The sequence below is a fragment of the Xiphophorus maculatus genome, chromosome 1, assembly GCF_002775205.1.
Source record: "Xiphophorus maculatus strain JP 163 A chromosome 1, X_maculatus-5.0-male, whole genome shotgun sequence".
NCBI classification, from domain to species: Eukaryota; Metazoa; Chordata; class Actinopteri; order Cyprinodontiformes; family Poeciliidae; genus Xiphophorus; species Xiphophorus maculatus.
In genome coordinates this window covers 18,329,175-18,390,122 of record NC_036443.1, presented here as the reverse complement: position 1 = coordinate 18,390,122, position 60,948 = coordinate 18,329,175, and the positions used below count along the sequence as shown (strand labels likewise).

At 38.8% G+C, this 60,948-nt stretch overlaps 2 protein-coding genes across 2 annotated transcripts; one reads left to right on the top strand and one right to left on the bottom strand.

The window, feature by feature from the left end:
- Positions 1-7,395: 7,395 nt before the first annotated feature.
- Positions 7,396-15,755, bottom strand: spata2 (spermatogenesis associated 2). The gene is made up of 3 exons (XM_005801661.2): positions 15,678-15,755; positions 13,879-14,681; positions 7,396-12,879 (listed from the first exon to the last, which is right to left on the bottom strand). Exons 2-3 carry the CDS (start codon positions 14,221-14,223, stop codon positions 11,524-11,526), a joined length of 1,701 nt encoding a protein of 566 aa, XP_005801718.1. The 5' UTR covers positions 14,224-14,681; positions 15,678-15,755; the 3' UTR covers positions 7,396-11,523.
- Positions 15,756-17,157: 1,402 nt separating this feature from the next.
- rnf114 (ring finger protein 114) lies at positions 17,158-23,785 on the top strand. Its single transcript, XM_005801660.3, has 6 exons — positions 17,158-17,354; positions 17,904-18,054; positions 18,238-18,344; positions 21,615-21,729; positions 21,834-21,941; positions 22,032-23,785. Exons 1-6 carry the CDS (start codon positions 17,218-17,220, stop codon positions 22,095-22,097), a joined length of 684 nt encoding a protein of 227 aa, XP_005801717.1. The 5' UTR covers positions 17,158-17,217; the 3' UTR covers positions 22,098-23,785.
- The last annotated feature ends 37,163 nt before the right edge of the window (positions 23,786-60,948 follow it).

Below are 60,948 nucleotides of genomic sequence, written 5' to 3'. Positions count from 1 at the left end.
TCTTCTAAAAACATTTCTTCAAAAGTGGGGAAGTGAGACCCCAATGACTCCTTCTCCAATGACTTGCTAAGTCTCGAGTCAGAAAACAGAGTTTTCCTGTGAGTTATTTAAGCAGCCGTTACTGTAGCAACATGTGAAGCAGCTTGGCAGGATGTTATCGGCAGTGCAATAGTTGTTGCTTTCTTTCCTTCCTGCATCCCATGTTTCTCTGCTGTTCCCTGGGTAACTAATTTATACACTTTTGTCAGTGTTGCAGAACTTGTTCATCCTCACAAGCTGCAATATCCAGTTGTGGTTTCTATACAGATCTATAACTTTTGTTGATATAAAAAACATTTTATCAAAGATATAAAAAGATATAAAAAGAACCTATATATATATACAGTATATATACAGTACATATAAAAAAGAAATTCCCTTCTCACCCACCGCGGGTGGTTCTTATCCTCTGAGCTCGGGTCCTCTACCAGAGGCCTGGGAGCTTGAGGGTTCTGCGTTTTTGGACTGAGACGTCTGATGTTGTTCCTGGGATCTGTTGTAGCCATTGGTCCAGTTTGGGGGTGACTGCCCCGAGGGCCCCGATGACCACAGGCACCACTGTGGTCTTCACCTTCCAGGCCCTCTCCAGTTCCTCCCTGAGGCCCTGGTATTTCTCTAATTTCTCGTGCTCCTTTTTCCTGATGTTGCAGTCGCTTGGTATTGCTACATCTACCACAACGGCTTTCCTCTGTTGTTTATCCACTACGACAATGTCTGGTTGGTTCGCCATTACCATTTTGTCTGTCTGGATCTGGAAGTCCCACAGGATCTTAGCTCTGGCGTTTTCCGCCACCTTTGGGGGTGTTTCCCACTTTGATCTTGGGGTTTCCAGGCCATATTCTGCACAGATGTTTCTGTACACTATGCCTGCAACTTGGTTATGTCGTTCCATGTACGCTTTCCCTGCCAGTATCTTGCACCCTGCTGTTATGTGCTGGACTGTCTCAGGGGCCTCCTTGCACAACCTACACCTTGGGTCTTGTCTGGTGTGGTATATCTGGGCCTCTATTGCTCTGGTGTTTAAGACCTGTTCCTGGGCGTCCAGCTTTTTCCAGCCATTGGTAGGATTTACTGATATCAGCCACTTGGGTTATTTGCTGGTGGTACATCCCATATAGGGGCTTGTCCTCCCATGATGGTATCTCTGGCACCTCAACCTCCGTTCCCTGTTGTCTGAGACATTCACTGAGCACATTGTCTGTTGAGGCTTTGTCCCTGATGTATTTATGGATCTTAGTTGTTTACAACTAAGAAACAATCTTAGTTGTTTCTTCCTGGACTGTGGTTCTCACACTCACTAGTCCTCTGCCTCCTTCCTTGTGGCTCGTGTACAGTCTCAAGGTGCTGGATTTGGGATGGAACCCTCCATGCATTGTTAGTAGTTTTCTAGTCTTAATATCCGTGGCTTTTATCTCCTCCTTTGGCCAGCCAATTTTTTCCAGCAGGGTATCTGGGTAATCAGGGTAATCAGGGTAATCAAACCCAGTAACCCCTCTCGGCTTGATGAGCTCGGACTAGAGAACCACACTTCTCTAGTCCGAATGACATCCCAATGTCCGTGCTGTAGATCCTGGTGGTGTGGATCAGTGAGTCGATGTCTCGCTCACTCGCAAGTGCAAGTGGTTTGCAGTTGGCTTCAAGGAAGTAACCATTCCTTCACCAGTCTTTGCATGTAACCTCTCTGATTAGGGTTACTTGAGTAGTAGCATTCCAACAGATCCACATTTTCATCTCTCGCCCATTTCCGTCTTGTTCCAGTAGCCCATTTGTCATCAAGGTGCTCTGGTTCCCCAACACCTGACGCAGACCTTGTTTGGCCGGGTGACGTCTGAGCCGGCATGTTATGCATTTTAGTATCTCTCATGGTATGAGGTAGGCAGTAGCTTGAAGGGTCTTGCCTAAGGACCCAGACTGGAATATATATTCCATAACACTGATGGAATAAATTCAAGTGCACATCTCCTGAAATTACTCTGTCACATTGCAGAGGTACTTTTCCTCGCCCATATTTCCACTGCTGTAATTCATTGAGGTGTGGCATCTGTTTATGCAGAACCCACCCAAAGTCCTGCAGCAGCATTTTAATCAAGATGAGGTCTGAATCTGAAGCATGACTGAGCACAACACCATGATTCTTTCTCCTTTGGCATTTTGGTTTTAGGAATATCAGCTTCAATAGAAGTCTGCTTTTTATTGTTATTTCTTACTTTTTTTTTGTTTTGTTTTGTTTTAAACCTGAGCACAAAAGTTAATTGATCAAACCTCTCACGAAAAAAGATGGTGAATTTTTCCCAATTATGTTCCAATATATAAAAACATCATAACTATATAACGGTATACTTGTAAAACAATTTCACAAAGAATGTGACTTTTACATTGGACCTTAAGTTAAGCACCTGAAAAGAAAAACCTCTATACTCTGAACTTGTGGAAATGTCAAAAGCTTTGACTGAATTTTCTTTTTTATATAACTTTAGAAAGTCCTTGGTGATAAAAAAAAAAGACCAAATCCACAAAACGGGGACCAAAGGAAATCGTAGTGACATTTTTCAATTCTTCCAAGTTTTTATTTTTCATGTTATTTTTTTTCTTTTTTACAAATTGCCTTTCCTTTATTTTGAAAGAATATCAGTAAACAGAAATGCTTTCAACTGACTCCAGCAAACCTTGAAAAATATACCTGCTACTAAAAAGCTGGAAAAGCATTTTTGATGAAAATGAAACAACCCTCCATTCTACCTCCTAGATGACTTGTCAGCTACGGTAAGTTCCCAGTTTATTCTAAATGCTCTTATAAAATTTTTATAATGTAATAAGATGCAAAAAAATAAATCACAATTACAGATGCAAGAGAATTTTATCTTGTTGGTGTTAAGAGCAAAATATTTCTAAACTAGCCTGTGGGAAATTAGATATAATGAAGCTGAAGATCTCAGTTCTTTTCACTAAATTTATGATCCACTTCTGTAATTTTAGAAATTAAATACATACTACAGGAGTTCATACTTCTTACTGAGACTGGATTTTCTTCAGGAAATCGTGGTATAAAGTAGGGATGTACGGTAATCAATAAACTTTTGTGCTAGTTTTAAAAGAAATTGTGCTCATATAGCTTCTACAATTTTAAAAAATGTCAAATTTTTCCCTTAAATAATTTTGTTCCGTGTATATATGGATAGAATGTGGTTCATAGTAATCAAGCTTTAAATGTAGGAGGTGATAGAGTATAGAAAACAGGCTTGGCCTTTTTGGTTACATATCAAATATTTTGGCAAAGCGGAAGTTGGTGGAGCCTATGACATATGGTCGAGGACCACTTTGTGATTTTTTGCAAACCAAAACGCATTGTAGATCATAATTTTGTCTCTTGGTTAATTGAGGTATTTGAATTTTCAGCTGCCTCATTTTTCAATTTCCTAGACTGTTATATTCACATTTCCCAGCATTTTCTGATTACTTGCCCACAGCTTGCAGAGTAGAAGAAGATTGAAAAACAGAACAATTACAAAAGGGTTCCTTGCTGCACTGGGAGAAGGGGAACGGCCATAAATTGTAGGGGTTGTTTGTTTAGTGCAGTTGGCGTGGAACCCTAAAACCTGCAGTCAACATAGAGATTTAAGCTGCTAGGATCAGATCATATTTTCCACCCAGAAACCTGATGGAAAATATGTTAAATATCCAAACCAGAACAACTTTTCAGAGCTGAGATTAAATTATTGGTCATCCTTGGATCAAAAAGCTTTATGTTCAGCAACACAATGTATGACTTACTTGAAAAAATATTTTCATCTGACAAAATATAACAAACAGACCTTAAAGGACAGAAAGAAAAATACCTTTCAAGCCTTGATGAGCGAGTACAAGAGCGGATATTAGCCTTTAGTATGCATGAAATAGAGGCAAGGACACATTTGGAAAGCATTTAAGTTTTATGATTAATATTTTTTTATGCTTTCCAGCTTCGACGACAATAGCTTGGAGGGAAAAAAATGTCAAATAAATTGTTACAGATATGGTTAGTGAACTGGTTTCACTGGATTCATTCTAATAAGTGCCACAGTAATATAGTAGTGTCTTTTTGCAGCAAGAAAGTCCTGGGTTCAAGTTCTGGCCTTGGTTCTTTTTGCACAGAATTTTCATGCATGTGCGCATGTGTGGGTTCTCTCTAATCTCTCCATAGGTGTGAGTGTGCATGAATGTGTGTCCTCTTTGTCTCTGTGTTGCAATAGACTGACAACCTGTCCAGGGTGTAACCCTGCCTCTCGCTCGTAGGCCGCTGGAGATAGGCACCAAAACCCCTGGCGATCCTGCAAGAATAATTATGTTTGATAATTAATTAATTCATTAATTAACTAGTGGATGGATGGATGGATGGATGGATGGATGGATGGATGGATGGATGGATGGATGGATGGATGGATGGATGGATGGATGGATGGATGGATGGATGGCTGGATGGATGGATGGATGGATGGATGGATGGATGGATGGATGGATGGATGGATGGAAGAAAAAAGAAAGAGAAACAGAAAGAAAGAAAGGAAATGCCACAGGTGGGTACATCTGGTTTATATACATTCTACTCAGACAGACAAGTGATATTATCACCTATGAAGTACAAAAGTATTCACACTCTAAAATATTCCACAAGTCATCCTATGATAAATACAGCAGCAAAATAGATTGTGTTTAGGGATCTTCAAGAAAATGGGGTTGATTATTAATTAACGTCACACTTCTTTGACATAATTTCTCAATTTCAGATTTTTTTCTTCTTCACAATTATGTACTGCTTTGTGTTGACTGATCAGATAAAATTCCAAGAAAATATATTAAAGTTTGTAGCTGGAATATGTCAAACTGTGAAATTTTTTAAATGGTATTGGTATTTTTGCAAGAAACTGTAGTGAACCTGCTACAAGAAAAGATGTGTGTATTTTAAGATAACTGTCATAAGTCTCCTTAAAATTACTTTTAAAAAAGAATGGCTAAAATCTTTTTCCAAGTCCTTATGGGTAAAATGATACTGGCTTCACAAGCCAGTGTATTAACTTAGAGAATTGCAAAATAACACTTTTTCACTTTTACTTAGGGGCAAAATACAATAAAATTGTATATCTTTGTTGAAAATAATAACATGTTCTTATACTGTGTTCTCACTCTATCCTTATACTTTTAAAAGCTAAAATGTGTGCCTTCAGTCTCTATCTTTTTGTCTTGCTGCTCTGTAATGTTCTCTTCTCAGTATGTCTCTGACTCCCTCAAGGCATGTAAACGCTGTTACTCAGCACACTTCTGACATGTCCCAGAGGAAAGGATGATGCAAGGACACTCCTCATGCTACTTCAGCATTTCAGTTCCTACAGAGATCTCAATAACATCCATCGCTGCTGTTACCCTATTGGTGAAAACCCTTACTGCTATTCAAAGCAGTTGCTGGAAGCAGGTGCATTATGATTCCCAGTTTGTTGTGTTATTATGGTTGGCGGCACATTCCGTACTCCGGTTTTTATTTGCTAAATCTCCCTGAGCCATCTGCAAGACAATCCAAAGGATGAATAAATTCGAAAATGTCTCTGTTAAAGTAAAAAAAAAATATCCCACATAAGCACAGAATAAGATATGTTATGCAATGCAAATATGAAAAAGATTTTATCTGATCCAGGTTGCAAATAATGACGTTTTTTTAACTTTAGTAATCCATAAGAAAAAAAAAACAAACAAAAAAAAAAAACAGTGCACTGTAGAACAGGAAAGTAAAAGTTCCCAAACTGTAGTAGACAACAAGTTCTCTGTTGATTCTGATGAACATTTGTTTGTTTGTTTGACAATGTTATCTGGGGTATATATGATAATAAATTATGAATATCAGTCCTCTTTAACATTCAAACACTTATCTGCATTAATAAGATGCATTACCTTCTGAATACAGCATTTTCACAGAAGTACAGGGGGCAGTCCTGAAGTCCTTCATTAACTATTGTGCAGTATGTTGGAGCCACAGCTTATCTACAGCTGAGAGGAAGTGGTTAAATAGGCAACTAAAGAAGGCCAGCTAGGTTGCCCCCTCAACCCAGTGCAGGTAGTGGGAGACAGAAGGACTCTCGGTAAAATAACATCCATGATGAACAATGTCTTCAACTCCATGCATGAACCTACTGCTGAACGGGAGAGCTCCCTCAGTGGCAGATAAAATTATCCTAAATGCACAAAGGAGAATTACAGGAGATCCTTCCTTCCAGCAGCAGTCAGATTCTACACCCATTACTGGCAGTTGGGCAATTATTCAGTCTGTTTTACTCATTTTTAAATAACATTATTACTGTTATTGCAGGTCTGTACTGCACTCATATGTATTGTAAACAGTCTGTCTTTTTAATGTTTAATACACATGCACATTATTTACATTTAAGACAAAAGCATTATACTTAGTTTCACATCTCTTGGATCATGAGAAGGATATTTCTATTTCTGGTAATTCTTCCATCTATACATATGTTGTTTTTTAAATTACTTTTGATCTTTTGTGTGAACCTGTATGTCTTAGTGCTGCTGTAAAATCTGAATTTCTCCCCTGTGGGACAATAAAGGCTATATCTACTCCACAAACTATATTTATATTCCACAAAAAAAAAGTCTTGTTTGTTGTCTATCGCCATCTGGTGGTCAAGTTTGGAAAATTAAACAGTGAAGGATGATTGAGCAGTGAACAGTCCAAACACCTTGCAGCAAAAGGTGCTGGGGTAAAAGGTAGATCAATAACCAATTTACTATCTAGCCATGAATTTACAGTGAACAGGGCATCCTGAGCTTTCCAGTGATACCCTATTTGAAAGGCTTCAGACTTCATCTTCCATATTTTATGCTATGATAGGAAAGCAGTTATTTGCATGTTTTGGATCATTTTAAGTTTTCCAGACTGAAGACTTAACTTTAACTTAACACTGCAGTTCAATAATTGTAACATATTCATCACAAATGATGAATAAATGATGATTTATTCATCATTTGTGAAGACTACCACTTCCTGTTTCTAACCAATTTTCTTTTGGTATGGAGGCAAGAGGCCTGAATGAAGCAAAAAGGACTTTACTCTTGTCAAATAAAGGTGAACACTAAGTAGATACATGTCTTCATTTGAGTTTCTTTTTTAATTCCCTCGTCTACTTGGCGATGCACTTGCTCAGGTCTGATATATATACACAGCCATCAACATATGGGTTCTTGAAAAATCATTGTGGTACAGACCTCTGAAGGGAATCCATATCCACGTGAAGATGAATGACAGACACCAAAATGCAAATAAAGGTCTTCATCAAAGCAATACACTTGTGTTTTTAGAATTTTATTCTTCAAATTATTTTGTAAAATCTCATTTACATTTCTTTTTCCATATATATATGTATATATTTATATATATATATAATATTCACCAATTAACAGTTTTGGCTATTTTCCCTTTCTACCCCATTTATGCCCACACACTGATCCTAAGTTAAATACCCCTTCACATACACATTGTGCAATGATGATCCTTAGTGCCAAGGTAGGTGGGTGGGTGTTTGGGGATGGATCTGAACAGAGCATGCCAGGAGAAAGGCTACAGAAACAAGGCATGGAAATGAGGCAGCCTAACTACAACACCTGTATGAAAACCAGTAAGATAACCACACAAAAGGTAAAGGGAGTATCTTCTTCCACAATGTCTTAAGTAATTATGGTGCAAGTCAGACCAATCATGTTAAAGAAATTGATGTATAACATCATAATTTCTTCCCAGAAATCAGCTATTTGTGTTGATAAATGTAAACTCCACAAAGTCAGTTTTTCAAACTTCTGAAATAGAGCCAACTAATCTAAAGGCAGCCCTCAAGACTGTTTAGCCCTTTGTAGTGACCAACACAAGTCATCAGTCTATTGTTTACAGTCAGAGCCACATCAAATGGAGTGTAAGTGGCCATCTATGTTCATTTTCTTCACAGGCTTCTTAAAAAGCCCACAATCTACAGACAAAACTCAACTTTAACAAAAAATAAAAAGTAAAAATCACAGGTTTATATGTTACATTAGCTTCACATCCAGACAAGCCATACAATGTATTTGTTTCCACTCCAGTGAGAGTTGTTCTTCATTTGGCAAAACGATCACTCTTGACACATGGCTCAATACTTCTGAAAGTCCTCGGTGATGCTGGTTATGAATTGCAAACAGCTACTAAAACACGATTACTCTGAAACATTTAAAAAGGCTTGATTGGATGGAAAAAAAATTGCACATCTCCCCAAAGGTCACAAGACTTATTGATACACTAGTTTAGATGAAGTTGAAATCTCTTAAAGACCCTTCCATCTACTTCAAACTGATATCAAAACATCCCTTTTGATCCGTTTTAATATGTTTAAGACAACACCTGACTTTAGCTTTTAAGGAAAGGAACAAAAAGGTTCAAAATTAGACATTGCTTCCTGAATCCAATGTCAGACAAGGTCATTACAACACATCCCATGTACAGGTGTACAATATTCTGCTTTAAAAAAAAAAAAAAGAAATCAAGATGCACTTTAAAAAATATCTATAACCTTCTGTACTTTTAATCCATTTTTTCTGAAATCCAGAAATGAACTTTACATTTGGAGTCTGGAGATTAAATAGCAATGCTGAAACAACAGATTGATAAAACATAGTATCTGACAACATTAACAAATAAATCAAAATATTCTATGATAAGAGAGCTATACAGTCTTAAGGCATTCAGAGGTTAATCATGACAGCACATGAAGGCTCGAGCAGCCCAAGCAGTCTGTCAAAAATAAATCAGACTAACTTTTATTTTTTATGAGAAGTGACTGAAAATTAGCCCTTGGTAACTATAGACTTTTTACATGGAGAACAAGAGTAAACACCACACGGACCCATTCAAGCATGGGCTAATGTTTAAACCGAAGCAGCATATCTCCAACACCCAGCTATGAAACAGATATAGCAAAGGGGCTCCGAGTGTTTTACAGCAAGCTGAAAGACTTCAACTAGTTAAATCAATGTAAACTTGCAATAAATGTGCTCAAACTTTAGATTTCAGTTAGAGATGCACCAATAAGGTTTTTCCAGGCCAATTCCGTGTTTCCGTCTTTTGACATTTTACCTATAAATTCTGACAGCTTCCAATTTTTTTCTGCACAGCAACAAAAATAAAATGTGCAATAGCTTCATTGACAGCAGCTGTAGCTTTGAAAATAATGGAAATAAAACATTAACCCTCAATCTTTAATTTCTATTGAGTGCATCAAGCCACATGCTGATTGCTGATGCATTTCTACACTGAATTAACCAACCGATCATCCTTCACAGCACATCAAGGGAAAAGTATCCAGATCTAAAGTCTGACCTCGTTGATTGGTGCATCCCCGAAAAGTAGTGTAGTAAAAGTCTGCTTTGCAAAGCTATTAACGTTAAATACTTCTATAATAGAAAGCAATAAAGTCTAAATTTATTATGAGACTCTGAGCCGGTGTCAGTGCTGAGCTGAACTGCAACATAAGTGGTTTCTGTTTTTGCCAATCCAACCAAGAGAAAAACATAAATGCAACCCAGTTAAGTAAGGAAAAGTAGAAATTACAAATTAAAATTGTTTTTGCTACTTATTAAATGGAGTCAAGTATTTGGAACAAGAATATTCTACACAATTCCTCCTTCACTAAATAAACATCTGAACCTGATTCCATTTATAATACATTTGGATGGTTTTCTGAGGTTACCGCACCACTTTTTAAACACAGACAACTTGTTAATTAAATGCTTTGTTCTGTTTATTTTTTCCTCTGAATATTGAGGCTAGTTTTAATCCACAATGTCAAACTGGGTGTAAGCTGATATGAATTGAGGTAGACAGAAACCATTGAGGAGCATAAATCTTCCTACTGCCGAAAACCAACCAACAGTTTTACATGTGTTAGTCACTAGACATGTTTACAAGCATTAGATTTCCTGTGACCCCACTTGAAGCTGAACAAGAGTCACTAATTTGCGGAGGAGGCATCATGAATCATGTGGGGTTTGTGGGAAGTAATGAGAGGGACGAGGCCTGAAACTGACACCAACGGTCTGATGGAAATCATCTTCAACATCTCGAGTTCACAGTAGCGTTTAAAATTGATCCAAAGAAAGAAAATTACAAATATTTCAGGGTAAATTTACAAGGCATAATATTTTAAATAGAACATATGTCTCTTCAGGATATCTTCTACCCCATATCAACATATGTAAGATGTACATCCAGAAAATGCCAGACCTCATGCCCATTTAACAGTCTCACATTGTCCTAGAGAACAGAGAGTTACTGACTTCCAGTGTGTTTACTTTTTTTCCCAACATTTTTCAAGTTTTCTAAAACATTACCTTTAAATATTAGGCAAGCTCAGGTCTTTTCTACACATACATACACACACTCATACATAAATATATACTTATGTCTACTTGTGTATATATATTAATATATAAGAAGAATTTTTAGCTGAGAAGTTAGGCAAAGTGTATAATGTTCATCGGGGCAGATTTGACTAAAATGAGATGAAGTTTAACTAATTTGTCCAGTTTTCCCCATGCGGAGAGTAAAAAACTAAGAACAGTGGGAAGCGCAACGTCAACACAGGATGACTGAAAAGCACGTCATCTGGTAAAACCAATAAATAGAGAAAAGGCTTACAACTTTACAAGGCAGAGAGTAGGCATGGGCCAGTTATAGGTACTGAGGTATAAGACGGTGTTACAAAATGGAAATTTTAAATCTAAGAAGGAAAAAAAAACATTTGCCTCATTCTGTTCCTTCATATTAAATTCAAATGTCAGTTCAAAATACTTTATTAATCCCAATGGTAAATTCAAAGTTATATTTTATAATAAAGTTCCTATAATGAGATGCCACTGTGACATTCCCATTAAGCAGCTGGCTCCACGTGCAGATAGCCTGACTAATTTTGTTACACTAAAGAGCAGAATTGTAAAAATATTGTATTATGCACAGTCAACACTTAATAACTACTCAAAAATTTAACAAGTGTAAAAATAAATGTAAAGATATCTATAATGATCAATGTCTCATTATTTGAGCCACATTGGGAAGAACTAATGCTTCTGTTTTAATTGATTATATCATGTTTAACATTTTATTGTTTTCATTTTCTGTGTGCGCTCTATCATGGTGTGTGTATACCATGACAGAGCTGCTCATTACCCGAGATCATCACAGCGTGAGAATCTCACACCGCCCCATGCCTAGCGGAGAGCTGGGTTAATGACATGGCTCTGTGGTATGTGTATTCCATGGGTCTACTGTCAGCGAGTGAGAATGTACAAGTTGGAGAAGAAACCACTAGATAAAATCAGAAACCAGAGAATGAACTATGTAAGCCAAGCTTAAAGCAATAGTGCAAAACTACATTAAATGTTAAGGGATTGTACTGAAGGGGATTACTCCGCCTGCCTGCTTCATCGATACACTAGGTGTGATATGGTGCCAGATTTAAAGTTGAGCTGATGGTTGGGCACAAAGTTGTGCTGAGGATTCTTTCGTGTGCACACATCTTTCGCATACAAGCCCATGCAAGAGTCACACGACACCTTAGAGCAATTTACGCAGGTGTGTGATGCGCCTGGCTTGTTGCAAAACCCACATCGTGACCCCCCAATACTTATGCGCTCCGTGCTCCCTGCCTTTGGTGTTGTCATAGCAACTGACTTGCTTGGAAACAGTTTGGTGGGCATGAGGGGTTTTTCCAACATCTGGGGGTGAGGATGGGGATGGGAATGAGAATGGGTCAGGGTTAGAGGGTGTGGATGGAGATGCGGGTGAGGCTGGGCGTTGGAGTAGACCGATAGCTTTTCCTTCACAGGAATGTATCCATCAAGGGGGCGTGGGGATTTCGAGTGGTAGTCCTGGAGGCCACAACAGGGGGACGGATCTATATCGTGGCAGGCGGAGCAAAGAATCATGTCACACCTCTGACAGGATGTCATTGTGGAGCATCCCAGTCCACAACCCTGACATTTCACACTACCATGAGCTTTGAGAAGCCAGCCATCTCTGGCATCACGTGGCTCTCTGGATGGCGGTCGAGACGGAGTTTGCCTTCCTCCCGTCCCGACACCACCTCTCTCTGTGTACAAGTCAATGTCATCTAAGGAGGACATATGGTAGGACGTGTAGGGGTCAACTGGAGGAGGCGACTGCATGGGGAAAAAGTCTGCAACAGGGCTGTAGGAAGGTGGAGCAGCAATAGAGAAAAAAGATGCAGAGGTGTTGGGCCTGATGATCTCATCCTTCATGTCTTCCTCTGTGTCCACAAACAGAGGCTCCTTCCTTAGACTCAGAGATGCCTTCAGGATAGGCTTGTTGACTGCTGGGTGCCAGTGACCTGCTCCATCTGTAACATCCACAGACTTGGACGGTCGGCTTCCTCGTCTCAGGTGGTGGGCATGAGGCCTTTCTATATCCAACGGTCGAACAGACAACCGAGCGATATCTGCCCCGAGGCTGTCTCGTCTGCGCAGCGCCTCAGCGCAACCAGCTGCATCATCTCTACAACCCCGGCGGAGCTCCAGAGCTTCCAGCTCCGAGGCGGAACCGCGGGCGAGAGCCACCACCTCCCCTAGAAGACGACACTCTGCCTGAGCCAGGAACAGCTCAAAGGCTAACTGGCGGAGATGACTGCTGTCTCCTGGGTGGTCCAACAAACGGAATTGCGAATCATGTTCACAGGTATATCCAATGGTACGCATTAGCGTTCGGAGTTCGGCATCAGAAATGGCAGACTGCAGGTGGTACACATAAGGGCCTGTGAAGGTCTAAAAGAGAGAGACATCTGTCAAACACTGGCACAATATAAAATAAACATCAGTTCATGGTGTGATTTTTATCCTTAATGCAATTGGTCTAAAAATCAGCATGACCACAGCTCAATCTAAAGATTCATAAATCAAAACCACTTAAGTACATTTTTAGATATAATTTGTAATAAGGAAAGTACTGAATTGCAATACATGAGCTGAATTTGCAATGTTAGATGTAAACAAACATACAAGGATAGAAAGAACGTCAAACTATTTCCTAATTCCAGGTTCTTACAATTCTTAGGATACTGATTGCAACCAGAGTTTGTTCTAAAAACAAATGAAATACTTTTTGTGTCTCTTTTCAACATTCAGAATGCAAAATCATAATCATTTTAATTACCGAAAAGTTACGGATGTACAGTATGTAAAACCTTACTTTGATCAATTTTCTGGAAACTAATGGGTAAAGACAACTACAGTGCCCCTTCAAGAGGAAAACACAATCTAAATACAGACAAAATAAAAATTTTACAACAATCAAAATAAAAATAACTGTTTATAGTTCCTTTTCCTCCCTAAATGCTGGTCTGGGAACTTCTGGGAAGTCTCCAAAACCTTGCTTAGAGTGAAGCTTCTGGATACAACCTAGCAGTCCTTAAAGTATTCAAGTATTCAAATAAAAAGCTAATTATTCTGACTTTATTTTAGATTCACCGTCTCAGGAATATCTGCAATAACTAAAATAACAATAAGGACTTAAACAAGAAAATATGTTACAATCAATGCATTTACGTGATCAGAAATCACCATAAAAAATTATGAGGGAAAAAAAAGCTCTGAAACATGAAACCTTTTTGAGCTGAAACTTTGAGGTAAGAATCTACCAAAGGTGTAACCCGATGACTGTCTGGTATTTATTAAAAAGTAGCTCACACAAGTATTATTCCAATACTAAGTCTTATTATGACACCTGTGATATATAATAAAACTATGACAATAAATTACACTCACCTTTATACATCGAAACTCTTTCTTCCAAGGGAAGAGCAGGAGGTTGGTGCAGATGGTTTCCAGAGTGTGAAAGGCCCTCTCCAGACTCTTAAGGTTGCCTCCTCTCTGGCATCGGAGCGAGTTCTCCACCATCTCGTAGAAACGGACCATGCGAAATCGCTGACCAGGATCTGGCTGATAGGCTCCGAGCAGAGCCGTCGCTGTGGAGAGTAGTGCCTCGCTGTCCTTGTGTCTGCTTCTGTCTCCCTCCAACGTACTTCCAGTTCCCGTATATCCCCCCTCCGGACGCCTTTCCAGTGCCGTCACATACCTCCGGAACAGGTCCTCTCTCAACTTGGCATCCATTATTTGCAACAGACAATCATTCAGATACCAGAGAGACCCTCAGCTCTTCAGGCACGCCTCGATTGGAGATGCCACATTCAAGCACCATTTTAGGTGAGCATAATTTACCGTGCACATTGGCACACACTAAATTCCAATGTTCTGGAGAGAGAGGAGCAGATAGACTCAATAGCCCATCCTCTAACCACAAAAAACTGTGTTTTGGTAGCTTTCAGTTGGCGGAGCAAGGCAGCAGCCTGTATGGTTGTCTTTGTCTGGGCATCTCTTCTTAATCTCAAAGAATAACTTGTTTCAAGACAAATAGGTCTGTGTCACACAGACAGCAAGGAGGAGATTTGCTCTCTGGCAATTCAAAGTTGGATTTATGGAGTCCCTTTGCTTCAATATTTGTAGAGTTTGAGGTCACTCATTCGGACAAGTCATTCTTAGCTGAATGGTTCTTCTCAGAAATTTCCAAACTGAAAAAAAAAAAACGCAAAGGACGATTACAAAAAAGGCAGTTTTATCACACATATCAAAATAAGAAAAGGCATGCTATATGAGTCTAAATATAGAGCCAATTGGTACAGTCTTGATCTGATTATTGGTTTCAAGGTACAGTTTAAAATCTTTTCAAGGAGAAGACAAAAAAAAGTCCCACAGTATTCTCTTGTATGGACCAAAAGTAAGGCAGTACAGCTCTGTAGCATGAGTGGGATGATGAAGATGCACTGCGTGGGTTCCTGAATGTTGGTTAAACCACCGATACAGCTAGACTGATTCAATTACCGTCATGTTTGTAACAGCTACACAGATTTGGATAGTTCAAGTATAGATAAGCACATTTAAAGGTAGAGAGTAACACACTTATTTGTTTAAATTTGTGCAAGTGAAAATGTGGGCTATGGCAAAGAGCAATTACCTTTATGAAGCTATTCACTTACAATCCCCAAAGTTATTAATGTAGGAATTCTAATGTGTAGTTTATCTGTTTGCAATCGTGTGACTGTTAACCACAAGGAAGAACGTACTTGTCGTTCTTTCGCAAGCTGGCTATACCAGTTTCATTACAGATACAGTGAGCATCATGTAGCCAGCTAGCACGCAGTGTTAACATTCCTTTTCACTGCGTATATCAACTGCGACAGCATCAGTAGCCGTATACAAAGACCAGGAGAAAACACAACAGCAGCTTTTTCGTGGATTCTCAATCTCAACCCCGAAAATAGCAATCGAGAAAGACCCTAAACTAAAAGAAGCAGTGAACGCCCATTTCATCACAGCTGCCTAGCTAACGTTTGCTCCTAGCTAGCAGGGCGTTCCATCGTAACCAGGATCTCTTTATCGGGTTTAGAGAGTCATTTATCAACACAGGAAGATTATAAAACAAAACTTATGTGATTTACAGTAAATGTGCTTCTCATAGGGAAACCCGCCGCCTTTTGAACAGAAACCTCGCCACCCGTGTACCTTACCTTAAGCAAATGTTAGCCTGGCTAGTTACGCCTCCTCAGCTGTTGAAAATTCCCTTCATCGCAATGCGCATGCGCTCAGAGCGTCAGCATCGTGTGACCCACGTGCTGAGGAAGAGAGGGCACTGTGAGACACAAATATAAAATCAGTTTCTAACAAACTATATTATTGATGTTTTTTGCTTGTTCAGAGCAAAAACGGCATTAGGAGATCTAGAAAAGTTCTATTTCGTTTTTATTTTTTTATTTCAGACTTTTTATTTTCCCTTTTGAATTTGAATGGCTATTTGTATAGTTCTGATTTTTTCAACAAAAATAAAACAGCTTCAACAGTGTTCTTTATTTTATTTACTTTTTTATCTGAAGCTTGATGATAATAGTAGCAAGACAGTCAAGACGAAGAGATGAGATGATTATGTGAGATGGGAAAAGGCAGGTTTTCTGATTGACTCAGATCAAAACAATATATAAATGGAGAGAAGATCAGCACTGGTTGTAATCAGGGGATTATTTGTGTTGCCCCAGAATATCTATAATCTTCCCAGTAGTGCTAAATTAATTCTTCAAGATAAATTACTGAGTTTATGGAATTTGTCGGGCTTGAGAGCTACAACAAATTAGTGCATTAAAGTCACCAACTTTAACCAATGTCAGAAAAGACTTACCAAATACAAATAAGACAATTTTTTTGTGTACACCCTTGTACATCTTCTGGATATATTTCTTTTGCTGAGATTCATGCTGACATGTCAAACTGTAAGGACAAAGGTATAGCATAAGAAAATCCCTTGTAGTTATTAAAACAGCATACGCCGATTCAAAGAAATGTACAGCTCAGTAGGATAATTTAAAAATGTACAAAGTATGAATGTGCAATTAATAAAAAAAGCAATACTGGACTATTTAAAGTGAAAAAACTGTGCAAACAATTGTGTGCAAAATACCAGCAGGAATGTTATTTGAAATGGAAAAAGCTACAACTCATTGAGTTTGTTAGGAGCAGTGATGGCTATATGCTAACAGCTGAAGGAGTTACAAAAACACTCTTTAGTTCACCTATGCAGAAGTTCAGAGCTCTCCAGTTCAGCAAAAGTGTCATGCATGGGGTAGGAAACACTTTTAATTCTATATAATTTAATTCTACAATTAAATTATAAATTCTATAATTTGGATTCTTTCTCTTGTTTATGTATGCATTATATATATATATATAATTCATACATTTTTATATAGGTAGATAGATTTTATTACAGACTCAGAGTCCAAATTACATGTAAAATGTATATCAACAAGACCCATTTCATCTCACCCGCAGATGAGTTAGATGAGGGTCACCTGCTAAATTACGGGCAATAAATAAACTGGCAGCTTAAACTGTGTTACTTTCAGTTGTGACATGTTTACAGGAGTACAACATCTGCTGTAATGTTGTCGTGATTGTAATTCCCGAAGCTCCGCCCCTCGCGCTTAAAAAAGAACCCAAACCCAGTGACGTTTTGTTACAGTTGGTGTTGCTGGGGACTTAACACAGTGAAGAAAAGAAATGGCGATGCTCGGAGGTTTCAGCTCAGCACAGCCCAGGAAGAGTGTCCCTGACGGGAGCAGCGACATGTCGGATTTCGTTTGTCCGGTTTGCCTTGAAATCTTCGAGACTCCTCTAACAACACAGTGCGGTCATACGTGAGTATTTCGTGCTAATTTTACATCTCCCTCCCCCTATCCCACGTCTGCTACCACCAACGATGCAACGACAGCAGTTAAAAACAATGAGAGAAAAGCGATGGCGTTAAAGACATTGTTGGATAAAGTCTCAAAACGTTAAGCGTTCCTTCGTCTGCTTTTTGTCGAGACTATGCTGTTCTGCTTTGTCCTAAAATTATGTGGAAAACCCCATTAAAACCTGCTAAATCAGTTTCAGTTTTGTTTACATCAAGAAGGAGGCCTCAGTCGGGAAATGTAGTCTTATTTTCCATTACAATGACTGATAGAAGTGCTGTAAAAGACTACAACTCCCTGCGCTTTCTTGAGTTTGGTACTTTCCTTCGGTTTTACGGAAAGCTCATGTTAGTAGCATAAAAAAGAAATGACTCCGCTAACAAAGTGTCTGAATTATTAATAAAAGAATAAACAAAAGCTAGATTTGAATAACAAAACCCTAAAACATATGATATTCAGGTAATTTCCTTCTGACCACACCACTATCGCATTCTTTCCTCTGTTTCCTGGCAGGTTCTGCCAGAGCTGTTTGCAAGAATGTTTGCGTCCACAGAAGCCTGTGTGTGCTGTATGTAGGACAGCTGTGACCAACTGGACTAAAGCTGCTGATTTAGAGACCCTCATCCACTCGTCTGTGGCAGCTTGCAAGGGATGTGGAGTTCAGGTATGTTTAATTGAAACTCGAGTAAGCCAAGACTATCGCCAGCTTCATGTGAAATATATTTGAGAACACCTGGTGACTACAATTTCTATGTTCAGTTTGAAATTGTAATAATTGTGTTAATTACCACAAAGACTGACTTCTTATAAACATAACAAAGTGGTATGTTATTTGTTTCTTTACAAGGTTGGTTTGTCTCAGATGAGGAGCCACACAGCTGCTTGTTCAAAATACCAGGAGTACATTGAGGAGGGGGTGAGGAGCACTGCCCAAAGTCAGCCTGCCATTATCAGGTGAGGGAAATGCTGCACAATCATTGCTGTTATATGGAGGGGGGGACATCATACTGCTTCACACTAATTAGAAGAATAAGAAAATGTTTTGTATCTAATGATAGCCTTTTGTCTGGTTGAATAAATTTAGGGCTGCACTGATATACACTGGCCTTAATTTAGGAGCATAGTCTTGTTGTAACCCACTTCTACATTCCCTGTTGCAACTCCATTGATTAGAATGGCAGAAAAAGTTGCACACACAACAGGGATAACCACAGCCTTTAGAGGATTGTGAAGGATGGAGGGGGGTAAATTCACAAACCTTGGACCGTGGCTGGAGTCACCACCCAGATGCATCTGGGACATGGGGTAGCGCTTAACCAGAAACAAGGTCACAAGTGTCCTCTTCTTGGATGAAAGTAAATATAGCATTGCATTTGGTCCTGGCATCTGGGAAATTGGTAGAGAGACACAGATTCCAAATTTGTAGAGGTCCAGTATGAAGTTTCCAGAGGACTGAATTTTATGTCATATTAACTGCAAACCATAATCAACATTAAACAAGTAAACACTTGAAATGTATCACTATACTGCATGTAAAGACTTTATGAGTTTCAGTTTGTTAGCTGAATAACTGTTCAATAATATTCTAATTCAGTAAGATATCCTTTCAGACATTTACTGTCTCCTTGCCCTGCGTATTAAGGACAGTCAGCAGGAGTTATAACCGAGCCATATCACAACTGTGTGAAAGGACAGTACTTCAAACACACTCAACTGCAGTAGAGATTATGTCATAAGATGTCTCTGGTTCCAGTAAGCTGTTAAGTTATGAGGGTGTATTTAAAAAAAATAAATAAATTGGAATTACTTTTTGTTTTTAATCCTAGAAGAAACATTGACATGAATGTCTATAGGATAAATAACACCAACGGTTAAACTGTTTGCACAAATGATTCCCTCACTGGTACTGTTTTAACTTTTAGTGTTGGAGAGGGTAATACTGAATAAGCAAAGTATTTGTTTATTCAGATAGAACAGGCAATATTCACCTATAGAAAATATTTGCCTATAATTGCAAAATAACTTTTGTTATCTTGGTTGGCAAGGCATCGACATTATGCTAAAGTAGTATTTTGATTCTTTTTCCCTTTTTTTTTTTTGGTTTGTTTTATGATTTTTTTTTTCTTTTTTCTTGAAATAAAGGGTGAAAAATATTCACGTAGGATTTTATGAGCATGTATTTTATGTTGAGATGGGTCAAGATATAGTGGGGAAAATTTAATGTAAATGTTACAGAAATACCAGTTTATTGATTGCACTGATTGCAACTGATTGTAAACTTCAAGAAAAACTGATGATAGTTGAGGTTGTTGCTCTTCTTTTTCTACAGTCAATTTATTGACACCATAAATAAAAGCTGCATTTTTGTTTTTATTGGAAACTTATTATTAACCTCAAGTATAATAACTAATTATTATTATTATTTTCATATTTGCTGCACAGTTGTGCTATTTAATTAATCCATGGAATAATCACATTGAAAGTCTGTATTTTACAGGTATGAATTTGATTTATTTATTTATTTTTTTAGGTGTAGACTGCATGCAAAGAGAGATTTAAAGATAGAGGTAGAAAATGCTGGCACTTGAGAAAAGGGAATTTGAAACCAGGTTCTTGACAAACTGGTATTTTTGCTTACAGTTAAATATTTGGGGAGTGAAGAAAGCAAAAAGCTTAATGCAAGGAAGTTCCAGAATGTATTGCATAGTAAAAAGTATTTTTGCCATACAGTTGAAATATACACAGCATTAGTACATTTAAATCCCTTTTTGGTTGAAGATGCAAGTCAGTAAAAGAAAAATGTAAAATGTGCATTATAATAAAAGTGAAAGTAAATCTGCTTTTTTATCTGAGGTTGTATAATAATCTGCTGGTGTTGTTAAGTGGCCATCTTTGAAAGCGCATTGGCTCAGGCAAGTGACTCAAGTTTAAAGCTTAATGAGCACCGGTAATCTTACTGTATCCTGCTTATTTAAAATGCTTCTTTAAATAATACATTTTTTATGTCAGAATTACTGAGGTATAGAGTTGCCAATGAAGTATTTATTTAGGTCATTTGGTAAAAAAAAGAAAAAATACTATAAAACAAAACAGATTGTTTTATAGCACAATTCACAAGTATACAATTTACCAGGAAAAAATGAATAGTATATATAGAAAATGACAAAAGGAATATATTGGAAGCATAGAAGTATAATTAAATGGGTATGGTGCTTCTTCGCTGTGTGTAAAAGTATGGAATTTGATTTGAAGTATTTTCCAAGTCTGGATAAGTATGGAAAAGAAAATAGTCTAAGAAAAAAATATTTGTATTTCCAGGCTCCATTCCCCATCCCGTACTCTCTGACTTCCTTTAATCGCCCCTTTCCTTTTGTCTCCTTTTCTTTCTCCTTCTTGCATGACATTCTCTGTGACTCCTGTTTCTTCCTCTCCCTACTTTCCTCTTTTTCTTCATCTGTTTTGGCTTTCCTTGCATTTCTTCCTGTCTTTCTTTCCCTATCTCACTTTCTTTGTTGAGTCCTTCCTTCCTCACTACCGCCCTTCCTTGTTTTCTTCTGTCCGTCAATGTGTTCTTTCACCCTTTTTAATGCTGCCCTCTATCCTTGTCATTCTTTTCTTGCCTTTATCTTTAGCCCATTAATTGTGCCCATCCTTTCTAGCATGCATTGTTCTTTCCTTCTATATTTCTCTTTCCTGTCTTCCTTGTATCCTCCTTGTCTCATTCTGTGTCCGTTCCTCACTTCTATTGCCTCTTTATGCAGTAGTATTCTTGGTGTCCGTCCTTCTGTTTCTTCTTCCTCTCTTTCTTTTCTTTCTTATATAATTTTTTATCTGTCTATACATTTTCCCTTGTTCTTCCTTCCTCACTCCTATTTTTTGTTTCTTTGGTGTGTCTTCCATTCCTTCCTTTTTGTCTGGTCTATGCCTGTGCCATAAATAAAAGTTTTCTCATGTAACTAGTGACTGCCATCCCTTTATAGGGAATACATACATATTTTTTAAAAAGAGCTAAATGTTTGGGGAAACTCTGGGAATGTAAGTCAAGAAAACTATGGATTTTGTTTTTACATGAAAAATTATGCACCATCTCTTTTGTTGTCTCCCAGAAGTTTCTTAGTTTAATTGGCAAACCGAATTCATAAGAAATTCAGCCTTACACTCCAGTTTGTTGTAATCATGGGTAAAAAGACTGATCACAGAATTATTTCTATTCCCGTTCTTCAGCCCGGTGCCAAACCGCTTCACTTTCTCCTGTCCCTTCTGCAACTGCCCGAACCTGGATCAGGACAGCCTAGTTGAACATTGCACTACCCAACATGCACGGGATACACGCCAAGTGGTGAGAAATCCACAGTTATGTGATCCTTTTTGTTAGTTTTGTTTTTCTCTTTAATCATGACCAATAAATTGTTTATGGTTGCTTTGTTGCTCTCATTTTGTAAGGTGTGTCCTATCTGTGCCTCAATGCCTTGGGGAGACCCCAACTACAGGAGTACTGACTTTTTCCAGCACCTGAAGATCAGACACACTTTCTCCTATGACACTTTTGTTGTGAGTACAACACCATCAGCAATAGACTTCGGTTTTCAACTAATCTCTTGTGTGACGTTTTTTTATTTCTTCTTTTGTGGTGTTCTGCAGGATTACGCCACAGATGAGGCCACTATGATTCAAGAGGCTTTACAGCGTTCCCTCATGGACAAGTGAAGTGTGAGGAACAATGTAGCAGCAGGGAAAGAGGAATCCAGAGAAGAGAGCAGGAGATTGTCTTGGAAAGACAAAAAAAAAAACACACTGTATCATCAATTTATCTATCCAGAGGACGGTTGTACTGAATCACTATGGATAATTATTATTTAAAGGGCACATTGGGTTGCATCTTCAAAATCTAAAAGATTTAAAATAAATCAATAAATAATGGTATGTGATTGAAACATATTGTACTGTTTGATTTAGGGCTGGAGTGTTTCCAGTGTGATAATCCTTTATCTTCCCTTCTACTGAGTCTGTGTTCTTTGTAGTTCGTTTTGCATCACTTTAACTACTTTTCAGTCATTTATTTAGTAATAATCTAGTGTCGTACGACCAAGAGCTTTCAAAGTTGTTGGGGGCTGAGAGGAGGGAAAAAGAAGTCTTGATGTTATGAGAGGGTTCGACCACTAGGTGGCTCAATATCGCCAACAAACTTTATGAGGGAATGTTGTCTAGCAACAGTAATAAATGATGTGCTAGCCAAGAATGGCTGTGCTTATAAAATAACCGCCGAGAGAGAGAGACAAAGGGGTATGTTTAAATCTATGCTGTTTCTGGTTGGAGTGTTTTTTCCATTTTATTTTCCAGGATGTGCTGAAACGGATAACTTGTGTAGGGTCAAACGGAACCAGAGATGGTGGTTTGCTTCATTGTAATGTTCCTCCCTTTGTGTCTTTGTGCCTTCTAGTAAATCTTATTTCTGACTTCTAAAGTTAACAGGGCTAATCTAGATCATCCTGGGTACTAGCAGATCCAAGAAGGTCGGCATCAATTAGTTGTGTGGGTCATTTTTTCCCCCCTAATTTTTGTGTCGGTTATTTTGGCCAGTGGGGGGCACTAGAGTTCTACCTTTCCCTGACAGTTCTAGTTGTGACAACACTAGATCAACCTAAATTTCATTAAGTGTTTTTTCACATGCATTTTCATTTTGCTCTTTGGTTTTAAGTGCATTATACGATGGCATCACAGATATACAAAAATAGGTTTTAGTGAAATAATTTAGTCCTAGTGGAAATACAATGAATACAACTTTTAAATTACATGGTGAGGTATTATAACTTTAAATGTAAAGTGCTGTGACGTGTTGCTGGAATAGAAACTCGTAATAATCCAAAATACATTGCTTTTATATCTTCAAAATCTTAGTTCTTATATCGAACGCCACCCAAATATTGCTTGCATGCAGGGTTAGAAAATTCCAGCAGTGGTTTGTGTTTTCTAGGGCTGGGCAGGGTTATTTTTATTTTACTTTATTTTTGTTTTGCCTGTATGCTTTTGCTTAATTTTTTTTTCCAAAAAGTTTTGATGTCTCAGATCAATTTTAGACTGTAATACAAATTTTTACATGGAAACAATGCATTTTTGGTTTACCAACTGATACGTGAATATCCTTGCTAGCAGATTAAGTAGCTCCCATACCGAACCCTTGTGTTTTTTTCTTTTATCTAGTGTTTGGTCCTACTTATAAGGCCTGTTGTGAACGTTTTTGTCCCCCTCTGATGTAGTAATGTTTTTATTTTACTATACGTTTCTAATGTGTGATATTTTCCCCCCTTTTCGCAATATACCTTTGTTTTTCTTTCATCAGCCCTGCTGTCAGGGTGTGCTAAGTCCCAAGAAATTAAAGATTTTTAATTATTTAAGCTTTGGACTCTGATATCAGGTGCTGTGATTTATACCTATATGTATTGGAGGTGTGTTTGTGTGTGTTTCAATCACTGATTACAGTGCACTGCAAACATATTCATACCAATTCGTCTCATTACAGCCACACCCGTCTATTTAATATTCTGGGATTTTATGTGATAGCCCAACACAAAGTCATACTTTACATTCAAGTACTGACCCCATGAGTCAGTACTTTGGGGTATGTGTGTGCCAGCTCTGCACAGTTAGTCTGCAGTTTTCTCCATTCTTATTTATAGTCTGGGTCAAGATCATAATCTGTGAGCATTTTCAGGTCTTGGCATACATTCTGTTAGGTTTATGGTGGGGTTTTGACTGGCTTATTCTAACTAGTAGATCAGCTGGGTGTCTGGTGTGTTCCTTGATTTTTATAATGCCCTAACATCTGTATATTTTTATTTTATTAACTCATAGGCAGGTTCATTGGAAGGGCACCAGACTAAAAGATGCTGAATACAAATGCATGTCATACTTTTCAGGACATTTTTTTTTTCGCTATTAAAGCCATGTGTCAATCTGAAGTCACGCCTGTGTGCTTTGTGTTGCTTGGTTTGGTTTTAAATGTGCAATATATGGAAGTTGAAGTGGTGCAAACACTTTACAGTACATATTTAAAGGAAATCAATGCACGAAAGAATAGTCATGGTTAGCTTTCTCTGTTAGAATTAAGACAAAAATTGCTTCACAGGGAAGAAACTATGGAAATAAGAGCTTTCTATAAACCTTTGTTTTATTTTTAAGAAATGAGGACATCATACTAACAATGTTCTTGCAATGTAACAACTTGCTGATGAAACTTTGGCTCTTCAGTGTACACTGTCCACGGGGAGGGGAAATTCTCACATCTCTTTCCTTTAGAGCCTTCTGTAGCTCTAATCACTGCAGCTAAATAATACTACGGCTTTATAGCTCTACAAAGAACCTTATAAACCTTATGTTTTCTTACCCCCCTCCAATCAGGTTTTTGCTCCTGGCAGACACAGGAGTGATGTTAGCTGTGAGAGAACTAACGAGACACTTGAGTGCTTCTGGGCAGGAAGGAAGTCGCATGGAAAAACATGGCAGAAAGAAATATTTCTTGTCTGTTTGGTGGTGCTGCCTAAGAGGGAGAAGGGAGCCAAAGGTGGCAAGAGAGAAAAGGAAGAAAGCACAGGGAGGGGAAGGAAGAGAAGGGAAAACATTAAATAAAAATTTCATAAAGTTCTCTGTGTTGTTTCTTTGATGAGAGCATTAGATGGTAGAGTCTGCAGGCTCTATGGAGGCAGCAATTAATGCAACATGTGCCCAAAGGGATGACGCTGGATTGTTTTGGATTAAGAGTACAATGCCACTACTAATCAAGACATTTCTCCACAGCTCTTGTTTTCACTCAGTGTAATGTTTTTGTCTAGCTCTCCTTTGATGGTTTAAAAGGCAAAATCATTCAATCTGCAAATTTGGATCCCTGAGCTGGTCGGCTTAAACAGGCAGAACAGGTACAAGGGCCTTGCAAAAGGACGTTTTTGGATAATGCACCAAGAACACTTTCTTTCTAATTCAGACTGTTTCGGAAACATTGCAGTAAACCGGTGCTATAATTATATGGAGGTGGAGGTGCTGTGCAAAGTATTCACCTCCTTGGATGTTTATCTTTATTATCGCTCTTACAAATCAATCATGATTTAAAAAAAAACAAGCAAAAACACTCTTTAATGTCAGAGTAAAAACAGATTTCTACAAAATAAAGACACAGAAAATATTTCATATACAAAAGCACTTAAATATTCACCCCCTTCAAGTCAGTATTTAGTGTATGCACCTTTGGCTGCAATCACAGCATGATGTGTGTGGAACATGGACAGGTCTTAATCAGGATTGCATATCTAGACACTGAAGCCTAACTGCATTCTTGCACGCTAAACTGTTCAAACTCTGTCAGGTTGCGTGGAGAACAGCTGCCATAAATCACGTCCTGCCACAAATTCTCTATCAGATTGAGGTCTGGGCTTTGACTGATCCACTTGTTGTCTTCAAAGCATTTCCAGCCTTAGCTGGATGCTTTGTGTTGTCTTGATGGAAAATAAATATTCTCTTCCAGATGAAAACAAAATGACCTCGAGGATTTTCTTATATTTTTGCTGCATTCATTTACATTCACATGCACCGTAGTCCTATTTCTTGATGATGTATTTAACTGAAGTTCAGGGGATGTTCAGTGCCCAAGAGATTTTTTTATATCCATTCCTTGATCTATACTTACTAAGTTTTTCTTTGATTTACTTGAATTGTTCTTTTGTCTTCATGCTGTCATAATATCCAGGAATACCGATTAACCAGTGAAATGACTTCCAGATACAGGTGTCTTTACACTGCAATCACTCACTGCACTCAGTTGATCTCCATTCTACACATTGTGAGACACTAACACTAATTGTCTGGACCTCTGTTGAATTCGGTCAGTCAATTTAAAGGGGATGAATATTTCTAAATATTAATTTTATCTTACATATTATTATTCAATTTTCATTATTTATGTAGAAATCAGTTTTCACTTTACAAGGGTTTTATTTGTCAAAAAAGATTTTATTTATCATGACTAATTTGTAAAATAGGTAAAAGAGTAACACATTCAAGGAGGTGAATACTTTTTATAGACAATGTAGAACAAAACCAGGTAGAATAAATTCTTTCTACCACAAGTTACCGTACTGTGTTTATTTATGGTTTTTGGAAAGATATCAGATTATAGTTTTAGTCAGAAGTTTTACACTTATTAATTGAAGAATTTGATTTTATGCTTTCAACGAATTTTCTTTTTTGAGTTTGAGTAACAGCATAATGACTTTAAAATACATTTCGGTGAACAAGTTTGAATTTAGCTGTACATTTTCTCCACTCTATGGCCCCGATATTAAGGGCTAATTCAGTTTATTTCTTTAGGGCTAATTCACAAATGTTATTTCCAGGCACTTTACAAGACAGACGGATCCAATTTCCATCCACAAATATAAAGTCAAATCAATACAATCATATAGAGTCAGATTGAATTATATTACATTCAGACTGCATCCTAATTATAACACAGTGCAATCAAGATCATTTGATTCTGTCAATTGGTAAAAGGTTTTCCTTTCCAAGGAAGCACAGTCAACTGAATTGAGTCTTTGATTTACCCATTTACCCTGTAATATTTGGATAAACGTCTCTAAGCAAGTTGCAGGGAACCCACAAATTCTTTGTGGCTGCAAACTTGGTGTTGGCATAATTTTGGCTGAATAATTTAAATCCTTCTTTTCAGAGCTAATTTAAGGCACTAACTTGCCTTCTATACTCAGTATACGTATTTTTAACATTAGGGTAGAAAATAATTGTATGACAGAGGTGCAATGATCAAAATATTTTAAATAATGAAGGAATAGTAGCTCAATAAACCTAAACACATCACAATTTGTTTTGTTAGTGCAGGTAAACATACAAGCTCTTCAGGAATGACCTTGACCTCAAGTGTAAAATAAAATGTATACGAATCAAAGTCTGGTATATGCCAAGAAAAAAAAAACTGTTTAAGGTAGTTCTAACATTTTAGTTAAGAGGAATGACCAGACTCATGTCAGAACTTGGTCATTGGGCAGACAAGGTGCTTCTCTCTCTTGTCTCGAGCAAGAGAGACAGGCCCTGGAAAGTTCAATCTATTAGACCATTTCTCAAGTTTTGCTGAGGCAGATTTCTGGGATGAGATGCGGGGAGTGTAAGAGGAGAGCACTGGGAGTTTGTTCACCGAAAAATTCCTCAAAGTCAGGAGAAACAGGAGGAGCGGGGATCCTGATCCAGGCTGCTGCAGCTCGGCAGGTCTGTCCTTTCAAATGTTTGAACAGAAAGTGCCAGTGGGCTTCCCCAACATCAATGCGAGTTCTACACCAACTCATCTTCCGCTTTTAAACTCTTAACAAGCGCACCTCCCCCCCCGACACTAGTTACGCACGCATACTCCTTGCATTGCTTGCCTGAGAGCATCGACTCTTAACTTTGATTTAGTATCGCCTGCAACCAGCCTGGCTCTGTATCAGCTGAACTGAATCTTTTCCATCTTGTGTGAGTGTGCAGAAGTTTGTTCCCTTTAAAATCCCTTTAAAATCTCCAATATTATGGCTTCAACTATAATAATCTTAAAATTCGTCAGCATTCTTATCTGACAGTTCTAATTGTTCTACAGAGAACAAGAATTGTTGATGAATCTGTTATTTTAAGTCATTGGTGAGTTGTTGCAAAATTCCAAAACTCACTGTAAAACTGAATATGAATTGACAGAACTATCAGGAGAATTGCTCATTATTTATTTATTTTAAATCCTTACAGCCCCTATGCTAATATTTAAAAGTTCGGCCCTTTGGGGTGTAACAGTGGGTGGGGTTACGATGGTCTCAGGCGCATTTATGCATTCATGTGAGAATATGTCACAGAAGAATCGCAGACCAAGTGAGGCGATTCCATCTTAATTTTATTCCCCGTTCTCCACGCCCCTCTAGACCTACAGAGATGTGCATGGAGGAAAGCGACGCCTAGGGCTATTATTCTCCCATTAATTTTTCCATTTGAAATCAAACCTCAATGGACATGCATGAGGGGATAAAAGGAGGGGCAGAGAACTGGCGAGGGGATAACCTCATCCGGAAGGTTGGATGACTGTTGTAGCTGCAGAAATGTCCAATAGGGGAGGCAATTTGACTTTCACAAGAGTGCTTGTTTACTTGCCAAGACTTTTTCATAGCTTCCTCTTCTTGCATGCAAACAAAGGACAACTACGGTTACGTTTTCACTTCAAATGATCATGTACAGTGCCTTGCAAAGTATTCATAACCTGTAGACTTTTTTTTTTACATTTGTTCATGTCACGACGCAAACTTCCATGTCTTCTTATGTGATAGACCAACATACAGTAATGCAAAGTTATGTAGGAATAAGATATATGGTTTCCAAGATTTTTTTTTATTATTTATAAATCTTTCTTTATAAAAGCTTTAAAAGTGTGTTGTATTATTCATTGCCTTTACTCTGATCTCTGTAAACAAAGTTTTGTGCGACTGTTTGCCTGCATTGGTCGCAAAATTGCTAGGCAAAGTGAAGGCTTCGGTAGTTTGCAAGCAAACATAAGTGAACAAACAACATAATGAAAACCAAAGAAAGGGACACAGTGGGTGCACCGATTGCAAGTTTCTGGCCGATCAGCAAGTACCGATTCCAATTTTGGCCGATATCAGTTTTTTCATTTGAAGTGTCAAAAAACAAGAAATTTGCTGAGTTGGCAACAGTGGAGTGACTATTGTTAACTGCAAACATGCAGACATGACCTGGTGGACCGGTCTATCAGTCAAACCTCTTTCACAGCAGAGCAGAAAAGGACAGTGACTGATTTTTTTTTACCTTTCCTGAGGTGTTATCCATTGAAGATCAATGGATAACATCGATTTCACATGTAAGTATCGGCCAATCGCTGATCTCCCGAAATTGAGAAAGTCGACACTGATAAATCAGTGCACCCCTAGTTTAAAGCAGTTTAGGAATGTAAAGACTGTTTATGTATTGAGTTAAATATATTCATCCTTTTTGTTTCGCAATTTCAGTATTTTGTGTTGCTGGAAGTCCACACAAAAATTATGGACATCTTTAAGTTCCTACCACAGCTTCCTCTTAGCACATGTTCAAGGGAATTTATGTGTCTCAAATTCGTCCAACCTACCTACACACACAAACACACACCCCCTCGACCTCCCACTTCCTTTGCGAGGGTCCCCTTCAACTCCAGTCCCTCATCTCCACCCAGTTTTCCTCCGTGTTTCTTTGAAAAAGCGCCAGTGCTTGCTTATCTGTCAATCAGATGTTGTCCTGTTGTGGCAGTGACGGAGGCGTTGGGTTGGGAGTGGAGGGTGGCTGCGGTGGTGTCGGCGTGACGGTGTTCATACATCTCCAGCAGCTTGCGGGCTGGATTTGTTTGATGATTAACCAGGCAGGTAGTGATTGAAACTGCTGACAGCAGAAATACTGACAGCTGATTTGAAAGACAATGGCGCCGCTCTCTCTACTTAACTTGTCACAGCAGTCAAAGCACCTTCTCAATTAACTTGTGATGTATCTGGAAAGATGGAGGGAAATATTGTCTAGATCAACACAAATAAAGAAATGTTTATTTTTGTAGGTTTGCACAAAAATGTTATCAACAGGTGAAGTAAACCAAGCAGAATTTTCTTATTAAAACTGATCGAAACATGCAGCTGAGATAGTTTTTTTTTAATGTTTTAACCACAGTGGTTCTTTTGTCAATTAGAAAATCAGAGCCAGAGCAAGACGTGAAACAAAGCAAAGCATCGTCTGCCTCATAGATTGATAGTCCAAAACTTCCCAATTATTAACCGCCCCTGTAGTGTAACAGTTGTTCTCAGAGCTATTTACCTCCCTCCACTTCCTGTGCTTTGTACCTTGTGTCTTTATAGAAGGGAATGGATGATGCAGGCAGATCTGTCAGTCAAACCACACCCCCGCCCCCTTTAAGCGGTGTCTGCCGTTCATACACCTCCACTGGCTCTGGTTCCTCTTTAGCTCAATGAGTAACTAAGCTGCAGGTACTGAATCAAACTGCTGACAAGCACGTGAAGAAGAAGGGGGGTTGGCGGGGTGTAGGTGGATGGACGGAAAAATAGAAACTGAGGGGAGGACAGAGATGACAATAGCATCATTTTACATAAGACGGGGCCTTCTTCTGATCATCCAGCAGCACTCCCACCCCACTCTGCCGTATCATTTCTCCTTCTCACTCCCTAAGTAGCATCCTTTGATGGACTGTCCCCATCTCTCATCTTGTCCTTTTAGACAGATGGGCTCTGTCAGTGCTGTCATCACTGCCCAGCTAAACATTAATGACTTACTCGCCTGTCAAGTGTTGGCAGGGCGGAGGAGAGGTGAAAGGGGGACACCTCTGGACAAAACCAGAGATGAAAAGGAGAAGTGATGGCCTTATGTGAATGACAGATTCTTTTTTGTCTCTCCCAACTTGCTTATATGTATGTGTGTAATCAGCAGATTCTTGGCCTGATGTGAAGCCTTGGTTTTCTTCTCCTCTCCTGAGATGAACGTCTTTGCATTGTATTCCCACTGCCCCTCATTCTACCATTCTTCTCATTTTTGACATTCCTTCTCCAAACCTTGTGATCTTTTCTATACAGAACTTTCTGTAATTAGTGGCACCACCACTAAACAAACAGCAACATAAACGAAAGAAAACACTCAGACTTAGGCAGATAAGAAAGGACAAGATCAGTATTTAACAGCAGAATATGAGTCTATGCAACATTGAAAACAATGTTTTGTTTTCAAAAAACAACTTATCTGTCTTCTTACTCAATTTTATGTTGTTTAGGTCAAGAGAATCATAGATGGACCTTTCCAAGTGAAAAAAATTACTTCCTGTTTTCAGTGTGTGGGACTTTGATATTTAAGCTGATTTCCTTAATATAAATTTGAGATCCAAATTCATTATAGATCTCTAACTGGTTCTGCTGATTTGGGTTTATTTAGTAAACCCAAGAATAAATTAAATTTTTTCTGTATTTTTCTTCTCCAGTAAAGAGACTCTTTTCAAGGACTGGTCTCTCTGTTTCTATCATCTCTTTGGTGTCTATCTTCCTCTGGTGCTCTCTGTTGTCACTCAGGTTCGTAGCCTGTTTCCTCAGATTGCTTCAAATGATTAACTTTTGGACTCAGTGGTGTGAATGAGTACTGCTGAGTAGACACTGAACACACCAAGCTTCTAGTTGCCCATATTTTAGAAGTGGAATTTTTGAATCCATGTAGTCACACAGATTGATGACTATTACCCTGAAGGAAACAGGACTTATGTATTGCCCTACATTTAAGAATATTTATTGTTGTTGAAATTTTGCCACACTCTTTGCTGAATTTCAAAAATTAATGCTAGTTGGAAAGTTCAGCATGAATGCTACAGCACCTTTGCATAGCAGACTTTTACTAGTCCACTCCAAAACCTTTTTATAGTTTTGTTTTTTGAGCAGTCCAGAGATGGACTTACGGTTGTGTTTCAGATGTTTCTCTTGCATGACCAAAGTGTGCATGAGAGAAAGCCCTCAAAATCATAGCTGAGCATTCTCTTTCAGGTTTTACTGGTGGAAATCAGAGAACATGGTTCCATCAGTCAGGGTAAGACATTGAGGTTCTAAATCAAACTTTTCCACAGCCAGGTACACAGAAAATTGCATGAAAGATTCAATCTTTTCAGCATTCTGTGCAACAGTGAGATGCACAGAAAACCTCTCCATTTCCTCGCAGCCTCCCATGGAGACGCCGCCCACTAGCTCTGCTTACCTCTCCCCAGGCAGCCTCTGTCTCTTCTGGGTTCCCGGAGCAATGATTAACCCCGGTTCTGATCAATGCTTCTGCTGACTCTTGATACATCACTGGAGCCTTTCAGCTGCCATGTAAGGGAAGCGTCAGGTCTGTGCAGCTCTTGACAGAGTCATTCCACTCCATCACCTCCTTCAGGGTATATGCACACAGATGGATGTACACATTAGCTGAGAAACATACAAAAATCTTTGAATGTTCATACAGTACTGTGGAGTGAGGATACTTTTACGCAGTGTATTGCTGTGTAACATACTGTGCTACACAATGTTAACAATGTGAGAAGTTTTTTTAATAAACTTTTTTTTCAAGATTCTATATATTTTTGATAAACTTCTTCAAAACAGAAAATGGGTATGAACGCTAGGAGTGATAAGTTATAAACGTAGAAACTAGGGATCAAAATAAATAGCAGAATGCAAAGAGGGACTGTCAGTCATCACCCGGTGGTCCTTTACCTCGACAGCAAAGGAAAACCCCGATTTCCTGAAGATGACAGGAGGCACAATAGCAGAATGTTCTGTCAGCAGATCCTACTCACAGCGCAGGTTAATGATTCAGTGGCCACAGCTGAGCTGCAGAGAAGGATGAGCAGAGTGAAAAAACAGAGGAGGGAACCAGAATTAAGATGCACCCAGGCTGTCATTACAGCAACGTTAGAAATAATGGTGGGTTTTTTGTCATTTTAATTACCATTAATCTGATCTCATACTTCAGCCATTACATGTCAAACATGTTTACCATGGGTCCATGTGATCAGTCACTCAGTTAACATGACAAAGTGTTCACTGGCATCATGAGTTCTTAGCAGAAATGCAAAAGAACAAGCTAAAGAACAGCCACTACTGTGAGATAGATATTGATGTGTTTGTTTAGACATTGTAGCTAGAAAAGATTTCTGCATTGCATGAATTTTGTCACTATGAAACTTTCTGTTTAATGTGTTCGAAATTAAAACTGAATGTTATAATTTTTAATCAATATTTAAAGTAAAAAAAAGTACAAGGCACCAAAAACATAAAAATTGATGAATCTATTATGCCATTCATTATTTCAATTACAACACCCTCCTCATTCATTTGATCCACTGATGAAGAAATGTATAAAACTTTAAAAATAAATATTCAATTATTGCAGTAGAAATAATATCACCACATATATTGTTTTAAATCCACAATTGAATTATATGGATGAAGTGAAAAAATACCCCTACATTCACTATAAATAAATATAACTGAAGCATTTCTAAACTCATGCTTTACTTTTTAAATTTGATCAGCACATCACCACTCTTGTTTTCAACAAAATGCCAAAGGAGGTTCTTCCCTTAACACATTTATTTAAATGCTTCCGCTACTTACAATTGTTTATTTGTCGTCCACCACTAAGGTTTCAAAATAACCTAAGGTTTAAGTTCTTTCTAGTTGATGGACTGGGTTTAATTTCATCTAATGGTGATTAAAGGAGCATTTATTTTGTCACTTTTTTAATAAAAAAAACCCATTTAATTTTAATGCATTGTTAACATTCTTAACAACAACAATAAATAAACATCACATACAACAGCATTATTATTATTTTTTTGTTTTAAAATCAATTAGTTCATGTTAAATGTTTGGATTACTGGGATTGTCATGATTTATATGATTAGATTTGGAGTATCATGCAAGCAGTAGTACAGGTTGATAATGATAATTGGAGTTTGCTAAAGAAAATGCAAAACACACACTGAGAGCTAGGGAAAAGACCGGGTGGCATTAGGCAACGGAAGGAACCACCATGAGTTAGTAGGAGAGCCGGTTAAATACTGGGAGCTTGATTGCAAAACAATGTACTTGTGCCAATTAGAAACATAATGCAGCTCTGAGGAAAGAGTAGAAGGTAGGCTGAAGGAAAGACAGAAAGAGAAAGAGAGAGAGAGAGATGGCATAGAGAAGCAAGGTAGAATTGATAAACAGGGAAACAGACAGAACATGAATAATGTATAACTATGCAAGGAGTAAACAACAAACATGAGTTAGCCTAAACAATAAACAACTAAAGAAGAGAAATTAAAAGTTAAGACAGAAACTAATAAATAAAAAAAAGATAAATAAAATAAAATAAAAATACAAGCACTGATAAGTTTTTCTTTTCCACAAGGTTATTATACCACGAGAGACAGAGAAACCAGACAATACCTAATGTCCCCCTTCCAAGCCACTCTTTGCCAAACTCTCTGGAGACACCCGCCAGTAAAGAATGGGAAGGCACTTCCAACCTTCCTCTGCACATAAGGACCAAGTTAAAGTATTAACCCTCTGCTGTTTAACAATATTGCTGACTGGTATGTGGAAACAGGAGGGATCAAAGTTATCATGTAGAAGAGAAAAGCCCTTTTCACTGGGCCCTTACAGCCTGTCCACTCCATCTTACCAGCCCATTCATAGCAGCTACCCTGAGCAGCACTCGAGACACTCCCATCTTCCCCACTACTCAACTCCTTCATTCTACCCTCATTTTTCTTTTACCCCTCTTTTTTTTCCTAACACTTCCTCCTCTGGCTTTTTCACACTCATCATTCCTTGATGAACATTATATTAAATAATTCTTTGATTCCACCAGGAAAGCATCCTTTGGTCTCCATCCCCTCCATCAGCCACTGTCCATCCGTCTCTCCATCTGTCACCTGGCGGAGTAATCACATCCACAATTGATAAGGCTGGTTAGGTGGGTCATAAAAAGTGTATGCTTGTGATGCTGGAGTCTCATTTATTATCCCTGCTAATGTATCAGCTGGAATTGACGTGAGGAAGGGGAGAAGAGGGGGGCAGGGATGGAGAGAGTGCGAGTGGTTGAGGGAGCCACCACATTAAGGGATCATTACTGCTCTTACTATAGGCTCTGTCCCTACCTTTCAAACCTGAAAAAATCTCCCTTATGCTTTATGGCCTTGGTGAAGCTTTCTGTATTTAAGTGTTTCATGGCCACTAAGAGTTCAAGATGCTTCTGCCACAGGAGGTAGTTACCATCCTGTAACCACAAAACTATTGGCTTGAGTCCTGAAGCCTCTCCCTGATTTGTTTTTTATACAATTACAGTAAAGTTGAACAGTTTTTACTGTAACAGTTTAATGGATTGTTTGGACATTGTGAGGACATTGTTTAGTACTGTTTACTGATAATTTTTTGTATGTACATGCTTTAATTGTAAAAATCTGATTTGGGGGTTGACAGAGTGCTGATCTTCAGCGGTCATTGGGTGAGAGGTGTGGTACATTCTGGACAGGTCTCCAGTCCATCACAGGGCAACACTGAGACAAACAGTCAGACATACACAAATTCATACGAAAGGGCATATTTGGTTCCATATTTAATGGACATCCTCACAACGGCTTGTACAAAACTTACTGTCTGCATATGTAAAGCATAATAGTTCCCTGTAAAAGTATTCATATCCATTCAACATTTTTCACATTTCATCACATTATAACCACAAACCTCAATGTATTTTATTGAGATCTTATGTGACAGAGCAATTCATCGTGGACTATAATACTGAGGTAGAATAAAATGAGACAGAGTTTTTATGTGAACTACAAATAAAAGTAAAAAATGTGGTGTGAATCTGTGAAAGCAGGATGATACCCCTAAATAAAATTCAGTGCAAAACAACAGCATCATCAGGAAGGTCAAAGATACATTTGTGGAAAAGTTTAAATTAGGGTTAAGCTACCTAACAAATTGGAACTAAGACTTAACCAAGATGCTGATGCTTTTCTTAAGATGAGATGGGAAAGCTGGTAAGAGTGGAAGCAGGATGGAGGAAATTTATACTGAGCAATCCTCAAAGAACAGCTGTTAAATCTTACAAAAGTATGAGACTGAAAGAAGAATTTATCTTCTTGAAGTGCAACAACCCCAAACACACAATAAGATCCACAATAAAATAATTTGATTAAAGGATTTTAATCTGCTAGATTAATCAAACCAAAGCACAAACCAAAAACTACAACTGACAATCTCTGGCCAGACTTGAAAATCTATGATCTCAAATATTGTCCATCCAACCTGACAGCAGCTGCAACACCCCAGTTTTCGCATTTTTATTTGAAATAAAACTGACAACCATGTATCATTTTCCTTCCATTTCACAATCACATGCTACGTCATGTGTTTGTATGTTGCCTAAATCACAACAAAGGAGTAAAATATGTGATTGTGAGGAGACAAAATGTTAAAAAGCTTAAGGCACTAGTTTACTCATCGACTCAACAGGTCACAGAGACAAGCGGTTGTGACTTACTTTATTATAGCCACAAACCCTCCAGATGCATAACATTTTCCTATGGAAAACATTTATGAAAAATTATTCAGAATTTGCAGTGTTCACAAATGTATTGAGTTGGATTCCATGCTATGGTTTACAAATTTGTGTTTATTAAATTAGATATTGTGGAATGCTGAACAAAAGATTCAGAAATGCATAGTTGTAGTTCAGATATGACGTCCAAGTAACATGGGTACGCATGAGAGCGTTAGAGTTTTTTGGGTGGATGAAGCGGTGGTGGTGGTGGTGTGGTGGGGGGTTCTACCCAGAGGCATAGATAGTGATAGATTGGCCTGGGATCGCTGTGATGCAGATCCACTCATCAAGATTGATGTTCTGCCATTCTGCTTTAAGTGCAATTAAATTGGCCCCTGTGTTAAAAAGCCCGGCCGATAACGTGGCTGAGGCTGAGATTACGCTACATTTCCCCTGCGCTTTCCATCCACCTGCATTCCTGCCACAGCCACTCAGAGATTTACTTTACATCCCCGGCCTGGGATGGACAAAGACCGAGCCGTTCATCAGCCGCTGATTTACAACTGTATTTGCTGCTTGTGTTACCTTTTTTTTTTCTCCACAAAGTAGTTTTTAAATCAATGCTCCCTAAAAGTTTTTAATCACTTTCTGGTTCTCGTCTTGCCACAGAATTGATCACTTGTACATTAGTGCATGTTTAATGTGTAATAATGCATAGTGATTACTGAGAGAAAGGAAGCTTAATGTCTGCATGAACAAGTTCAACATAACTCATCTCTGGCTGCTGGGTTGACAAGCTTGTCTTTTTAGTGCAAAAGCAATACTCTGAACTAAGGACAAGGTCATGGACAGATACATCACTGCTTGTTTTCCTGTGTGCAGCTCCGAACAGTTACCACGAACGGATGCAATCACACTCACTTCAAGGGGTATGGACACTTGATCATGTTCTTATTTTTCTGCTAAATGAAAATATTTATAACAATTCAAATTGAATGTCGATCACAGTCCAATCCATCTCTCTTTCTGTCTCAGTTTCCATTCTGCCACGGGCCTCGCCCACCTTCGTCAGTGTCAAGTTGTTAACCCCATGTCAACTGTGGCGCAGGGCGTATTTGGACCCGGGTGATGGATGGGTCTTGGTGGACTTGTCCCACGCAAACATATTCTCAGAGTCAGCTGAGAGAGGTGGAGCGTGTGCTTGTGTGTGTGTGTGTGTCACTCTCTGTTAGCCCACACATGCATGTCAATCCACGATTATGTCCACAGACTAAGGCAGCGTCCTCTCCGTCACCTGCCTGACACCCGCCGTCTCCCGTTTAGACCCAGATGTGTGGAACATTGACCCCACTGTCTCAAACAAGTGCTAAGATTTTGTTTGTATTTTTCTAAATTTGGTAAACTTGACCAATGTACTTTGCATCAATCTGTTTTTTTGTGAGGACTTGAAATCCTGTCATTGCAATTAACTGGCAAAACTCTTCCAGTTCACCCTGAGGGACACATGGACTAATCGAAGGGAGGACCATTACAAATTAGCATGGATTTTTTATTGTAATTGCCATGACCAGTATTAATATCGCTTGTAATTTATTGCAGCCATTGCCTACTGTTGCATATTTCTTCAGCAATAAATTAAGATAAATTACTTGTTCAGACAGAAATGTTCCAAAAGATGTTTTGAAACTTAAAGAATGTGTTTCATCAGAACAAGTGACATTCTATAACAATGAAACAAATGTGTATTAGTTAACCTTTTTTTATAGAATACCAGGTTTGCATTACTAAGTAGACGTTTCTTAAACTATAACTACAAGTTATTCATTTATGGGAGAAAAGATGCATCTTCTTTTGACTTACAATATTTTGTGCTGTTGAACATGGTTTGAGGCAGATTCAACCTTTAACATAACAGTTTTAAGTGAGTCTTTTAGGTCTGTTTGTGACATTTTATTGGATTAATAATAGGTCTTTGAGTCTGCTCTTACAAAAGATTATTGATATTCTTGTTAGTCTGCAGTTAAGCCAAAATTATTCACTTATCTGACAAATTTAGATCTTAAATAAGTTTTTTATTCAGCCAACAGTTTGTTTTTATATTAAAATGAGGCAAGCATTTATCAAGGACAAAAATAAAACAATTTAAAATGAGTGTCAATTTTGAAAAAAATATTAATGATTTTTTTTTTATTTGATCAAATTAAAATTGTCTAAAATTATCTATACCATTCTCAATAACTATTAGAAAAATCTGTATTTTCAGAACACCAAACAAATTCCTTTTAAAATTAGTGATCAGCTATTTGGATGTTTCCACTGGTATAAAGGAAGCTATGAATTAGCTTCCTTTATACCATGATTTTCAATAGTTTTCATAATAAAATTGTGAAAAATATGTGTCTGTATTCAACCACTAATTTCCCCAAATAAAATGAAATGCAAACTACTGCCAAAATTAGATGAAGTTGTTAATGTTTTTCAGTGTGAGATTAAATATTTTTAATCAGAATTAGCTAGATATACATAATTTAAGCTATTTCTGTGCTGCTGATAAATATTATTATTTTTATCCATAACAACATTTTTTAGAACGTATTAAAGAAAATGTCAGGCTGCTTTGAACCTTAAAGACAGCTGCAACTCTACAATATCCTGTGCTACTGAACACATGGTTTGGGGCAGAGATGGCATGGGTACATGACTGATCACTCATCAATATCCCGAGTTCACCCAGCACCATTTGTCATCCCCACTACGTCCTGTCACTCCTCACAGCTGCTTTCCGTCCCTCTCCTGCACCTCTCATTTTTCTCTTTCTTCCCAAATTTCTCTGTCCTTCTTACACTCCTTGCCAGCTCCTGATGCTTTCTGGACACGGTTTACACAGACTGTGGGAGAAAATAATTATACAGATAAAGAAAGGGAGAGCTGTGGATCATGTAGGCGGATGAGTTAACCTACACACTATGTTTTTTTTCTGCCTTTCTGAATAGCCGGTTGTCATAATGTGTTGCGTTGTCCGCTCTGGCTCAGAAGGTCAGAGAAACTAGGAGTTTCTGATTGCAGTGGTTCTCTCACAAAACACAATGGGAGGGGCGATCCATCACTTCTGTCCCTAACAGAGTGAGGGTCAGGGAGGGTGGAGGGAGGCCACGGGGCTGGTCCTCACTCTGGCAGCCTGACGGAGGGTTATGAGGAACAGGATGGGGCTGGTTAAAGTTTAACCAGCTATCTTCCTACACACTGAACACATCATTCTCTGCTGTGGGAGATCTAAATGTAACGTCAGCCCAGGATCCATGACCCGACACCCACTGGGAACCCTTTCGCCCACTCACCAGCCCTCACTCAGCTGCATCAATATGGATCACTAGAACAAGGGGACAAAGTTTTGCCAAAAGCGTGGGAAGAAAAGTGACTCTGAGGTCCCTTTTCCATCTGTACATGGAGCAAGTGGCTATATTAACCCAGCCCTCTGCACGCGCCATACAGCGCTCTTTGACTTCATAAACCTAAAGGCCTTACTTCTTCGATGGCACAATTGCATCCACTGCTGACACATTTTCACAGTGGATCAATAGCAGAGGTTAGTTCTGGGGACACTGTGATTATGCCATGAAAAATGATGGACCTTCTTTTGATAGTCATTTAATACACAGTTGCTTCTTTTGATAGAATTTGGCAAAAGTCGCCCCCCGGTGAGTTAACAATGAGTGCCGGAGATCGTATTTCCGTGTTGACACGTTCAATCTTGTCCCCCCATCCGTTTTTGGAAAGACCTGCCGTGACAAATGGGATTTGAACAGACTTTGGGTGTCTGAGGGTCACATCAGGTGCAGTGCAGGTTGGAAGTGTTATAACCCAATGTGTTCCTGTTCACTGGTCCAATCATCTTCATTGATTGAAGCAATGATGGAGAGGGTCCCACCTTTTTTATGGAGCAACAGAAGGAGCTGGGGGTTGAAGCAAATAAGCTTTGAAGGAAAACGGAAAAATACTGAGCAAAGATTAGAAATCTGCGAATAACTAACTTCATCTGCTGTGTTTTGATAAGTGTTAGAAAACAAACTAAACAGATTTAAGTTATTTGTTTGTAAAAAGAAAAATAAAATGTGATCCAATATTAGACAATGAATGCCAAATTCTTGTCACTCTTTGCTTTTGTATGTGATTTTTGTTCAGCACTAAAAAGGATTGGCTTGCATTTATCAGGGTGTTGTTCTCTGACAGCATAGTTCCCTTACGCTGTTGAAAAGAAAATAAATCTAGGCAAGCCACACTCCATAAATAAACAATTTCAAGCACCTGAAAATGAAAATGTTTGTATCACTGGGATTTCACCGCTATGTCAGCAGATATCAACAGTCTACAGTTTCATAATAAATGGTTAAATTTGGTGATGTTTTGTTCACCTGATACCAACTTTGCTTCTATGAGGAATAAACATCTTCTACGCCTCAACCGCCAGGTCTGCTGCAGTTCATCAGTCCACTCCACCTCTGCCAAGAATGGGATAAAGATTTGGATTTTGCACCAAACCTTAAGTTGTGCAAGAACATTGCATAGTATGTTCTCCGGCTCTAGTAGTTGTTGGAAAATAATCCAACAACTACTGACTACTGATCAGCTGGTTATTTTTTTGTCAAACTCTCACATTGGATTTTTTCTCTTTTGGCATTTTTAACTCGTATCTATCATTAGCATGAAAAAACTTTGTGCTTAAATTTGATAACTGGTGTCTGAGGCCTATATTCATTTTAGAAGGAATGTCCTTCAGTTTGTGGATCATCTGCATGAAAGAGAGGAATTAAAGTGACAGTTTGATTTAATAAGATCTGATGAGGTGACTTGGCCACACACTCACTTATTAATGCAATAATTCCTGCCCATTTTGGCTGGTGAAAATGAAAAATTGACATCCCTCGGGGCAGAGGGAGAGGACAAGATGTTCAGAAAGTGGTTTAGTGAGAGGCAGATATTTGGAAATTAAAGAAAACGTGTCGGGGTCGAGAACGGAGGAGAGAAGAGGTGAGAGGAGCAGTGGAGCTGTCCATTTGTACAAACCGAAGAATCTGTCATGTGTCGGTTTGTGTTTTCTTTGCTGCTGCGTTGAGATGGTTCTGACAGCCAGGACTTTCTCTCCTTCATCCATGCCGCAAATGACATTACCAAAATTGTGTTTGTTGCGTCGCCTTGGTTGGGGACTCCTGGGAAACAGGCAGGGTCAGGCAGGCCAGATAGAGAGAGAAAAGGGGTAAGAGAAGAAAAAAGGAAAGAAAGAATGGAAGAAAGAAAGAAAGTGAGGGAAAGAAATAAAACCCAAGCCAACAAAACACAAACATGTCTAAAAAGATGACAAAGGTATTAGATTCCAACAAGATGCACATTTACAATAACGCAGAGCATATTTCTTTTCCAGCATTAACACACATCACCTCAACTGGATTGGGATACGTAGGGATTACTTCCTCCAGCATAAATACCAAAGTCTGTCAAGGACTTCTACTTCCTGTCTCTTAGGGCATGCTCAGGCTTCTAAATATTTCAGCAACAAAAATGAACTCCTCTCTCAGGGGGGCAATCCTCTGCCTGATTGCACAGACCCATCTTTAATAGCTTGGGTCCGGCCCAGGTCAGCCTGGGTTGGACATGCATCTCCACCTTCCAGACCTGCGCATCCCTAACATTCACTAACAAGGAACAGGTGAGCAGCAGGACAAAGGATCCTTCATAAAGCATAATTACACATTGAAGGCAAAGATTTTGTGTCATTATACATGTGTGATTTTTTTTTCTCTCTCCCCACTTTACAGCTCATAATCAATCTTTAATGACCCACTGAATATTAACTGGATTTGTACGAGCCGAGTGTCAACTCCCATGAGCATGAGCTGGAGGCCCAAGGTTTATCAGATGACAAGGTGGGAGCATAAATGAAAGTGCTTGCAAGGTGGGTGTGCAGTGAGTTACATATGTCTTATGTGCAAACGGAAGATTTAGTCAATTACAATTACAATCATTCACTATGGGAAGGACAACCAGGGTAATTGTAGTCTTAGTACCACCCTTGAAGCTACACCACTTAGTGCATTACAATAGAAAACACAGTGCTGCAAGACTGATGAAGACAAATGTGGTGTGAATATACATCTTGGAGATTCGAAGATTTCATTCCCTTTTTTAATTTTTTTTTTTCAAAATTGGTACTCATTCATTACAGATACTGATTAATACCACTGACTACAGCAGTGTCGCTTCTGCAAGCCTGGAGCTCAGGCTGAGCTCCTCAGCAGCAGCCCCCAGATGGTAACCCCTGCCAGGCGGGCTCTTTGTCACCATACTGCCTGCTACTGATTAATGGATGTTGGTTGTGATCAGAAGAGTGAGACACGGTTGAGGTCCTGATCTCGCTGTGTCTCAGGGCTACAGATAGTCCTGAGATGGATCAGGCCCTGATACTCACCCTTTCAGAGGAACCTCTTGGGTGGAGGAGCATGCCAGGGGGGCTAGGAATAATGGGACCCCTTCCTCACCTTTTAAAAGAGAACATGTTTATGGCTACTTAGAGGAAATTGATTTGATTGTGCCAAGAATGCATGTGTGAACACAACTGGCACTTTTATAGGCTATTTGTCTTTTAGGTCACAGCTGGAGAAATTTATGCCCACGTTGCGGGGTCAGGAGAGTGGGTGCTGGGCTGTGGGTTTGCATGTTTAAGACAGTAAATATTAATATGTGTGTGCACGTAGAAGCACATGTGCATTTACAAACTGTACATGAGAGCAGGTCATGATGAGTGAAGCACTGGAGGTGCACTTTAACAGGGTGTCCATCATTAAGTATCAGCCTTAATGACTGAAAACTCATAACTGAGGTGCTGCCGGAAAATAAAACATAGAGATTTGTTAGGACACATTAATTCTCTGAATTGATGTCAATAGGCAACTGCTTTCATCTGCTCATGTTTTTTTTTACAGTCATGCTTCTTGACTCCACTAATTGAGAAATGTTTACATATGAATTTCAGTTCATGATGTCAGTGGACCAAAGAAAGAAAAAAAAACATTGTTCTTTTAGATCTTAAGGGCACTTCTTAATTTTGTGTCCCTAATGTGCGATTATACACAAAATGTTGATATGTCGCAACAGTCACATTACTGGAGTTGCAATGTAAACTTCTTTATCTGTCAAAATACATGTTCTTCTTCATGTACCGTGTTTCAAAGGTAGTGTAAATACATAAATTGAACCTGTTAGTAATAGTGCCTGCCACATTTACTGGCACCTTTAAAAAGATCTGTAAAAATCCTTAAAATTTCTTCAGTCTTCATTGACCCATCCAATGATCACATTAAAAACTATACACGTATTTAGTGGGGTGATAATTCTACATCAAAAAATAACTGAATGACTGAAAGAACAATTATTGGTGGTATGGCATTGACTGGTACTGTACCGGGTGTCCTCATGTTTAAATCCATAGAAAGGGATCTTTGGCTTTCCTCCTTTTACTCTCTATAAATCATCAAGAGTGCTGTAACTTTTCCTATGAGCTCTTCTTCTCCTTATCGCAAATTTAGGATTTGGGTCTGAGGAATGTTATCACCATGGAAGAAGGTTGATTTTATGCCTGGTGAACTAAGTGTGTTGACCTGACTACAGCAGTCAACAGGTGAGATGAAGGATAAGTCCTGGACAGGGTGTAAATTCATCACAGCTCAACATGGACTCAAAGAGAAGAAACAACCTTATATACACGCATTCCCTCTTAAGGAGAGATTATAGAGGTTGATTAACCTAACATATATGTTTTTCACCTAAGGAGGAAACTACAGTACCCAGAGAGTACCAATAATTGCATTGGGTGAATATGCAGTATCCATGTAGAAAGACCTTTTGATCTTTCCTGTTGCAAGGCAACAATTACAACATGGAGCCCTGGTAAAATCCCCCAGATGTTTACCTATCTTGACATTTTAAATACCTCTTGATGCCATGCACTCTAACAGTGTTTCCAGAGCCTTTGAGATGAAAACGGGACCGTAGCAAAACAGAAATACCACTGAACTGAACCGTGGAAATGAGCCGTTTCACCACATATTTATCACTTGTTTCATACTGAGCTAACCTGTGTTTGTTGCTAAAAAGTTCATTGTTGAACTCATTTGACCATAAGAGATATTTCTAGTTAATGTCCCAGGAGAGGTTAGCAAAGACAAAATGTTAATGTTTTTGATAAACACTGCCAACAACTGGATGGCATGTCTAAGGCATTTAATGGTTGTGATGAAGAGTTAATAATCTAGGTGGATGAAATGCATATAAATTTAGTTAAAAGGTCCTTGTCTTTTAAGCATATTACATTACCCTAAAAAAGAAGCCAACACAGTCTAATATTTACTTATTGAAATACATATTTTTATATTAATTTTCCTGAATTATTAACCAATTGTCTATTGCAGCTGAAGACATGACTGATTGGTGTGAGGTTGCTCCACGTTGACTGCATCAAGACAAATCTAATTCCTCTGTCCATCTTTTCTTTTTCTGCTGCAATCCATCAGCCTCATTTCATCACTGCTGACAGCAGTGTTCATGCTTTTGTGGCTGCAAGTTTGAATGCAGTTGTGGAGTTATTCTGTGCAATTTCCTAATGCTTTGGCTGTTAGTGAAGTGCATAGAAGCAGAAACAGAAAGATTTAGGTTTTTATTGTACTATGATAACTTTGATCTGTTTAGTCTCTGTTTATTTTCTTGAAATATTGATTCTATTATGTAGCTAGTAAAGGAGGTGGAAGCTCATGTTCATTTTAATGATGTAGTGTGTTTGGAGGAACACCTACCTTCTGAGGCTTAAATCGGATTAAGCCATATAGTGTATGTTAATGTTTGTGTGTGAGTTATCTGGCCATCCCCAGGGGGGACAGGCCTCCTGCTCCTCTCTTTAGGTAATGGAAGCAATGTGTCCATAATCCCAGTGAATGACTAATAAAAGAGAGTAGCGCCTTGGGCCTGTTCCCTCAGCAATATTATGGCTGGGTATTAAACTGAGTGCCTGTGTAATACTGTCAAGTCACTGTTTTCTCAAACATCTCACACACAATTCATTTATTCCTTCTGCTCCTGCATATCTCTGTATTTGCAAGTGAAAGCTGAGGTGTGTTTTTTTTTATGAGCTCAGATTGTTCTCATCTGAGTGAAAGCTGTTTATAAATCCTAGGACGCGTGAATCATCAGATCGCAAGGAATTGTATTCATGGACACCCGAGGCACTCATGAATGCTGCTTTAATGGAAACCAAACGCTGCTTGAATACTAATAAGCCATGACACGCTAACCCACAGCCCTCCACCCGATACCCCTGTGCTCTCTTTAAACGCTCTTTAATGGCAATGTTAGTGTTATACAAGACGCTCATTAGACACTTTAATTGGTTTGGTTGTTGTTGACAGCGGAGTTGATTGGCCAGGCCAGACTACGTAGTCTGCATCGTGGTTTGTGGGGGTCAGTGATAGGGCGCTGCTGGTGACTAATGTGGTCATAGTGGACCCTGCATCTGTGATGAGGAGCTTATTGGCACGGTGGTGGGCCGGGATCGTCCCTGTGGCCGTATGAGGTCATTATGTTTTGGTCCGAATATTCTAACTAAAATTCAAGGAGTGGGTTCCTGTGTACACTAATTAGAGACCATCTGAATTTTTTACATTATCAACCTCCTGGTTTGTATTGATTACTTCAGCTTTATGGGCATGATGTCACTTGGATCTGTTGTCATGGTGGAAGGGGAGCAGTGCTGCTAATTTCCAACATCAGTCAAATATGTTTACTCTTGCTGCTTACAGAGCAAAGTAAGCTGGAGTAGTAACACGTAGCACGCAAAATCTTGCAAATGTATTCAGAAACATTGAACTTTTACAACTTGCCACATTACAGACACAATCTTATTGTGTCTGATTTATCTTTTTCTTTTTTTATGTTTTGGCAGGGTGGGGGAATTTTGAATGATAAACACAGAAAAGCGCATAACTGTTAACTGGAAGACTAACGTATAGATGTAATTTAGAGAAAGCTACTAGAAGTCCTGCTGTTAGTGTGCCACAAGCCGTGAGGGACACACAGGAACAAATCTGAAAGGTTCTCTAACCACGAGAAGTAAAACTATTTTCTTTAGTCATACATGCAAAAAGCTAAGAGTGACTAAAACTAATAATAACAGACAGTCCGTACCATGACAGATAGCAGTGGCAGCATCATGATGTTGGGATGTTTTCATCAGCAGGGCCGGGGAAGCAGATAAGAATTGATTTTTAGTTGGATGGCGATATATAAACTACATGTGAGTACTGGAGGTACTTGCTATTACTGTTACAGGCTGTGAAAGACTTGAGACTGCGTTAGAAGCTCACCTTCCTATGGAACAACAACCTTTAACACACACTTTAACATAAAAAGGACTGATTTATCTGGGAAAAATATCAACTCCATTCCTCTGGGGTCAGAGTCCCAAATATTTTAGATATGTCCCTGCTAAGTGTGTCAGACTTAACTCTCAATTTACAACCTGTGAAAAGATTTGAATATTGATATTCATAGAAACTTGCCATCCTATTTGAGTTGATTGGAAATATTTTTCAAATAAGAATAGCAAAAGCTATAATAAGTAACATTAATTTTAAAAAACTGCATAATAAAAGTAATTAAGTTGTAAACTACTGTTTATTTTGACTGATCGAAAGCAAATTTCATTAACACATTCATAACATGATAACTGAACCATGGTTTCACATCGCCCTTGTTTTACAGCCATAATTTATTATTGACAGAGCAAATCACTTCACAATAATATTTACATTATAAAGAATCAAAGGTAGTAAAAATGCTTCCACGTACAACTCAAACAAGTAAAATTCACATGACTTTAAAAATAGAATCAGGAATTAAAAACTGTTCACAGAATTCATATTTTAAATGAAGCTGTAATTTATTTTTGTTTTTCAGCAAGACTAGCAGCTTAACCAACATTTAGTGTTGGGCAGTCCAAAGTCAATGTTTCTGGCTGTGTTAGGGAAAAAACGAGATGGTCTGATTGGGAATGGGTCTGTAGAAATAACCTATCAAATTTTATTTTCTTTTTTTGTATCAGGCTGTGATGTTTTTATATCTATGTGAACGTTTTACTGTGGAGCATTTTGAGCAATGACTTGGCAACGGGAGCAGCTACATGTGGTCATTTGGATAACTGTCTTATAAATTGGCTTAATTATTTCACCCCAGAGGTTGTGCAAAAGTGCAAGTTTTCTCACATCAAATTTGGGCTTAGTTTTGTAGAAGGATAAAAAATATTAACTAAATGTACTTCCTACATGACTGTATGGTTTTTTCTTCTCATTTTCCACAAATATTTAATTGGAAAACACTTCTAAAGTGAAAGAATGTATATATTTGTTTTCTAACTTGAGCTATTCTAATGTTCCAATTATGTTTCTTCCTATCATACATCCAAAGAAATGTGCACATATTTAAGATGATGAATAAGTCATAAAAGACAAGCAGTGCAAAAATAGACACATGCATACACTCGTTTTTAGAAACTACACAAGTGTGAGAGGAGGGAAGGTGAAGGCCCACTCAAGCTGATTATACCGCCATCGACAGGGACCCAGAAAAACAGGCACTCACTTTCCTCTTGATTGAATTAAACACCTTTTATGGGACAAATCGATGAGACAGAGATGATGAGGGGTGTGCTGCTGGTGTGGGTAAAGAGGAGCGGGGGAGTCTAGTGTTATGATATGTGGAGGTGCAATCTGTCTGTACTTACTCTCTCTCATGCCAATTCACACACATGCGTGCTCAGATGGTGCTTTGAGCAGACAGGTGAGAGGTCTGATGCCATGTTGTAATTCAGACAAATCAATGCTTTTAAAGCATTTAGCAACGCTTGGTGATGAAGTACAGGCAGAACGGGCCTGCCAAGCACTATACGATCCAGACCCAAATCAATCATAATAACAGGCTGAGACAGTGCAATGAATGGAAAGAATCAAAATGGGACTTCACTCATTCACATTTTTTATGGTTTGATCAAAAAGGAATAGTAAAATGAGAACTGCATATCAAGCAACACTGAGTGCCTGCAGTACGCCCTGTTTATGCTAAAACCTCTTCACTATCAAAGGCTTTTCTCACACAAGACAGATGCCCATATTAAAATTTATGGTTTAGTGTGGTTTATGTTTGAGCCAGAAAATTTTGCATTTCTTTGAAACTAACATCCAGAGTCTTGCAAAAGTGTTCATGCAGACTTGGCATGTGGCAAGTAAAGAGGCAAGCGTCCTTTGCTAAAAATGAAAAACAATCAGAACATGAATTATATTGTTCCTTGTAAAATTATTGCACTTGAACTTTTAAGCATTTTGTCATGTTTCAGCCAAAGTTTAATAATGGACCAATAAAAAGTAGTCCATAATTCTGAAGTGGAAGGAAGCTGATGCACGTTTTCAACTTTAAAAGTTCAAGTCTGTGCAGTGTACGGTGATTTTTTTTTCTCACCCCATTCTGAATGAAATGAGAATACAGCTATGCAGTTAGGTACAAATCCACCAGTCAAGTTCTGTCAGAGGAGACAGTTGGAGTGGTGGCACTGAGGGAGGTGTGGGAAATCAAGGGTATAGGAAGCTCCAGGGCGGATAGACAGTGATGGCTCTGGAATTGCTTGGTCGGTCATTCCACCATCATAGAACAACACATGAAAATTGTTTGGGTTGTCTTGAGCACGTCCAGGCACTGCTAGCTGATCAACATTCTATCTCGGAAAATATTTCAAGCTTTGTAAGACTGGATGAATTCTGTCGGATAAGTTCTGGAGTTTAACTGGACCATTGTAAGAAATGAAAATGCTTTGATTTAATCTTCCCACTGAAGCTCTGGCTGTATGTTTTGGGTTTTTTGGAATGTGAACCACCAGCATTACGTATTCTTTAGTTCTTTGTTAGTCCTTTGGCTGTTTTTAATGATGAAGTAAAGTATCCCCAAAGGAGAATGCTGTCACTGTCAGTGTTCACAGTGAGGATTGTCTTTTACTTTAACAACTATCATAAGGAAATAAATAGGAGGCAAATCTTTTAATATAACTAATCAAAGCAATTTGTACAGGGTATTTAAAGGCAGGCTTTTTTCCATATACTTTTTGGCACTTACCTACTCTTTAAATAATTTAGACAGAATCATGGATGTTTTTGGGAGATGTGAATGATATTCCATGAAAAATAAAATAATGCACAAAGCATAACGCATACATTTTAGAAAACTTCAGTTTTCATAAACTATGTTTCAGTAAAATTAAACTGCTTCTGTTATTCTAAAATTGTATGCTGTGCTCTATTCGCATGGGAACCAGCAGAACATTCAACGCACTTGAGCGCATGAACATGAGACACCTAACCTAACCACTAGACAATAAAGGGAATGAAGAAATAAAAGGTTCGATTCATCAAAATCACGAAAGTCTCTACCACCCAGTAAATTAAACAATATTTCATAATCACTCTGACAATGAGACAAGAGACAGCAATTTGGGTCTGAGAGCTCCTTTTCAGCAGGGAAGCGCACACAGCCACAGACACACCAGTGCACACACACAGACACACAGTTGCACATAATTATCAGAGCGGACATGCTCCGGAGGCCCAAAACACTCCCTGAGTACCTGCCCAATCAAGTGTCCAACAACAGACACCCACCCAGCCTTCATTTATCTTGTCGGTGAGTGTTCATATGTGTGTGTATCAAGCTAATTACCACCATGAACCATCCCACACAGAGACCTAACCCAGACTTTGTGGCGCTGTCCAGGGACAAGGGAGGTGGGTAATTAGCTTTCCATTATTGCAACACATACACACTCACTGAACAGCAAAGCAGTAGGAGGGTTGGGGAATCGGGCTGCAGGACTTATTTTGGGTCTGAGGACACTGTAGGAGGTCAGAGTTAAAGACGTGTAAATCATTAAACACTTGAGCCAATGGTGGGACTGACATGGAATGACGAGATATTTTATTTATTCCTTCAACCCAACTGATGCTGGCACCTGTATCCTAGGTGTGTAAATAAGCGGACCACTCTTAATAATCTAATGGTTTTCTTTTTCATCAGTGTCAGAGTTTTGTTAAACATTAGACATCAGTGCTTTCCAAGGAAGAACAACTTGAAAAACCATTGACAGATGAATTCAGAAAGCAAATACCGTAGAATGACCTAAAAACAGACCAAAACAGGAAGATGCCACTAATGAATGAAACTTGAACAGCTTCAAATCAAGAGCCACTGTAAAAAAGTGAGTTTTCAAGAGAAATTTCCAAGACTTAGCAGGTGTATCAGTACTGTTTCAAAGTAGTGTGACATTCTTTGGCACTTTGGAACAATTGCAAACATTGACAAAATGATGTTATCCAATAGAGAACTGTAACTTTAAAAGCTAGTCCACTCTAGACATAATGAAGGAATTAATGAGTTTTTAATGTCTTTTGAAAAAGAGATAAGATTTAGCTGGACAACTGTGCTCACTTGCTTCTCAAGTACAAAATAACTGTCTAGAGAACTCCCAAGTTTCTTACTTTCAATAAAGACTAAAGGTCAAGGAGGCCAATGGTATCAATCAGTTCATCCTATGGGGAGTGTTGCTTCCAAGTAAATTATTTCAGTCTTGTTTTTATAAAGATTAAGAAAGTTCAGTGAAAACCAATCTTTCACATTTTGTTAAACAATTAGGCATTTCATTGAAAGAAAAAGTTGGTCTTTGTGAATATCAATCCAGAGGACAGTGTATTTCAGAAGAACAGAGTAGATAAAAAAATGGACACCATAAGGAGCAGCTGCTAAAATTGAGAATTCATGAATAAAGAAAGTAGCTTATGGACATATACATTTTAAATGACAATTAGAACAGGTTCAACTCTGACAAAAGAATGTTGTCAGCGGTTGCCCTAACTTCAAAAATGTGGCTGGACTTAAACCCAGACTGGGACTGCGATCAAACATAATGATTGCCTAAAAGGTTTGGAGTCTGTTTTTTTTTTTTTTTTTTCAAATTTTGGACATCAAAAATTTATGGACCAATAATTAGACAAAATCTTTTTTTCATTTACATTTGTGGCAATGTCCATCAACAGTGCACAGGACACATCATTTAATGAAATAAATGTTGTTTCTCTTTAATTAAGCCTCAAATATCTGACAAGACAGGGTTACCAAGCTTAAAGAGGAACCCAAATGAATACTGAAAAAAAATTATGAGCCAAATTAGCAGTGGCGTACTCAATAATTGTCTGCTTGTCACATGCTGTTAGTTTTGGATTGGTTGCTGCAATAATTGTGTTTATATTATAATTGTGGTAATTGTGTCCAATTACATGGTTACTGTTTATCTGCCTGGAAGGAGAGTAGATAGAGAAGGACATGGAGAATGAGACATTACTCATCCACGACAGTCGACAACTCAAGTGCAATTTTGTTGCTATCCAAGAAATACCCACTTTGCCAATGTTGAAGCCACAGTGGAGCTTTATTGGGTGTGCATGTGGGTTTAAAGTGTTTTAAAACAGCTTATAATTTTAATCTGCCCCCCAAAAAGTTCTCTAACACATCGTTGGTCCAGCTGTTGTCTGGGGGTGTATAATTGTGTCAAAACCCTCTACTCTGTTCCAAGTGTGCCCCCCTAAAGCAGTTAGACACCTCCCCCCACATGGTCCTGGGCATCATCATTTTCCAGCAACCATCCATCTTCGGACTGCGATTAATTCCGTTCATTTCCAAGTGCAGGCCATAAATCCTGGCACACTTAATTAATTTCGCAGCCAACGTGGGGCTCCCGTAAAGCGGGGATTGTTCTCGCAAAAGCCCATATTAATTATGCTATTTTACAGCCATCTCATTGAAGGCTGTGTTTCATCTTTCATAATTACATTTTCAACAACAACAGGCGCAACAAAAGGAGCGTAATTATACATTTGGCGGTACACTCTCTTGTAATAAGTCAATGTTAGCATCTTGCTCACACTCTGTGGCGCTAAGGTGTTGAGGCACAGAGCAGAGTTGCAGGATCTGCAGGATTGGAGAGAGCCTCTGCTTTTTTTTATCATTGTTAACTGAGTTTGAGTGAGGGGGTGGGGGGCATTATGATGCAGAACATATTGAAAGCATGCTGGTACAAATGGTCCTGATGAAGTTAGAAGAGATTATTGTCGCATTGAGGCGCCGATGATCATTACTCTTACGTTGGAGTTCGCCGAGTCTCTTGTCAGCTGCTTCGCTGATGTTCTCGTGTCAGAGTAGGCCTGTCTCTGTTTACGGATCATAGAGAGGCAACAGTCTTCTGTTAGCTTTTGGCTACCACCACCCTTCTTTTGCACTCTCCCACTGGCCTGTGCTGAGGTCACCAGGTCATAACAAGTGGTGGGGTTTGTACTAACAGCCGCCTACACACTCTGTCCTCTGTCCAGCTGTCCACCCATGCACATTTGGAGTTGAGCAGTAATAATATTCTCAAACACATATGTTCACCATGAGAGCTGCCATACGCATACTTTGATGCATGGGCTGTTGTGGCAGTGGCTGGTTGGTGGTGAGTTTGTTCAGTCATGATGATGGTGTGTCAACTTTGACTCTTGATCGTTAGCAGCTCTGCTGATATAATTAATGGGCTGACTCTTTTTTTAGGATAAAGCTAAAGCTGGTTTGTGTTGGGTATTTCTTTTCACATGAAAAGTAAGAGCCGCTGTCCACATTTCTAAAGAAGTACTTTTGTTTGTTTCCATCTTGATCAGTACTCCATGTATGATGAAATATTCTATCTTTTAAAACAAAAAGCATATATGTTGCATTAAACATATTCTAAATATCTCTTTACCGGCAAGCGAGAGTAGAGAACACTTGTGATCAAGTAGGAAAGGTACACTATGTTTTTGGTCAATGTTACAAAGAAAAGTCTAAGCATGGCATGTATTTGTATTTAGACTCCCTGAATTAAGTCTTTAAGATGTTCTTTAAGAAAAAGAACACATGAATGCAGACACATCTGAAAGTCTTTTGGGGTATACGTCTATCTTTGCAAATCTAAAGAGTACATTGAAAGAAATGTTGTCTGTTCTTCTTGGCAAACTAGCAAGATCCTGGAGTGAAACTTAACAGCAGTTTGCAAGCCATCCCACAGATTCTCAAATGGATTTCAAATGGTTTGGACTTTGAGCCATTCCAACACAAGAGAATGCTTTGATTTAGCTCCGATTGCCTCCACAACAGGTCTTCTTCCAGGATTGGCTTATATTTAGTTCCTCCCTTTTTCCATCAACTATGGCTTTCTTCTCTGACCTTTCCAAAGAGAAGCAAGTCATAACATCCTCCACCATGTTTCAACATGTGGAGGACATGTTCAGGATTATGTGCAGTATTGATATTTGGCCACATGTAGGCCTAAAAATACATTTCTGTCCCATTTTCCACATGTTGGAAAATGAGTGGCAAACTGCAAATGGTGCTTTTTTTTTAACAATGACTTTCTAAAGAAACTTGTCAATCTTCAATAAAGGCTTCATTTGTGGAGTGATAGACAAATAGTTATGCTTTGAAAAAATTGAATCCCTGCTTTAAATGTCTCCACTTTATCTCTGACCTGTCTGGTGAATTGTTTGTTTTCCGAAGTTATTTTACAAACCTCTAAGTCCTTTGCAATTGCGTCCATTAAGTATGGTTTAGAAGTAATAGAGCACTGAATACAAGTGCATGGCACAGAATTTGAAAACCATGTGTCCTTTTCATTACACTTCACAATTAAGCACTCTTTTGTATTGGTCTAATAATTAAAAACACTATTGCATTATTATGAAGTTTGTGGCCGCAATGTTACAAAAAAAGATTCAAGAATGAATACTTCATTGAATTCTTCATACTGTCATCATTCCTTCTGAGAAGACAAGAATTCACCTTTTATAATGTAGGGATCTTAACCCTGAGAGGTGTATATTACCAGAAAACAATAACCCTGAATTTGTGATTGGGCTGTTGTTGGTAGTAATGGCTGCCCAGATGACCCTAAAGCGCATCTGTGTCACCTCTGATCAGTGGTGTTACAGTCCACTGCCAGATGCTGTAGTCCTTTCACTTCCTATTACGCTCCCAACACTGAAAGTCTGCGTGCCGTGGCAAGGGCCATAAGTCCTTTGACAGCGACCTTGAACAAGTGTGTTCATCCATGTGCAACAATTACCAGCATCTTTGGCCGTGTGTTTGTCTGCGATATCTCTTCACTCTCCTCCCCCTCCCCCCGCTCCTTTCCTGTCAAGGCCATTGGTGATCAGTGGAGGTTAAAAGTTACAAATCACCCTTCCTCCCCCCTCCTCTGCCCTCCTGTCCGCCTTCCCCATCCCCTCCCCTCTCAGACTGTCCTCACCCTCACCCAGGCAGTGGCCTCCAGGGGCTCCAGGGTCTCATTCATATTTGCTCCTGTTGAGGGTCTGCAGGGATCAGAGGCAACAGAGGGCAATTACTCCTCTGCTTTAATTGGCATTATCATTTTAGCAGGTTGACAGAGATGGATCACCAAGCAGGGCCAAGCTCCGGTACTGTGAGCGGAGGAACAGGGCGGAGTAAAGCTTGGGGTGCGGTGGGGATAGGGGCAATTTTAGAAGGAAAAAGAGGATAAGGGAAAAAACAGAAAGAAAATAAAGAATGAAGACCAAATAATAATTATTTGGTTTTGGTTACATTATGGACGAGTGCAAGTCCATCAGGACTGAATTTACTAATGATTTTATGCTTATGTGTGATGGAGGTGGTGGTGGGGGCGGCGCGAGGTGGGGTTGTATTAGTGTAACCCTGTATAAATCCTGGCCATGGCCTAACAAGCGGCTCAGCAGTGGCTTCATAACTCAGGTCCTGTAAAGCTGTCAGTAGAATTAAGAGGCACCCATTATAGGTGCCCATACAAGTGCCTCATGCAAAATACCAGGGTTCTCCCCGGGGCCTGCAGCAGCATATAATTTTAGCTGCTTAGTGAATCATCTTCAAAGTTAGACTCAAGCATCATCAGCTCATTGGCTGCACATAAACTGCACCTCCATGTCCCATGCTATCTTCAAGTCGGTTTAATTTTCTCTATTCTTCCTCTTGTCTTCCAACTCGGAGCAAATAATCCTCTTGAACATCAGAAGCTGAATTAATCACCATGGAAAAGATGTTCAAAGCTGAAAATGGTATTTTAAAAACAGAGTTCTCCAGTTTGAATATTTTTTTTTTGCATGTACATTACTTTTCTCCAATAAATAACAAAATATAATCATAAAATGCCCAGGCAATGGCTGATTAGAGTTGCTAAACTGAGCGGCGGGGAGAACTGGCTTGCTTAAATCTCTTTTAGGAAAGGGAATAGCAGACTCTCTTTCCTTCCTTCCCTCCATATGAAAAATGAAAACTATAAGGGAGACAATAATAAAAATAGCAGTGTGAGTGGACAGGCCAGAGCAGTCCATTACTCACAGCTGCTTTGGGCTGCGCAGTAAAAATGTGCTGCTCACTGCAAAAGCATGCATCACCACTGGCCTAAAACAAATGGGCTGTCTCCAATGTATTTACCTCCAATTGTTCAAGCTTTTGGTGGGGGAGCCATGGCCTGTCCAGACAACTCAGGCCTGTCCATCCATGGGACATGGGAGGGAATTATTAGGAACAAGTACTAGATGGAGTGAGATGCTTGACACTGACGCAGAAAAAGAAGGAGTGAGATAAACTAAAGGTGTAGGGGGAAAAGGACAGATATAAATGTGTTGAAATCAAAAAATTCAAAGTTTGAAGCGAAGATGGCAGCAGTAATGATGCTATCTGAGAGGAAACAAATTTTCTGAGGTCAGACATCAACAAGACATTTTCTTCCACACAAAACCCACTAACTGGATGTTTTTCTGTAAACTTGAGAGATAATTGTTGGTGAAAATCCCACAAGAAGTTAAGTTCCTGAAACCACAGCCACACCATATTTAATGAAACTTAAATATGGCCAATTTGTTGGTACAAACTTCAGAAAGTCAACTTCAGCAAGTCTAGATAATAAAAAAAAAGACATTCAATTGCCAATCCTGATAAGTTTGTTGGAGGCTCCTAGGTGACAATGCTTCAGAAATTGTTTGAAAGCTTCCCTCAACAACACAGCCTGATATAGGATTATATGATTATTACACTACATCATTTATTTGTTTTCAAACAGTAAAAGTTTTCATAATAATTAGAAATAATTGTCTAAGACAGGATTTGTTAAGATTAACCCACATCAGTTTTCTAGGTATAATTGAATTCATTGTTTTTAATTGATAACATTAATGTAAATCAATGAACCTGGACACATTTGCAAAGTGAAGACTTTATTGCAGATTCAGGATCTTAAGAGAGAGCTCTTACTGTTGATGTACATAAAACAAATTTCAATGTGTCCCTAAAAGTCTCTACACAGCTCCAAAAGCTCACTAGTAAAACATTCTACTCCTAAACTAGTTTGTGGGTATAGTAAACTACAATGTTCCAACAGAAAAGTGATTACCTTCTGGATATGTTTGTATGAAAAACAAAATTATTGACCTAGAAAGACAAGCAATCCTCCTGGGAGTTATGTTTGGTGGTTGCGCTCCTCTCAGAGGAGCATCACTCTAAATTATTACAGATGCATTTGTTTCTCACTGATTTTGAAAAGGGAGACCAGGAGAAAAGGGGAGTTTTGTGTATAAACACAACAGAGACAGAAGGCGCGAGGGAGTACAAGTCACATAAACTACACATTCAACTCATCTAACCTCTCATCCTGCAAAAGTTAACAGTGTCTCTGGGATTCCTTGCCTGGAGCTCTGGTAATCATTTAATGTTGCTTGACTTTTTTCTTTGGGTACTTATCTTCCTATTCCTGATCATTTCGGGAACAAACGGCCAATCAGACGCGCAGAGGATCCCTGAAGAGCTCGGGGCTGGGATGGCAACCAGTTTCATGGTGCAGCTTTACAACTCAGTAACTCCCATTTCGTAGTGCGATACAGCTGTGCTTAATGAGAGAGCCCCACTTTTAAACAGCCCTCCTGATGAAGATGCCTCTCCACCTCACTCCTGTTTATCTCCAGCTCGGTCGTTAGCTGGGATGGCTTTGCTAATGATGAGTAGTTTACAATATGTTGCTCCTGCATAATCGGCCTCCTGTCATCATCTGGTGACAGAAAGCAACCCACCCAGCTCCAGCCTGTAGCTCTTTTATTCTCTGTTCACATGAAAGGCAGCAGATTGAGAGAGCATCACAGTTATTAACAGGGACATGTAGACATACCTTTACAGAAAATTATCCTATTATGTATTCGTCAAATAACATGCTGGAAGGCAAAATGATAATCAGTAAGATGCACCTTCACTGTCACCATGACATTATGGAGAAATTGAGAGATTATACTGGTATTATTGGTGTTCCAGATTCACACTCGGCTTCTGTACGTTCCATGTGTGAGGATCCAGCGTCCACCAAAAATATTTCTAGACCTTGAACTTCTTTTTTATACTTTTTGTCATGTTGCTGCCATGTTTTATGTGATAGATCAGCACAAAGTTGTGCAAAACCGTGAAGTAAAAGTGAACGACTCATAGTTTATCAAATATACAAAATAAAGTAAGAATCTGTGAAAAATGTTAGAAACATATAGAGTGATTTTTAATTAACTAAAACATTAATATGTTAAATTTGAGGTCTCTTTAGGATCATTGCTCTGTTTCAGCTATATTCATTATCTTGTCAAACATTATCAGCTTCCATCGCAATGCTGAAGTAAAGCATCCTCATAGCATGCCACTGCTATTTTCCATTTGCAACTTTATTAAAAACTTTTCTGCTGTGTGCCTTTTTCTTCAAGAAAATTAACACTCTCTAATAAATATCTATGAATTGTATAAAAACAGGGTTGAAATATTTAAAAAAGCTACCCAGACCCATTTTTTCTGTCACTGATGATGATCTCAAGATGAATAAATCAAATATGACACTGGAAGGCAAGTGTGAGGGGCATTTAACACTGCCACTTTGATATCACAGAGAAAATAAAGATTAAAATATCTAGCAATACTGTAACTTTTCCAGAATGGCAGTCTCTGACTGTTGCAAGTTCCACTGGTGTGAAATGAGGTAAAGTGGGCAAAACAGATTAAAGGTAATAGAGCTTAAAGGTGTAATGAAAAGGGAATTGGGAAACTGGGAGGTGGAGACGGTAGAAACGTCTGAGGGGAAAAAAAGAGAGATGGTTATTTAATTTATATGAGAAGTGGGAGAGAATGGCAGTGATACATGGGTTTGTTAGTCAATTGATAAAGGAGAGGAAATTTCTAAAAAACATTCATCACCGAGAGATATGGCCACCATACATCACCTATTTGCAAACAACATGGGCTGATATTTATTCCTGGGAAGGACAGAATGACCCTATGTCTCTCTCTCTCTTTCTAACACACACAAAAAACACACACAAATCATCTCACCATAACCTAATTAAGCCAAGAGAATAGAGCATAATTGGAAAAATAAAACTAAATTCCTTACCCAAAGAACAACAAAGAATACATGTTAGTCAGATATTGCAAAAATGACTCCCTTTGTGCTTCTGTTGTACAGCTTTTCTCTCTCTAAACGCAGAAGCATACTTTCCTTTATACAGTCTGTTAGAGGTGCAGCAGTGGCAGTAATATGGTGTCTGGCAGAGGCCCAGATAAACAAAGTGAAGATGAATCTGGTGGCGCTGGGTGGATAGTTGAATGTATTCATCGTGGCCTATATGTCTGGAATAGAGTGTTTGTGTATATGCATCATGCATATAATCTAAAATGAGCACACCCTTACATTAAACACCCCATGTGTAATATATTGGACACTGAATGCTTCTGATACATTGCTGCAGGTGGAATTTTTCATCTTCCCGTCTGCTGTTGTGTGAGGAAGACTTTTAAATCGTCAAGCAGAAATTTGATCATTGAATCCTGTCTGATTGATCATTAGTTAAAACACCCAATAAACTCCTGGTTTTCATCACCACCCATCCAACCCTTCCTTAAGACAAGAAGCCCATAACAGATGCAGGTAGAGAGCGAAAGTTCATGTTTCATTCATAAAAAAGTGCATCAACAAACAAACAAACAAATGTGTAAATGAACATGGCTGCTGTGGTGATTGGTATTCGTTGTGTATGTGTGTGTGCTGGGGTGGGCGTGTGTGTGTGCACACTGGGGATGTATTGGGGCCGTCTTTGTTGCGACTCATAGCCCAGATGGATGACTTGTACAGGGGAGTGTATTTATTTTGCGGCGAGGCGACATCGGGAGATTTGTTATTCCCTGGCGTTGCCGAGTTTTTCACATTGCTCCACATCCCTGGGACCATATTTCATCCCCACACCCCCAGTCCCCAAACAGATTTATTTACAGGCTCTCTTCCTGTTCATATAAACCCCCTTCTAGCTCAGGCATACATACTCCTATGCACTCACACACACACACAGCCTCATGTGCATAAACAGACATGCTTAAGCACTAGGAAACCACAAACACACCCCATGTGATATCAAATGTATAAACAAGCACAAAACATATGACCAACTGCACATGGATTTATTTTTAACTCCATGTTGAACTACTCTCATTTTTTTGTGCTTTGAACAAGACTGCTCAACAATTTTATGTTTAACTAGCCCATTTAACTTTACAGTCCAGTCTTGATGGGGCTACAATCACTCTTCCTTATACTAAAGGCAACACACAATAGGAAACAGGCTATAGGGAAACAGTTTGTCCTATCTAATTTTTGTAAATATATCAAGTTATATGTGCAACAGTCAAAAATCATTTGGCTAATATCGCCTTTGATAAATACACCTGCATGTATTGTTCACTTTGAGGTCTAAAAATAATGCTCAGATTACTTACCATTTTTTTTGTTAAGGTTCTAGTGTAGAAAGATACACTGCATACACTCACCAGACAGGCAAAAGGGGGCTGGTCCACCTTTTGCCTTTGAAACTACCTTAGATTTTCATGGCATGCATTTGATTTGTCTGAGATTATGGTTCATATTGAAATGAACGCATCATACAGTTTCTGTCCAATTTCTCACTCCACATCCATGACATGAATCTTGCCATTCCACATCCATATGGTGCTCCAGTGAGAGCTGGTGCCTGTGAAGACCACTGTGCAGTGAACTCATTGTTGTGCTCAGGAAATTAGCAAGAGATTATTCAGGCTCGCTGAAATGCTGCTTTATCTCGTTGAATGATACCATCAGAACTTCTTGATGATTTCATCCAAATAGACATGGACAGCAAAAATAATTAGGTAGGCAGTGATGTTTCAATAATGCTCAGTTGGTACTAAGAGGCCCAGCGCCTAC

Bases quoted from the DNA above. Each gene is read 5' to 3' on its own strand.
- spata2 (XM_005801661.2), bottom strand. From the start codon at position 14,223: ATGGATGCCAAGTTGAGAGAGGACCTGTTCCGGAGGTATGTGACGGCA. The intron at 12,880-13,878 runs GTGAGTGTAATT...TCTCTCTTTTAG, and splicing joins AAGAGTTTCGATGTATAAAG to ACCTTCACAGGCCCTTATGT.
- rnf114 (XM_005801660.3), top strand. From the start codon at position 17,218: ATGGCGATGCTCGGAGGTTTCAGCTCAGCACAGCCCAGGAAGAGTGTC. The intron at 17,355-17,903 runs GTGAGTATTTCG...GTTTCCTGGCAG, and splicing joins ACAACACAGTGCGGTCATAC to GTTCTGCCAGAGCTGTTTGC. The intron at 21,730-21,833 runs GTGAGAAATCCA...TCATTTTGTAAG, and splicing joins CACGGGATACACGCCAAGTG to GTGTGTCCTATCTGTGCCTC.